Source organism: Oryza sativa, chromosome 5, assembly GCF_034140825.1.
Source record: "Oryza sativa Japonica Group chromosome 5, ASM3414082v1".
Classification (NCBI taxonomy): domain Eukaryota; kingdom Viridiplantae; phylum Streptophyta; class Magnoliopsida; order Poales; family Poaceae; genus Oryza; species Oryza sativa.
In genome coordinates, this window is record NC_089039.1 from 9,228,152 (window position 1) to 9,300,240 (window position 72,089).

Consider the following 72,089-nt stretch of genomic DNA (forward strand, 5'->3'; position numbering starts at 1 on the left):
AAGTTGTTTTCCGATTTGCTAATTTCTTTCTAAAGATATTTGTCTTAATACTGTGGCACTAAAATTGATGATTTTAACTATCTTTTCTCTGACAACTACCTTTGATGTGTTCAACCCTACTCCAAAGTGCCAACTAATGCAAACATATATGGTGTTAAGGCCTGGTTTAGTTCCCAACTTTTTCTTCTAACTTCCAACTTTTCCATCACATCAAAACTTTCCTACACATACAAACTTTCAACTTTTCCATCACATTGTTCAAATTTCAATCAAACTTCTAATTTTGGCGTGAACTAAACATACCCTAAGTGAAAAGGTTGGTGTGGACCTTGCCCATTGTGAAACTTTGGTCAAAATACATGGTGCAATGTGAAATTTACTCCAATTAAATTGATGTGCGTCAATTTCAATTTTAGATTTGCTCCTCCTTTGATCATGTATGTTTGTTACTTCCCTGCAGCATTGCTTGATTGGGAAGCTGAATCACCTACAAGTCTTCCCTGGTCTATAGTATACAATTTTGGATAACCGACTGCCAACTTTTAGTTCATCTAATTTTAGTTTCCAAGATTTATCTTGTCAAAAAAATGAATCTCAGTCATGTAATATTTATCATAATTTTAGTTTTTCCCGTGACAATGCACAAGCATTTTGAGTTAATTCTAATGTCTAAAATTGGATTTCATAAATAAAGGTTGTTTACTTCTTACATGAAACTTTTTATTTAACAATTGAGATATAAAATTATGTTTCATGTATGTGGGAATGTATTCTGCGTTTGTATTGATTTTGAACTTCAACTCTATCTTTTACATTATGGCAATATTAATTAACTGGACAATCAACTTAAAATTCTTAGGCTTCTCATCCATTATCGAATCTTGAGAAATCATATCCCTCATCCAAAATTGAGAGTTGTCAACATGTTTATGCACAAAGTTGAGCGAGTTTGTTATTTTGAGTTAGGATATATCATTTGAACATTTAACTCTTTTGGATTTTATTTAAACGGTGCCCCTCTTTTCAACCGAACCCAAATTTCCCTTTTTTTTATAAAAAAAAATACTCAGCACGTGATAGGAGGGTTGTGTTTTTACCCTTTTTTTTTTCCCCTATACGCGTCTCACCCAGTCGCCCGACCGGCCTCCTCTCCTGGCCACGGCGACGCCTCCTCCCCCGGCCACGCCGCGAATACCTTGGGTCTCTGCAATAGTCCAATACCGATCTGCGGCAGCTACTCTGCTCGTGGAGGAGAGCCGCCGCCGGAAGCCGGAAGGCCGGGTAGCGCCATGGTGAGATCCCGAGAACCCTAATCCTCTCCGATGATTGGATTCGATGGATCTGGCGATCTAATTCGTGTTTCTTTTTCCTTTTTTTTTGGTGGGGGGCGGTGGTTTAGTCGGCGCTATTCAACTTCAATTCGTTCCTGACCGTGGTGCTGCTGGTGATCTGCACCTGTACCTACATCAAGATCCAGTTCCCCGCCATCCTCAACGACCGCACCGGGTATTTTTTTCTTCGTTTCACTGTGAACTTCCTGATCTGCGCGATTTGTTCTTCTTTTTAGTCGTGGAGGCAAATAATCTAACCCGGAAAACTAAAACAGCGAGATGTATGAGAAAAATCTATGTCTTTACAGTGGAAATTGTGTCTTTCAGGCGCTGTATTAACATGAGACGGCTGTGTGCGCTGACAAAAATAAAGCTTATTATCGTGGATGAATTGCATATAGTTTGTTTGTGGACCGGATTCTCTACTAATGTGGTTTATAGTACCCTGCACGCAATTGAATTATTGTTCTTAGATGTTGTTCAGAATATATACAGATGTGTTTGTTAGTGCTAGTTATGCAGAAACTGAAAGTTTGCCTGTGCATGAATGGTTGTGGACAATAAAGTAACTTAGCTTTGGTGACTCCAACTTGATTTGGGCATGATTGATCTGTGCAAGAAACCAGTCAAATCAATCACCAACTTATATGCCATGAATCATGATAATACCATGTGCTAACTGTTGTTTGAAACAGTTAGTGACAACTGTACTTGTCACTGTGTTTACAATTTGTTCTTAACCCTTATTTGAAATGCCAAATGGCCAATGGATCTTGTTGCTTTAATAAAGCAGAACTGTGGAAGGATATCTGTTACCATGTAATGTAATAAGCTGATATATTCCTTTTTGTACTTGAATTTCTCCACAGATTCCGTGGTTTCTTTTGGAAAGCAGCCAGAATAGGTACGAGTCCTTTTCTTCTTCCAGCTCGAATAGCACCACCTATCTTGTTTCCATTTTGCTAATATCTCCTGCATGTTGAACGGTCATTTCATTTTTCACTCTGCACCATTGGGCACTAGATTTTTTGTTGGTATATATATTATCGAACATAGTTTCGTCTATCAACCTCAACTGTAAATGTTCACTCATTCAAATTGTCAGCACCTAAGTTCATTATTTGGTGTTTAGCTGAGCTCTTAATTTCAGCATAGGCTTATTATATTATCTATAGAATAATGGTATATAATACTTTTCTATTTAGATAATTTTAAAACAAAACAAGTAAACGAAAATAAATCTGAATCATCTCAAATTTCTGTAGAAGAATGTTCATAAATACATTGTTTTCTTTTATTTTGTCAGATAGCTATTATTTAACTATCATGAAAGTCAGTAGTCTTAATTTCTCAAAGAAAAGCAGCCCTCCTGTGATTATGTTTGAGATCTTCAATTGCCATTTTTTTTCAGCTGTGGAGTTCTCGTGAAAATTTGCTATCATGGTATGCTTAAACTATTTAGCAAAAAGATCCTGGTTAGATATGCGTTGCTTTATTGTCATGGTCCTCATGGTCAATTCAATAATATCTCTGTTAGGCACATAATGGCCACTTTAATCTTAAAAAACATGGTGTCCTTAGAGATCTATATGGAATGAAGGATAGTGAAAGTTTACAAAACATTTAGTGATGATAATTGGAATTTGAAGTCTGACGGTGCAGCATTTCTTTCTTCGTTCAAAGTCTAATGGACCTGCTCATGGATGATATCACATTAATACTAAAGATATGCTGACTATCAGCCTTGATGATCAGTAGTTATTCAACCAATGTTTTTATCACCTGCTCCTTTTGGAACTTTACTTGAAAGCAAATAGTTCCTATCAGATTTCTTACCACTTCCTGGTTATTTATCTTGAATGGTTCTTTTCCTATTTGTATTGAACTTGATTAACTTGGACAAATGAATTTTTATAATTCTATTAAGGCCAAAGTTACTCAGTGAGAATCAACTATAACTTATTAACTGCAGCTAAATATATATTGGTGGAAACATTTCTGTTTTGTAACTATAATTCCATTGTCACTAAGAAATTCAGGAACTGCTGCTAGTTCATATTGTGAATGTTTTTCCACATCTGGATCTCATTTATTGGGTTTTCAACTGTTTATATGTAAAATTGTAAACATGGTTGTCCAAACTGATAGTTATGTGCTGTGGGCTGTGGCGCAAGGCCCGGTAAAGCTTTGTGACAGACATGGCTCTGAAGACCATGTGGTTATTGTAGACCTCAAGTTAATTAATTGAAAAGCCAGTTCTTTAGATATTTCATAATTTGGTACACAATCATGTCAATTACATTATTTTTGTACAGTGATAAAGTTTCTTCATCAGTTCATTGTTAAAAATCCACCCATCTTTCTATCATCCCACTATCTACTAAGAAAGAATTCTGGCCAAAGAGTTCTATTTAATCTATCTCTCGATCAACTTGTCAGCCTTGAAGCCTTGTCATTGCCACAGTTGGGCAAGATCTCTACTAGCATCATGACCATAGTGTGTGCATAAACCCTTTGTCTTTGCCTGCTTGCCCAACTACACAGCATTTTACCAGAGCCACGTTCATGAGGGATTATTTCATTTGATTGTCTGGTTATTAACATATATGTTGTATGTGCAAGTTTTTCAATTACTCAACAGTGAGATAATGTTGCCAAATAACATGGTATTATATATTTATTTAATGCATCATTTGTTTCCTAGGCATTTGGAATTCATCTTTTGTTGGTTTTTCTTTATCAGGTGAACGCTTAAGCCCGTGGGTAGCTCTTGGGTGCTTTGCCATGGGGATATCCACTATTTTCTTCTGAGGCCTTCATGATTTTAATCCAGGCTGCAGAAGATTTGTAGGAAGAACAGTGTGATTATTATTGCATTGTTTTTTGTGTTTTTGGAGGAGCTTTTGTTTCAATTTTAGCTGGGATGTGGAGATACGAGTCTGGCAAGTGCCAGTTGTTACTCTCAGGGTGGTGCCCTTGTCAGGAAAGAAGTGATACTATGGTTGCACCATTTAATGGTTATGTTGTGTATTGAACTGTTTATGTGCACATGGCATGTTCAGAAAATGCTTAAATGCTCCTAACAGGATATTGCTATTTCTCAGATTCTGCTTAATGCTATATGGATGCGCAGGTTTGCTGCACTGTCAGCATAATTGAGCAGTTAAATGTACTAGATAAGATGTACTTCAAGCTGATCGTTTGTCTATATACCCTAGGCACAACCAATGTGCATGTGTGATTTTGTCAAGGATGCACCATTGAGCATGTGTGGTTTTTTGTCAATGCGCACAGCCCCGACCTTGGTTATAGGGCAAGGTCAGAGAAGATATGGTCATCCATGTTTCTTAGTGACAGGCTGGGTGGATGGAATGAGCTGCTCCAATTTTTCTTTAGGGTGGATGGATGAGAATGGATAGAATAAGAATAATATACTAGTATTAATTAATAATAACACAATTTATTAATTACTTCCTCCGTTTCATAATGTAAGTTATTCTAGCATTTCCTATATTCATATTGGTGTTAATGAATCTATACCTAGATTCATTAACACCAATATAAATGTGGGAAATGCTAGAATGACTTACATTGTAGAGGAGTAGGGTGAAATACATGGCCGGTCCTTAAACTTGTGGGGGTAGTATCACTTAGGTACATAAACTTGAAAATTATACGTTTAGGTCCGTAAACTTGGTATAATGTACCACTTCTGGTCTAATCGTTATTTGACTATGTTTGACCGCCAACGTGGTATGCCATGTAGGCAGGACTTTTATGCTCAGCCCCCTCCGCATATACCTTCGCACGTAACTTGCCCTGACCAGTGCATTTCAATCCAAATCTCCCAAAATATCCCTAAATCGGCTAGGGTTTCGACGGTGAGGTTAGTGGAAGGTGTTGATCAAGTGCCCGTAATGCAAGGATAAGGCCATTTTGGAGCGTGGAGCAATGGCAATTGCTAATCGAGACCTCATTTTCTATACATGCAAGGAGAAAAATAAGAGGGAAAAACGATTTGAGGATTTTTTTGGGGTGATTCTAGTGTCACTATATAGCTACTAGGAGATATATGCGACGTGTTGTGATGTAAAGGGGGTTGAGAGCAAAAGTGTTGTCTACGTGGCATGCCACATTGACAGTCAAACACAGTCAAAAGATGTTTGGACTGGGGGTGGTACATTAAACCAAGTTAACAGACCTAAACATGTAATTTTCAAGTTTACGGACCTAAGTGACACCACCACACAAGTTTAGGGATCGACATGTATTTCACTCTATTAATTATCATTAATCTTACCGCAAGTAATACTAACTAATAACAAAACATACTAATTAAGTAATTTTCACTAATTAGTTACTCCCTCCTTTCCTTGGTATAGGGCGCAACTGGTTTTTTTAATTGTACCAGAATATAGGGTGTCCTTGCACATGCACTTGCACGCGAAGCGGCATTCATGCAAAAGGCTCTCAATGTGTGGAGTTAGCTCTTCTTTCTTGCGTTGCGAGAGCTGCATGCATGCAAAGGCCGACGCACATGGGCGGAGCGAAGCATTGCATGCGTCACCCCTGAGAAAATCAGTTAAGCCTCCTTGGTATTGACGTTTGGAGTAGTTGCGCCCTATATTAAGGAACGGAGGGAGTATAAATGATCTTTGGTTAGCGTATGTGGATGGCCTTATCCGGCCAATTTGTTCGGGTTCAAGTGTTCAACATCCAACATATTTGATAATATTCTCATGAAGACCTGTCTCATCCCTCGCTTGCCCGTATCAAATAGAAAGGTGGTAATCATCTCCCAGTCCTACCTACGATATTCACCCTCACAGTCTCATATGAAGCCTTCTTTAAACCAGTTCATTTTGTTAAACCATTTCATTTTGCCTCTTAAGTAGTTTTGGCAGTGATTTCATACTTAGTAGGAGGGGGAGGAATTAGGGGGCTGACATCCTCGCTACACAAACCATGTTGCCCGTAGTCGTTGTTGATGGCAACTAGAGCACCCATGAGTTGTAGGCCGTCATCATTGATAAGGTTGGAAGTTGTGTTGTAGTATATCTTAGCCTCGCTCCCATGCTCGCATTGAACGTGTTACATGCCCTTAGAGAAAAGGACCGACCTAGCCCTATCGCTACTCGTGATGGCTCAGGCTACTACATCCTCATCGTCATTCGCTAGTCCAACTCACGCTGCAAGTACATCCTCATCATCATTCGCCAGTCCAACTCACGCTGCAAGAAGAAGCCTGTAGCTACGACAACGAATATGATGCCAAGGGAGAGGACTATCTTTAAACACCTCTAGTCGACGGATTTGGTCTCTCTAGCCTAGTCATCTCCCCCTCCCCCTAACCATCATGAAAATGCCAGAGGTGGAGCTCGAGCTCTAACTTGACATGGAGGTCGTCGACGAGGAGCGAAGGAAGACTGCCATGGTGGAGGAGACGGGCTAGCATGCGACAGTACCAAAGACCATTTTCTACGATAGGAGGGTAGTCATCTTCGAGGAAGAGAGGTGGGTTGGCCACCAATCTCATTGCCTAGTGCCCACCTTTTCGTCGTTGACCGATGAGAGAGAGGGAAGAGAGGCTAAATCAATCAAAACCATTTGGATAGATAAAATAAATCGATTTTTTATAGGTGAGTAAGTCTTCATATCCGATTTAGGTTGAGGGAGGAAAATCGGAGTCAGGGCATCTGTTGACAGAAAACACGAGGCCTGGGAGATCTGCTTAACTCCAGTGCAGGTCCAAAGCTCGCCTTCGGGTGTGCTAGCGTGCCAGTTGATTTGATCTTGTAATCAACAAGAAATAGAAGCAAAGAAACCGCGGTTAAATCTATAAATGATAGCCGATCGGCTAGGCGCCGATGACATATCATTTATCTTTGAGCCGATGTCATATGTGAATCGATCGGCAGTTGTAAATAGACAATAAAGAACTAAATCTATTCGATCGGCTGTAGATATTTCCAATATATAGTTCTTATATCGATATATACTTAAATCAAGTGATTGGGATAGATCGGTCGCCATGCCGAGACAGTATAAATCACTTAGATCGAAATATATATTACTAACAGGACTATATATGTTTATAGCATAGCCGATCAGATAGATCTAGCATATATCGGCTAATACTCCGATACTACTCTATCAGGATATTAAAACAGGTATAATATATCAAACAAAGGCCTAATATACTTAGATACAGCAATATCTTGGCATAAAGGGCAGATTTAACATGTCAATGAAGCATATAGAGCAAATATAGTTAAATCAGATAAGATCGGCTGAAACTCCGATGCTACCCTAATCGGCAACCAGAAGGCAGGCTAGAGATTGATATTCTAAGCACGACTTAATAGATCAAACTCAACTGATGCAACATTAAGTATGAAAAGAAGAACAATATCTAGACAATCAAGCCACTGGAAGTTTCATAGAGTGGTAGATATCTTATATAATCTGAATCAACGTCAAAATCTAACCTAATCGGCTGCCCTCTTCGATAGATGTTAGCCGATTGTAGATTAGATAGCGATATTGCCAGAGATTATGTAAGATATATGATAACTCGACGAATTACATAAACAAGATTAGAGTGTCATAAAGATAGAAGCACTAATCCCGAGAATACAAGCCGTCATAATAAGTTTTACCTCTTGCTGAAGATCGAAACCGATGCAGCTCAACCCGAAAGCAAGAACTCGTCGAAACAAAACTAAAGCAAAAGGGTGGCGATGCACCGAAATTGTATTGAACGTGTGTGTTAAAAGTTACATAGGGCTCGGGTCTATTTATACCCGAGAATTACAAGATATGTCCATAACGGACACGACTACTATCTCTAACAAACTCTAAGATACCATAAGTCTTTGCGGCAGACTTTTGCCCAAGCGTATCTCTAAGGAGATTACATAAAACATCCTAATTAATAGATACAATTGCCTTCTCAGGACTCTATCCATGTGCGGCAATCACCTTGAAATGCCTCAATTCAACCCGATATCATACATCAAGTTGCATTGTCGGAATCGGCTACATCGGCTTACCTAGTCCGACTCAGACCCAGCCGATCCTAATCGTAGCCGATCTGGACTCCAGCCGATTCCTGCTCTGTTTTCGAACTCGATCTCCGCCTCCGACTTCGCTTCGATCTAATCTTCTTTCTTGACGCCGATGTTACCAAATTTGGTTGTTAACACATGGCCCCCAAGTCCGGAATATTTGGTAATGTTTCGGATTTGCTGTAAATCGACTCCAAGCAAGTTTCGCACTTTGCTGTTTTCCGACCGTTACTGCCGTGCTTTAAATATTAACCATCACCCTCGAGAAATCTCACACCGTGACTTCCGTTTTCACCGCTCAAGCGAAACTTTGTCCTCTCTCTCTCCGGCGACTCCTCCGATGCAAAAGCGAATTCCAGGCGACTTCATCTTCGGCGAGATTTCCGCCCGCAGCGATGTCGTCCTCCACCAACCCATCTGATGCGCCATCAGCTGAGTACGCTGAGGTAAGTCTTCGTCGGCTAGATCCCCTTTCTTAGCAGCAGATCGATTTTCTCTTATCTTATATCGCTCTCTTTTCCTCGGTTGTTTTGGATTTGTAGCATCTCTCCAACCTAGTCGCGATTCCCAGCCTTTCGCACAAAAACCACTATTTTCTTGGCCCAATCGGCAATCTCGACCCCACTGATTTCATCATCGGTGAAACCAACCGGATCCCCTTTAGACTAGCCAACCCTAACCTGGGTCACTGGAAGAATACCTTCAAGTCTTGGCCATCTCTTGAAAAACCTACTCCTGATAAGAGCTGGATCACCTGGTACCAATGCGTATCGGCTAGTAAGAAAGTTCACTGGGATAAGATTGGAATCGGCCAAGCGCTTGCTCTCACCATAGCCAATTCTGCTAAGGATGAACCTCTGATGACTGCCGCCATCTACTTCTGGTCCAACACCATCAATGCTTTCTTATTCAACCAAGGGCTGATGACTCCAACTTTAATCGGCATTACCATGATTACTAGATTAGATGTAACTTCATCGGCTAACCCTATGAGTATGAACACCAAGAACCAATTTGACTTCAAGACCAAAAGTATAGGTGGCTGGTCTGGCTATGTGGCGGCATATATGGGCCAAGGATCTGTTACTCCTCGAGAGCATGTAGCTTTCTTGCTCATGTGGTTGGAAAAGTTCCTCTTCTGTGGATCCAGTTGTGGCCCTACAACCAACTGGCAGTTTGTAGCCGAAGCCTTAGAATCAAAGAAAGAATTTCCTTTGGGCCAAATCCTTCTCGGCTATCTGTACCAAATGTTGAACAATGCATCGGCTAAAATAGCCGTCGGCTCAATAGTTGGAGCAGGTGAACCATGGTGGCTGTTGCAAACTTGGTTAAACCTGATAGTCATGAAGGTTGTCAATCGGCCCTCTGTAATAGAAGCTGAATTCCCATTGCCAGAGCCAATTGTGGAAGATGACGGAGAAGAGCGCACCCATCGCAGATGCATGTCATATGGAGAATATGCATCCACACCAACCGATGCTGGAGCGAAGCTATCGGCTGAGCTGCTCAAGGACTGGTTCTGCAGATTCTACGAAGGTTTTAAGAAAGATGCACGAATCTGGTTTCCTTATGAAGACTCAGCAGACCTTGAACTTCCATCAGACTTTAGATTTGAAGACATTAATCATGAAAAATTCCAAAAATCCAGAGAAGTTCTTATAGCTGCAATCAGCCCATGCATCCTTCCTGTCGGCATTCATCAAGGGAGAAACATCCAAGTCTCCTACGAGTTTTATCACCCAATGAGCTCGGCCAGACAACTTGGATTGGGCCAACTCCCAATCGGCTTATTCTTTGCCGACAAGATTCAGTGCCGAGGACAAATCACATCCACTCTAATGATGGATCGACTACTTAACCTACCAGGACCCCCTCTGGGTAGCATTGATAATATTGAGTTGGCAGGATTTAGAAGCAAAAACTTTGACAGATGGTGGGGTGAATGGAAGCTGCATCTATTTCATCAATCGGCTTCAATGTATATGACAGATCTATTCCCTGACGTCATACCCCAGGTAAACTTTGTCATTACTAAATTGCATAATCAATTAGCCGATTCATTACTTGACTAATCTTTTGCTCCTGTTTTGCAGACAACAGAGTCCTCCCCTCCTCATCAAAGTAACAATGGCAAGAACATCGAATATGCTTTAGGTCTAATTCCGAATGGATGTGGATTATCTCCCCCTGTTATCGGCTACCATGCCCCCAAGACTTCAACTCTCCTTCACAGCCTAACCAGGGAACCAGCCGATGCAGGCAAGAAAAGAAAAACCAGATCATCGGCCGTGAGTACCTTGGCCTTAGCTCCAAAGAAAAAGGCCAAATTCAAGAAAACTAAGTCGACTGATAAGCCGGCTGATGATCTACCCGCCTTGGATCCATCTATTGAACAAGCTTTAGATGAAGAGGAAATTGGTGAAGATGTTGACCAGGCTGTAGCCGAAATGAGTGACACAGAAAAAACACCATCGGCTTCACCCAAGCAAACGCCTCCAACTCCTTCTGCCCCCGTTCATTTTACAAGAGTAAGTATCTCTCTTTGACTTCTTCTAAAATTACTTCCCTCTTCGGCTAATTACTGATAGACTTTGTGGATGCAGAAAAAGAAAACTGCTGTGAAGAAAAGCCAGCAGCAACGATTGCCAAGTCGGCTCCACCAGTAAAATGTTTTTAATTCTTTTACTTAATCAAACTCAACCAGCTCTATATAACACTTGTCTATTCTACAGCCTCCTCCTGCTTCTCCTCCTGTACAGCAACCGTCAAGTGACCAGACTCCATCGGCTGTGGGGAGTCATCACATCGAGGAGGAAGAACAACCAGTTGCTCCTGCTATCCCAGTAAGTTTTCCTTTGTCTCAACAATCTGATCGGCTACATTTTACCCAGCTCTTACTCTTTCTGAAATTGTCTCTGCAGGTTCTAGCCGATCTCTTCTCTTTTGACATCAGGGATTACCTTAATGAAGCAGAAGAAGATACTTCAAGCAAAGCTCTAGCTCCCCTATATGATGACGTGAGAAGAACACTTGAAGATATCTCTCATCGGCTAGAAGCCTCCTCTTTAGATAACTTGGTAGTTGACTGTGGATCAATTAGGTCACGGCTGCATGAAGTTCAAGCTCTGATTCTCGAAGATTTGGCCGATGTCCTAACTCCAGCCGCTTATCTCGAGCAACATCAGTTCAAGCTGGAAAAAGCCAAGCTAAGACTAGCCGAACGCCGTGAGCGCAAAGAGATTGAGGCCACAATCCAAGCTAATCGGCAGCTTGTGCATGAAGAAAAAACCACACTTGATCAGCTATCTGAAGGTCCGATCAAATCCAATATTGATCGGCTCGAAGCTCGCAAGATTGAGCTCTTGGCACAACTTGAAGAATGCAATGCCGAGCTAGATATGGAACACAAAAAGCTAGCCGATCTCCCAAAATCAATTGAAGAACAAAAAGTAAGGCTCAAATCGGCTATCAAGAATGTTGCTGACCTAACCAAGTCCCTGAAAGTCATCTCTAGAACTGATGCTCAAGATGCCTAAGCTATTGAAGAAGTAGAACAAATTAGGCAAAGGGCTATTTTGGCTATCCAGCGATACTTGTCTCAATAACTTTTGTGTAATAGGACTTAGAAATTTTTGTAATCGGCTATAACGTTCTAGTACTTTGTTATCTTGACAATCCTTTTCGCCGATTAATATGACTTCGAAATTCGCTAAAAAAATTTGCCTCAAAAAATTTTCATTGCATTTTGATATATATGTGCCCCCCTAATTTTACAATGTCAAAAGCATTGATAAAATTATAAAACAACTAAGGGTGATATAACAATATCGGCCATTGTACATCGGCAAACCACAACCGATTACACCATGGAAAACAACTAAGGGCGATATAACCATATCGGCCATCTCAAGGCGGTGTAAACTCATCGGCTGTCATGCATCGGCAATGCTAGCCGATCATGCGTTAACCCAAACACTTGGGTAATATTTCTTTGAATATTTGCCATTGAGCGCTCGCCCATAGACTTCACCATCAAGCCCTTGCAACATATATGCTCCCTTAGACACAACCTTATAAATTTGGAACGGTCCTTCCCAATTCGGCGACCACTTGCCGAATTTACTATCACGAGTACCAATCGTCAAAATCAATTTCCATACAAGTTCTCCTTCCGAAAAATCTTTAGGTACCACTTTCTTATTATAATGCCGAGCAACATGTTCCTTATCCTTGGTAACCTTTGCAAGGGCTCGCAATCATGACTGAACCAGATCCTCCCTCTCATCGGCCATAAGGTTGTAATACTCATCAGTTGTTAAATCGTTTTGTAATTCCGTTCTTCGAGAGCCGATTCTAACCTCCCACGGCAAAACAGCCTCATGCCCATAAACATGTTTGTAAGGAGGGACTTGGATTGACCCATGACAAGCCATCCTATAAGACCACAATGTTTCGGCCAACCGAGTATGCCATTGCCGAGGATAATCAGAAATTTTCCGCTTAATCAATTTGATCAAACTTTTATTAGACGCCTCGGTTTGCCCATTACCTTGTGCATAATAAGGTGAAGAATTCAACAATTTGATACCCATGCTATCGGCAAACTGAACAAACTCGTCAGACACGAAGATTGAACCCTGATCAGTTGTAATAGTTTGAGGAATACCAAATCGGTAGATTATATGTTCTTGAACGAACACTGATGCACATCATACCTCCAATCATCGGCTGTCATTGCTGCAATTTCAACTTTAACATCTTTGATCATCGGCTTATACCCCGATGCCCCATGGGCCAAATCATTAGCTTCAATATTTTGTTCTCGAGAGACATGCTTTAAAGTAACCAGCCGAAACTCCTTCTTTAGTTCTTGGCACTTCTCATTATAAACCATCAATGTATCATTCTTGCATTCATACTCTCCTGCCAATTGACTGATTACTAGCAGAGAATCCCCCATGATTTCAATGGTTTCGGCTTCAACTTTCTTGAGTAATTGCAACCCTTTGAGCACTGCTTCATACTCAGCTTGATTATTAGTCGCATACGGTTTAATAGTATAAGCAAACTCGAAATAAGCCCCCCTAGGGGAAATTATAACCAGACCGATACCACAACCATGAGTACACACCGATCCATCAAAGAATAAAGTCCATGGCACTATTTCAACCGAGCCGATTGAATCATCACGATGTTCCACAATAAAATCGGCTATAGCTTGTCCCTTAATCGCCTTCAGCGACTCATACCGATGATCAAACTCGGTTAAGGAAAATATCCACTTTCCAACCCTTCCTTTCAATATTGGAGCCGATAGCATGTACTTGACAACGTCGGCTTTGCATATAACAGTACACTCGTTGGATAGTAGATAATGCCTCAACCTTGTACACGAAAAATATAGACATAAGCATAACTTCTCCACAGGGGAGTACCAAGTTTCAGCATTCAAGAGCCGACGACTGAGATAGAATACAACTCGTTCCTTCCCTTCCAACTCCTGAATCAAGACTAAGCCGATTGACTTCTCACCGGCCGATAAATATAACCTAAACGGTATTCCTTTCTGTGGAGGAATCAAAATAGGAGGAGAGCTAAGATATTCCTTAATATTATCCAAAGCATTTTGCTACTCTGCCCCCCAAGTAAACTGCTGATCGGTTTTCAATCTCAACAATGGTGTAAAAGGTTCTAATCTTCTAGACAAATTAGAAATAAATCTTCTGACAAAATTTATCTTGCCGATCATCTCTTGTAATTCTGTCTTATTCTCCGGAGGCTGAATCTTCTTGATCGCATTAACACTCCTTTGAGTTACCTCGATCCCTCTTTCATGAACAAGAAATCCCAAAACTGGCCAGCCGATACACCAAAAGCACATTTTGTCGGGTTCATCTTCAGGCCATATTTTCTGGTTCTCTCGAAAACCTTCCTCAAATCGGCTATATGGTCCTCTATTTCTTTAGACTTAACAACCACATCATCGATGTAGACTTCAACCAACCAGCCGATTAAATCATGATATATGTAATTCATGGCTCTTTGATATGTAGCTCCAGCACTCTTCAAGCCGAAAGTCATGACAACCCATTCAAATAAGCCGATTGCACCAGGGCATCTAAAAGCTGTCTTATGCATATCTTCTTCAGTCATAAAGATTTGATTATATCCTGCGTTTCCATCTATAAAACTCAAAATTTTGTTCCCTGATGCAGCATCAACCAGCTGATCGGCTACTGGCATTGGGTATTCGTCCTTCGGTGTAGCTTTATTCAGATCTCGGAAATCAATGCACACCCTGACCTTGCCATTCTTCTTAATAACTGGAACTATACTAGAAACCCATTCAGCGTATCAGCAAGGACGAATAAAACCAGCATCATACAATCATTTAATCTCAGCCTTAACCGGTTCAAGCATATCGGCTTTACATCTCCTCGGAGGTTGCTGGCGTGGTCTAACCCCTGGTTTGATAGGTAGCCGATGTTCAACAATCGATCGGCTGAGTCCAGGCATCTCATAATATTCCCAAGCGAAGCAATCTCTAAACTCTTTTAAGTGCTCTATCAGCTTGGTTCTAAACTCTAGAGATAAGTTCTTACTAATAAATGTCGGCCTTGGCCGATCGCCTGGACCTATGTCTATTTCTTCCAAATCATCGGCCGACATGAAACCTTGACCTTGCTTGTCATTGAGATCATCTACTGTATCCTTATTGTAGACATTTGAACCCTCCACGACGCCCTCAAAATAATAGCTTGGGTTCTCCATCTTCAATTGGCTATATATCAGAATCGGACACTTTTAGAAAATCTCCATCCCAGACTTTTCCAGATAAACAATCAAGGCCATCCATCTCCCAAAGAGTTAAATTGGCACTGGCAACATTACTGACCTGTCGGCTGGCACGATCTCTATCTTGTCGCCTTGCCATTGAATCAAACATTGATGCATAGTTGAAGGAATGCAACAATTAGCATGAATCCAATCCCTTCCAAGCAACAAGCTGTAAGAACCCTTCCCATCGATGACAAAAAACGTAGTAGGAATAGTCTTACTGCCGACTGTCAGCTCCACATTCAGAACACCTTTGGTTTCCGATGGATTACCACCAAAGTCTTTGAGCACCATGTTTGTCTTGATGAGATCCTCGGCATTTCTACCCAACTTCCTGAATGTAGCATAAGGCATCAAATTTACCGCGGCCCCACCATCAACCATCATTTTAGACATCGGCTTCCCATTGACGTAGCCGTTTATATACAATGGTTTAAGATGCCGATTCTCTGTCCCCTCGGGTTTCTCGAACACTGCCTGTTCTGGTGATAGAACCAACTTAGCCGATTCCTCTTCCACCTCGTTGACATCGGCTTGATCGATCCCGAATTCGGCTAGCAAGGTAAAGACCATGTTGACCGGTGCTGTCACAACACTCTTCCCTTTTGCCAACCTCTTCACCTCATCGGCTGCAACATCATCGGCTACAGGAACCTGATTCTTAACACGCCACTCCTGCCTTGGCTTTGCTTTCCTCAGCCGATGATTAATTTCTTGTTCAACCTCCTGAAGGCGCTCCCTGTTCCTCAATCTTTGAACCCTTATCTTCTGATTCTTCGTGAAAATACCAGAAGGACACCATTGATTCTTCCTGATTACATTGTCCTCTTGGCCATGATCTTGATTCACTGGACCCAATCATTGATGAACAGAAACTCTTGTCTGCCTTAGCCGATTACCCCTATTATATGATCGGCTTGAGCTCTCGACGATATCTCTGCACCCAGGGCAGTTTTCAATAGATGGCAACCTCGTACCTTCATTCCAGCAGAATCTAAAGAACTCACAACCCCAATGAGGATCAAAACCATCTTCGTATTCTTCATGATGCCTCTCCTACTGCTTGTCATACTTCCTCTGATATTTGTCGATAATCTTAGCCGAATTCGCTTGAAAACCCCTTGCACGGACCCTATCGGCTGTTTGGCTAGCTGAATGCACCATATTAACAGGAAAAGGGTTACCATCGACCTTCATCGGCTTTTTGGAATCATCAAACCTAATCTTGCCTCCCTCAATGGCCACCTGAATCTGCTGTCTAAAAACCTTGCAATCGTTAGTAGAATGAGATCCAGAATTATGCCATTTGCAATACCTCTTTTTGCCTAATTCCTCAGCCGATGGGATTGTATGACTAGTAGGAAGTTGAATTTGCTTCTCTCGGAGTAGCAGATCAAAGATCTTGTCAGCTTTAGTAATATCAAAGTCATACTTCTCTTCTTTTCCAGAACTTTTTACCCATTGGCATGGTATGACATTTTTACTCCTCACCCATTTGGCTGCAGCTATTTCAGAATCGGCCTCATCATCATCCGACCCATACATGTACGGACAAACATGATTAACCTTCTTAGAGCTTTTCCTAACTTCCGCAGACCTATGCTCATGCAAGGTTACTTTCTGTATCAGATGTGACAAGCTATCAAAGTCTTCAGACGAGAACTTCTCCCTAATCGGAGCAATCATACCCTGAAAGGCCAGATCGGCTAACTGGGCATCAGTTAAACTCAAGCTGAAGCATTTGTTCCTCATCTCCTTGAATATCTGAATATACTCGTGCACAGGTTCATCATGCCGCTGCTTAATCGCTGTCAAGTCAGATAATTTCATCTCATGAACCTCACTGTAGAAATAGCTGTGGAATTGCTTCTCCAAATCGGTCGAACTATTGATCGACCCATATGGCAAAGAGGAAAACCAAGTAAAAGCCGATCCAGATAAAGATAACCGAAATAACCTAACCTTCAGAGAGTCTACAGCCGATGCTTCACCACACTGAGCCAATAATCGGCTAATGTGCTCATAAGTTGACACACCATCTTGTCCCGAAAATTTGGAGAAGTCCGGAACTTTGAACCGATTGGGAAGAGGAACTCTCTCAAACCACTTAGGGTAAGGCTGCCGATACAAGCTTCCAGTCTCTTTTGGTTTAAGCCCAAACTGTTCCCTCATTACGTCAGCAATCACATCGGCCCACGGTCGTTGCCGAGCTGCCCCTTGTGACTACTGTTGCATGGGCTCGAACTGACCGTATTGAGACGCAAACTGAGGTTGAGCCAATCCCCCTGGCTGATATTGGGCTTGCGGGGAAGGAGGCTGATATTGATAATTCAAGTTACCCCCTTGGTAATTATGAAGGTTCGGCTGGATATTGCGTACCAAGTGCTCAGGAACAACTTGAGGCATTACTGTGCCATCTGGCTGTACGTGGTGAACCAGATGTTCTGGGACATCTTGGCTTAAAAATTGTTGTACAGGCTGACCACCAGGCGTTGCAAACCCGGCCGATGCGCTTATTGAACCTTGGTGCTGGATAGGCTGAACGATTTGCTGTCTTAACGGCGTCTGCTGAATCGGCTGCAGGGGCTGCTGCCTTGGTGGTGTTTGTTGAACTGGTTGCATGACCTGTTGCCGAATTGGTTGTACAACCTGCTGAATTGGGAGTGTCTGTTGAATCGGCTACTGCTGTATTGGATCAACAACAGGTTGAGATGGCAGAAACATGGCAGCAACCTGATCTTGGGTCAGCCGACTCGTAACCTGCCCGCCATGCTGTGGCTGCTCTCTCATTAACAACCGAGGGTTCATCGGCTGGCCTGGCGCCATCGCTGATGAAGCAGGTAGGGGAGTTGATGTCGGCGCTGTTGGCTGAGTTGTTGGTGCAACGGAGGGAACCGCCTGAGTAGATGGCTGAACATCTGTAATCAAAGACCGATAATTTGGGAAGACACCTCCGTGCAAATAAACCGGGCCTGCAGCCTGATGCTCAGCTATTGAACCATCGGCTATTGACTTCATCATGTTTGATAAGGTATTGACTAACACCCCAGACTGATTGATCAAAGCATGATGCACAGCGTAATCAACCTGATCTTGGAAGTTATTGAAAAAATCCTGTGCCACATCACTATTCTGATTAAGATTTCCTCCCTGCAGCCCCTGAGCACCGTCACCTTGAACTCCATGCACCCCGTCACCTTGTACTCCATGGACTCCTTGAGAATTGTCGCCTTGATTTCCTAGAGAGCCGTCGGTAGCACCTTTGATACTCGGCTGAGCCGAGCCGTCTGGAGCTTGTTTCCCATCTCCATCCTTAGAAGAACTGGTCCCAGGATCATCAGCAACCACTTTTATTTTGTACTTCTGAACAAGTGTCCCCTTGCGGGTCTGCATGAATGATTTCAAGAACTGATCCCGTGCTTGCTGCAATATTGCTTCAAACTCTTTCTTCTGCTCAGGTGTGAATTTTTCTGGATCGATCGGCACGACGTTTCCTTCATTGACGTCAGTCAATCCTAACTTCAGCATCTTGTCCTTAACAGAGCATGGGCTAGATGGTGGTGGTGGTTGTTTCTTGGCCATGAGGAAGAATTGTTGGCTGACTTCTCAAATGTCCCACCAGGCGTGCCAAAAGAGTGTGCCAAAAGAGAAGAGAGGCTAAATCAATCAAAACCATTTGGATAGATAAAATAAATCAATTTTTTATAGGTGAGTGAGTCGTCATATCCGATTTAGGTTGAGGGAGGAAAATCGGAGTCAGGGCATCTGTTGACAGAAAACACGAGGCCTGGGAGATCTGCTTAACTCCAGTGCAGGTCCAAAGCTCGCCTTGGGGTGTGCTAGCGTGCCAGTTGATTTGATCCTGTAATCAATAAGAAATAGAAGCAAAGAAACCTCGGTTAAATCTATAAATGATAGCCGATCGGCTAGGCGCCGATGACATATCATTTATCTTTGAGCCGATGTCATATGTGAATCGATCGGCAGTTGTAAATAGACAATAAAGAACTAAATCTATTCGATCGGCTGTAGATATTTCCAATATATAGTTCTTATATCGATATATACTTAAATCAAGTGATTGGGATAGATCGGTCGCCATGCCGAGACAGTATAAATCACTTAGATCGAAATATATATTACTAACAGGACTATATATGTTTATAGCATAGCCGATCAGATAGATCTAGCATGTATCGGCTAATACTCCGATACTACTCTATCAGGATATTAAAACAGGTATAATATATCAAACAAAGGCCTAATATACTTAGATACAGCAATATCTTGGCATAAAGGGCAGATTTAACATGTCAATGAAGCATATAGAGCAAATATAGTTAAATCGGATAAGATCGGCTGAAACTTCGATGCTACCCTAATCGGCAACCAGAAGGCAGGCTAGAGATTGATATTCTAAGCACGACTTAATAGATCAAACTCAACTGATGCAGCATTAAGTATGAAAAGAAGAACAATATCTAGACAATCAAGCCGCTGGAAGTTTCATAGAGTGGTAGATATCTTATATAATCTAAATCAACGTCAAAATCTAACCTAATCAGCTGCCCTCTTCGATAGATGTTAGTCGATTGTAGGTTAGATAGCGATATTACCAGAGATTATGTAAGATATATGATAACTCTACGAATTACATAAACAAGATTAGAGTGTCATAAAGATAGAAGCACTAATCCTGAGAATACAAGCCGTCATAACAAGTTTTGCCTCTTGTTGAAGATCAAAACCGATGCAACTCAACCCGAAAGCAAGAACTCGTTGAAACAGAACTAAAGCAAAAGGGTGGCGGTGCGCCGAAATTGTATTGAACATGTGTGTTCGAAGTTATATAGGGCTCGGGTCTATTTATACCCGAGAATTACAAGATATGTCCATAACGGATACAACTACTATCTCTAACAAACTCTAAGATACCATACGTCTTTGCGGCAGACTTTTGCCCAAGCGTATCTCTAAGGAGATCACATAAAACATCCTAATTAATAGATACAATTGCCTTCTCAGGACTCTATCCATGTGCGGCAATCACCTTGAAGCGCCTCAATTCAACCTGATATCTCATTCATCAAGTTGCATTGTCGGAATCGGCTACACCGGCTTACCTAGTCCGACTCAGACCCAGCCAATCCTAATCGTAGCCGATCTGGTCTCCAGCCGATTCCTGCTCTGTTTTCGAACTCGATCTCCGCCTCCGACTTTGCTTCGATCTAATCTTCTTTCCTGACGCCGATGTTATCAAATTTGGTTGTTAACAGCATCGTAAAGGGAAGCATAATAATTATTTTTTTCTTAGGATTTTGTTGCAATTTTTTGGGCCTGACAAATCCAGCTCACAGATTTTCATTGGATGGAAGGGATAAGTTTATTTTAGGTCTCTCAAATTTGTCGTAAAGTCTGAAATTCGTCTCTAAACTTGTGGATGATGATCCTGTTTTGTAAATTGAGGGATCCATTCTCTAGTATTTCAGTTTGGGGACAAATTTTAGGCTCGGCGATGAATTTTATTCCTTGGATGGAACGGGAATTAAATTTGAAAAGATACATTGTTTTTTAATATTTTATGTTTATATACATGCATGTAAAATATTTGCACAAATATACCTCCTCCGTATGATGGGAACGCGGGATCGAAGCGGTGCCGCGCTTTCATTCTGTGGGACCGGCGGTCGCGTAGCACATCCGTGTGGCACCGCTCGCTCCAGCAGCCCAGGAGAGCGGCAGCGTGGTGGAGGGCGGCTGCACGCGGTGCTGAGACGGTCGCACGGCACCGATGCGCGGGACCGATCCGGTCGCGCGGCACCATGGCGTGTGGCACCGTCCCGTCCCGTCCCGCGCGTGCACGTGTACATGTCGCGGTCGACGCGCACCATGCAAGCATCACCTGTCAAGCACGCATGGTCGCATGCAGGCAGTTGATCCAGTCAAACCCTACAATACATAGTCACTAGCTTAAGGGATTTATTAAACCTAATTAATTCGTTATTAGCAAATGTTTACTGTAGCACCACATTGTTAAATCATGAAGTAATTAGGCTTAAAAGATTCGTCGCGCAAATTAGTCACAATCTATGTAATTAATTATTTTTTTAGCTTATATTTAATACTTTATGCATGTGTTCAAACGTTTGATGTAACATGGTGAAAAATTTTAGGGCGGGATTTAAATAGGCCTAGGGTGTGTTCGCTAGTATAGGTTCCCAACCAGGAATGCGCGGAAAATGGAGTGGTCCATTAGCGCGTGATTAATTAAGCATTAGCTAAATTTTTTAAAAATATATTAATTTAAATTTTTTAAGCAACTTTCGCATAAAAACTTTTTAAAAAACACACCGTTTAGCTGTTTGAAAAGCGTGCGAGTGAAAAATGAGAGAGATGGGTTGGAAAATGGAGGTGCCGAACACACCCCTAAGCTAGTGCCTGGGATTTGACTGGATCAACTGCCTGCATGCGTGCTCGACATGTGATGCTTGCATGGCGCGTCAACCGCGACACGCGCACACACGGGACGGGACGGTGTTGCGCGACCGGCACGGTCCCGCGCCATGATGTCGCGTGACCGGATCGGTTCCGTGCATCGGTGCCGTGGAGGCGGTCACCTCGACCGTGTGCAGCTGCCTATACCACGCTGCCGCTCTCCCGGGCTGCGGGAGCGAGCGGTGCCACACGGCTGTGCTGCGCGACTGCCGGTTCCGCAGAATGAAAGCGCGGCACTGTCTCGGTCCCGCGTTTCCATCATACAGAGAAGGTATATTTGTGCGAATATTTTACATGCATGTATATAAACGTAAAATATTAAAAAACAATGTATATTTTCAAATTTAATTCGATGGAACGGTGGGTTGAGCCCAAACTGTCTTCGTCCAACTCCAATCCCCAAATTCCTCGTCTCCTCGAATCCGGCCGTCTCTCGTCGTCCTCCACAGCGACGCTGCTCAGCCACGACCGAGGGTAGAGGGGTGGTTCGCAAGCGGCGCCGCCGACCATGGTGAGAGCTTCGCCTTGCCGCCAGAACTCTCTGGAGGCCACATCGGTGACGGTGCCGGCACCGGCGAAGCAGCCATCGCCGTCGTGGGGGCACGAACACCTGGCACCGCGCTGGAATCGCCGCGTCGTTGGACGGGTGGTCAAGGGGTTCTCTGCAGCCCAAACACAGCAACCTCTCTGCCACGGCGCCGCGCCCCAGGGGCTTGCCGCCGTTGCCGCGCAGTCAGGCGCAGAGCCACCACCGCCACCGCCGCCGCTGCCCACGGTTGTTGATGTCGCCATAGCGAGGTTCGCCTTCCTCACCACCCCCATGGCCGTATCCCCACCCCACCATACCTTATCTGACGCCTCTGCTACGCTATCACCAGGGGAACAAAGATGATCTCGCGTCGCTGCCGGATCGGAGAACATGCTCCGCCTCAATTGCTGGTGAGTTTCCGCTTTCCCTCTGCCAGAAGCAACATTCCAATCCATGGATTTGCATCCAAAGCCTAAACTAAAAACAGCTCACTAAGATTTGGTCGATAAACCGATGAATATCAAAGATTGTTGTAATATATTTGCCAGTTTACTGCTTGATTTACGACAAATTTAATTTCTGATCTCACTAAAAAAAAAACTCCATGTTCTAGTTCTTCTCATTTTCTCAGTTACCTTTTAGATGACAGTGAACTTCTGCAGAATATAATGCCCCTTTATTTTCTAGAACTTTACGCGGTGGCACTCCACTATATCATGCATCTCCTACATGTTAACCAAGCTCGCTCACATGTCAACTTAAGTTACATGACATATGTAAAATATGTGCATCATTTACAACGATCATAGTCCATTTTCTACTGGTAAATCTTTGAGTGCATTTCTCATCATGTTCTGGATGTTCCCAAATTGTTCAAGAATGAGTCCGCTGCCTCAACTTCTTCGCCACCGGATAGGAACTTCATGCACATCGGTGGTTGCACCTTGAACATGTTGAGCAACGCTGATGGCAGTGTGAACAGCCCTTCTCCACATATCAAGCCTGCCGCAACGGCCGATGACAGCATCTCTGCACTTTTTGCATTCATTCTTGTCCAGGCAAGCAGCAAAAGGCTCCCCACGCACATATCGATGGTGAAGTAGGAGCCAGCGAAAAACGGCAGCGCAATCACCGTCATGCTGGGGATGTACCTGTGGATGCTCCAACCCCTCTTCTGAGAGACCAGCACGACAGCGTCAATGATGACCGTCACGCAGAAGGCAACGACACAGAATGTCATGCAGTGCTTTGGCAGCTCTTTCACCCCTCCAGTGCCGATCACCCCGATGGCGCGGTATAGACCCGCGAAAGGGCATGGGTAATCGGACTGCTTTGAACCCACCGGTGCGTTGGGCTTCGTTGTGGACTGGAAGGCAAGGAAGACGCATGGGCAGAGGATGGAGCCAACGGCCACGCCGAAGATCTGTCCGGTGACCATGGCGCGTGGCGACGTTAGCGTCATGTGGCCCGACTTGAGGTCCTGCATCGCTTGCGACGAGATGTGGAGTGCCGCCACGATCACCCCGCTCGCAAGGAGGCTGGCCACGACAGCGCCAGGCTTGGCGATCCATGCTGCAAAGACGAAGGTGGTAAACTTAGCATAGGTTGGTGCCACCGACCAGTCGGTGAGCCCTGTCGCATAGGTGTTGCAGAAGGTCACGACTGGGATGACCATGTAAAGCACGGCCAGATGGTAGAATTTGATCTGGTTGAACATGGCTGGGATTGCAATCGTGCTGATGGCTGCACATGTGATATAGGCTGCCACTGGCACAGGGATTGGGATCCGGTTAGCCAAGAACACCTCAATCCTCTTGCGATCATCATAGTTGAGGCTTGGGTGTTTCTTGAAATAGTTGGCAAGCCCTAAATCATGCTCTTTCCTTAATTGATAGAAGTTAATTGATGCTGTAGTGATGAGTGTTAGAAAGTTTATCATCCCATCAGTAATGATCAGTGTCACACTGATGAACACCTGTTATATAAGTTATATCCATAGAAAAAAAAAAGCTTAGAAGAGTATGTCTCACTAGTGAAAAAGTAGCTAGCAAATTGATCAAGACAGCAATATAGCCTACATCATCAAAAGTGCTGCAATGACTATGCACATGTTTGGTAGTAGCAACAGATACAGCTCATGGTGAAATTAAATTTAAAGGTGAAAAGCTTGATTGGAATCTCAAAATTCTTAGTCAAGTGTAATATACTAAACGAAATATATGATATGAAGTATGTGCTCAGATTGTTAATGAATGCAATACCTCCCTGATCTGTATTACATGAAAGTGTATGTATGAATTTTCTCCTTTCTTCTGCAATGATGCCAACTTTTGAATTTATGTATTCTTGATTTTTGATGCAATAACACTAGTTACTATAACATACCATCAACAACAACATTTGAATTTATGTATTCTTGATTTTTGATGCAATGACACTAGTTACTATAACATACCATCAACAACAACAACAAGAATGTACAGTACCATGAAATTTGCATTGGTAGAATGATAATGTGTAATTTTAACCCCAGTAAGGTGGTAAGATACATATACTTGGTCCAACTTATAGCAATTACCTAGTTTTCATGCATGTCTTTTTTCCCCTTGTTTGCAGGTTTGCAACCAACTCACAGATAGAAGAGTGGAAGTTGTTGCATATTAAAAGAAAGAGCAATTACACATATGTTCGTATCATCGTACGGTTTGTTCAACTTAATTGGTTATTATGGGTGTGAGATGTTGGCATGCTTGGACACCTTCAGATGCATTTTAGTAGAGTAGCTAAAATAATTGGTGGGAAAAATATGTCTTTGCATTGATTAGTAGCAGAAAAGGACTGATAAATTTTAGACAACCCTTCAGTAGTATGCTTCATTTTAATTTTTTTCGTACATACCTTGTATCCATTTTGTCCATTCAAACTTGTAGGGCTGTCAGTTTGATACCATTGCCCACGTTTAGTTTCAAGGAAAGGATATAGAAATCCCCAAGAGATGATGGCCCCAAAAAATAATCCAAAATTTACTATATGTGGACAAATCATTCCCAGACCAATATATGTCGCAGAGAAATCAAAGTAGAACCTGTAGGTACAGCATATATATATATATATATGTGTGTGTTAGTACCTCACTTCGACTGATATGCTTATCCTGTAAAATATATTCAAACCTGTACATGGATTGACTAATCATTGTCAAACTCAATTCCTACAAATGGCATCAATTCAATGATTCCGTAATGCATAAGATTCCTATGAACCATCAATGAAATTTGGACTGAGTTATTTATTCCCTACCCTAGCCTATAGTAAATAAATCACATTGATCAATTCAATGTTGCCATTTCATAGGACGTGTATGATCTAATTGTCATTAGCCATTTTCATATTTAGTGTCATGTCTTTTATGAACATGACGATCTTAGACTTATATATGTCAAATAATTCTTTTTTTATAGAAATACATGACTTGCATACACACTATTGAGATAATTGTGTAATAAACTATTTACACAGTTTTCTCTATAACCATTCAGATCTTTTGTGTATGATAAATTGATAATATGTTGATACTCAAAAACATTGATTAATATATAGTCTATAAAATGTCATCTTTCTGTGAAGGTGAGGAGGACACAACTGTAACGCATGTAACATCGTTCTTTAGCAGAATTGAATATATTTATCACCTGTGTTTGTATAATCCTAGTCCAAATGTTGGAAAGTGCTGAAATCCACAATCATCGCCTGCAGTATAGAACCACTGGAACATAGACCAAGAAAAACTGCCAAAAAATACTTTGAAAATGGTCGCAACCTGCATTCTGGATTACATGCAAATATTAGTGCACAAAATCATGAATATAGTTAAATGAAATTCAATCTGTCAATTTTTTACTAAGAAAACAAGACTTCATTACTTTGCTACGTAAGCTCCTTCAGGGGTATGAAAGCTATTAATAAGCTGAGCTATAACTGTTCCTGTTGGAAATAGTAATTTGTAGTCAATAATCATGACCTGCAGTATAAGGAAATCAACTTATGAATTATGTTTAAGGATGAGAATAATGCAAAACAATCTTAGAAATGTTAAGTAGAAACTTCTAAAATTAAAAAAAAATGATCAATCAGTGAAAGAAGAAACCTGGTTAAATGGCACATTTATTAACACTCCCGTCATACCAACAAGGAATAGGTATACTATCCATTTTCCGATTGGTACATGGTCCATAATATCTCTTGGATCTGGATCATCAGCAAGTGATCTGGCCACCGTAGAAGTCATTCCAATGATATTGGTCGCAAAACCACCTAAAAAATGTAACAAGAAAATAGGCCAGTTAAACTAGAAAGAGATACAAAATGTAAAAAAAAAAAACTGGCTACAAATTATTTGAGTATTTTGTTTTGAAAAAAGTATTCCAATTTTGGGCTCTTAAATACCTTGTGTCCAAAAGGTTTACTTTTAAATATAAGTTATGGAAGGATTTAATTCGAAGTTAATAAAAATGGTTTCAAAAGATAAAAACAATTCTTGATAATTCAATCTCTCCTCCCCCTTCCAAAACCTATTTTTTAGGCGCACAACTTCCCCAAAAGTTTGGTTTTATAGGTATGCTACTTTCTCTACTGAATGTTTTGTTTTTTGATATATCAATATTTTTTATTTCAAAAGGTATTGTCTGTATAAATGGATGGACCCAGGTGAATATGCATTTACAATAACCACAATAATCAATTTCATATCTCATATGACAAATCTCCAAGTTCAAATCACATCTTTTATGTCTCTTTACTACCTTAATTATAAAATTTCTCTTGGTTTTAGAGGCATGAAATTATCCTGTGGCAGTAATCGAGGAAATACAGTTACTACTGGAGATTTTAACTACGTGAGTGTGATCGTATGGTAATAGTCCTCTAAATTTTCTCCGTCTTTTCTGGCAGCACCCATGATATTCAAAATAGATGGTTAATTATGACTGGAACTTGCTGATATAATAAGCCTAGATTAAATTTCATACTACCTCCGTCCCATAATAATTGTATTTCTAGGATTCAAATTTGTCCCAAAATAGTTGTGACAATAGAGTAATAATTGTCCTACCAATCACTTTTCATTCTACCCTCAACCATCCTTCTAGTTTTATCTATATACTATTTAATGAGGGGTATCATAGTCTTTTTTCTCAAAACTTAATATATACTAAACAATCTAGAATTACAATTATTTTGGGATAGTGGTAGTAGTTGTTTCCACTGGGCTCCTATGTGGAGTTTAGAGTGAGACTAGTACTAACTACTAACTGGGTAAAAGGTTCATTTATGTATGGAACCTTTGTTTAAAACATAATATATTATATATCTACTTCATATTTACTGTTCTTCATTATTTTTGTTGGCAATAGTGTTTACGTTTTGTTTATGTCATTATTTCCTACGGAAAGTTAAATCTAACTACCTATAGATTCACTTATCTTCTGGCCTTCTTATCAAGCTTTTTAGTAATTTCCAAAGTTTTGATTTATGTTGCCCCTCCAGGTTATTCAAATAACTTCTTAAGAAAAGAATATTTCACGTACTTCTGAGGAATTTATTAATTTATCTTGTCATTACTCATGCATAGATAATTGTATTATTGATGAGAACAAAGTCCCAATACATTTAAAAGGAGAAAAAAGAAAATTTCTTGGTTGCATTTTAATTTGCACATTTTTTGGAAATTCAAGTTTTGTTAGACAAACATCATTCAGAACAGTTTCATGGAATATTTTAGGACCAAAATTTTGTTTTGTTGTCCTTAGACCAGAGAAGTTTTGATTATCCGATATTTTGAACTCTGTTTTTTTAATCTTTCTGGCTTTTGCAACAAGATTTTCATGTTGGGATGGCTGCTTGAGAACCTGGCAGAAGATAAATAATTTCGATGAACCATGTAACTCTTGACACCCTGAAGAACTACTATGGCTAACACTAATACTTTTAAGCTAGATTTTCAAAACTGCAACTCAACTAGCAGAATTTAAAGTAGTTAATACTTAATAGTCCTGATTGAACTGCCAGAAAATAAAATAGTTTCTGTTCTTGTTTCACATATCACAAAGCCACAACTGGTTGAAGGATAACTGTAAAGAAACCTACTGTTTTGTCACCTCCCCAGTTTAGTTGACTGATAACTTGTAAGATGAGGTGATTTGTATGAGGTCGCATGCTCAGGTGCTAGTTTTATGTGCCCTTTCAGCTGTACGCTGTAAGGGAGAGAGCCACCTGAGGCTGGTGATTGAGTCAGTCTATCTAGTTTTTTTTTCTTTTTCTTTCACAAGTAGTAGCACAGTTGTAGGCTTTTCCATCTAAATATATAACATGTAGTATTTCCTATACTTGTGGGAGAAGTATGTTTTCGCAATATTTACCCAGGCATATAATGCTGATGCTTACTTGTGAGGGCCAGGTTGAGGCAGGTGATGATGCAAGTCAGGAGGAACATATTTTCCTGGCGTGTGAATGGCAGCATGGGAAAGCCACAACTCTGTAGCAGCCTGATGAGCCACTTGAGGAGGAAGAAGCTGAGGATGCTGGCAGGCATGTTGAGTGCCGGCACTATCCCGGCCGTCATCTGGATCCTCATGCCGACGAAGCAGATGACGACGCTGAGCACCACCGCCACGGCCATGGCCCGTGGCGTCACCAGCTCCCTGAATTCCGGCGATGGCTGCTTCTCGAACACCGCCTCCACCGATGTCGCTGACATGGGATCGCCGATCATCGCATCCATGGCGATTAAAGCTCCAGGTCAATGGAGGCAACCTCCTGGAGGGTTTTTGGGTTGTGTTGTGATGGCACAAGTGGGTGGTCTCCTGGGTTGGCTCTCCTAGGAACAATGCATGGGTTGGTCTGAATTGGGAGGTGGTGAGGGAATGTAGTGTCGCTGTGGAGCAAAAATAGCGTCTGTTTGTTGAACCGATTTCTCTGATTCTGTTCCTTATTTCTATATTGATGAAACAGATGCTGCTGAGGGCAACATACCTAATGTTTACAGGGTGGAAACGGTTACAATGAGTGTCCAGAAAGTAGTTTTAACCATTTGCTTTAAGATTTGTACGAGGTCTATCAAAACTATGCTAGGGGTTAAAATAGAATAGAAATTTGAATTAGAATTAGAATTGATGGATGTGACATGTAGAATACCAATAATTTCGCACTCTTTTGCACACACTTCAACCATTGATCAACTCATATATGCTTAAGAACACATTTGTTAACGAGGTTTATAGCCAAAGCATAAATCTTGACACTCTAATTATGGATGCTACTCCTCAATCAATAGTACACCTAACTGCTATAGGCCTATGACAATGCTGCCATCCTCCTCGTGAGTGCCTACATTGCATTTTCGTCACCATGCATAGTTACATTGTGGTGTCCTCTATATTTAAAGAGTTGATACGTTACAAGAGTCAAAAGCTAACCCTACCCTATCACCTGTATTAATACAACACTTTGCATAGAAAAATATGCTGAGAAACTCCTGTTGAGTACCACAAGCTTTTAAGATTTTGTACTGCATTATGTTAGAAAACAGTGAACATTTGTGGAATAGTAGTATAATTCATATTTCAACTACAACTTTATTCTGTGGCACTTAACTATAACAAGCATCTCTTACATGTTGCAACCAAAGCTGGCTCACATGTCTACTTATGTCAATTACATGACATATATATATGTAAAATACGATACGTGCATCATTATTTACAATGATCAATAATGATTCATAGACCACTTAATTTCCACCGAGATGTGGTAACCAATTAAGGAGTACTAACAGTCAATCTTAATTTGATGAGTGCATATATTAACTTGATCTCAACATCGATCGGTCATGTCTTGGGTACTGTTCCTCCCGAGCTGTTCAGGAATGAGTCCACCACCTCAACCTCTTGTCCACTGGGCAAGAACTTCATGCACATCGGCGGTAGCACCTTGAACATGTTGAGCAACGCCGATGGCAGCGTGAAGAGCCCCTCGCCGCAGATCAAGCCCGCTGCGACGGCGGCCGACAGGATCTCGGCGCTCATGGTGTCGATCTTCTTCCAGAGGAGCAGCAGCAGGCCGCCCAGGCACATGTCGAGGGTGAAGTACGACCCGGCGAAGAACGGCAGCGCGATCACCGTCATGCTCGGGATGTAGAGGTGGAGCCTCCACCCCTTGAGCTGCGAGACCAGCACCAGGGCGTCGATGGCGATGGTCACCAGGACGGCGATGACGCAGAGCTCGACGCAGTACTTTGGGAGGCCCTTCACCCCTCCCATGCCGATGATGCAGATGGCGCGGTACAGCCCGGCGTAGGGGCACGGGTAGACGGAGTCCTTGGACCCCAGCGGCGCCCCGGGCTTCGCCGCCTTCTCGAACGCGCGGAAGATGCAGGGGCTGACCACGGAGCTGAGCGCCACGCCGAACACCTGCCCGGCGATCATGGCGCGCGGCGACGTCAGCGTCATGTGCGCCGACTTGAGGTCCTGCATCGCCTGCGACGAGACGTGCAGCGACGCCATGGTGATCCCGCTGACGAGGAGGCTGGCGACGATGGCGCCCGGCCTGGCGATCCACGCCGCGAAGATGAAGGGGGAGAACTTGGCGTAGGTGTTCGACACCGACCAGTCGGTGAGCCCCGTCGCGTAGGTGTTGCAGAAGCCGACCACGGGTATGGCGAGGTAGAGCACGCCGACGTGGTAGTACTTGATCTGGTCGAACATGGCCGGCATCGCGACCATGCTGATGGCCGTCCATGCGACGTAGGCCGCCACCGGCACGAACATTGGGATCTTGCTGGACAAGAACATCTCGATCCTTTTGCGTTCGTCGTAGTTCATGCTAGGGTTCTTGCTGATGTAGCTGGCCAGCCCTGACGTTTGCTGTTGCTGTTGCCTTATATGGTAGAAGTTAATTGCAGCTGAAGTCACGAGTATCAGAAAGTTTATCAGGCCGTCAGTGACGATCAGTGTCACGCTGATGAACACCTGCCATGTAAGTTTATATCCATTGGAGAAAAAAAAACAAGAAGTTTAGAATAGTTCGTGTCACTAGTGAAAAACTACCAAAATTAATATGGCTTTCATCCACCGCATGCATATATCTGGAAATTATATCAGAAGGTTTGTTCAAGTTATAAATTGGATACATGGATCATGACAAAAATTCTAATATACTAGGTATTACTATACTTGATACCTTCATATGCATTTCAATTAGTACTACTCCCCCGTTTCATAATGTAAGTTTTTCTAGCATTGCGCATATTCATATAGATATGAGCAATGCTAGAAAGACTTACATTATGAAACGGAGGAAGTAGCTATTAATTTGGGGGACAAAATTCTTTCCGTGCATTGGTTAGTACGTACCACAAAATGAGTGAGATAAAATCTTATTAGATGATCCAACAATTGATATGATCTTATTATTTACGTATATATATCTTTATTGTTTCTCTGAGTTCCTCAGTTTTGAGGCTTGGAGTTTAAGAACTCTCGTAACTTTCGGCTATCTGTGGATAAAGAGGTAGGTCGGATTTTTATCCATTATATTAAGAAAAGAAATGTACCTTGTATCCATTGAGTCCGTCTAAGTTTGAAGGGCTATCAGTTTGATACCACTCCCCATGTTTAGTTTCAAGGTAAGGATATAGAAATCCCCAAGAGATGATGGCCCCGAAAAGTAACCCAAAATTGACTATATGTGGGCACATCATTCCTACACCAATATATGTTGCAGAGAAATCAATGTAGAATCTGTAGGCACACACAATACAATATGTTAGTAATTCAGACGCTTATATCCTTTAAAATATATTTAAATTTGTACATGGATTTACTGAGATCTGCATCAATTCCTACAATTAGCAGCAATTCGATGGTTCCATAATCCGTAAGACCATCTTCCATCGATGAAATCAGGACTACATTTTTTATTGTCTACCCCCCTAAATCTGCAGACCAGATTGAGCAATATATTCAGTCTCACAGTTTCACATGACATGTATGGCCCAATTGTCTAGCTAGCTATTCTGAAAACTCCTTGCCACTTTTCTCTAGTTATCAGCATAATAACTATATTGGCATTAAATATTGTGAAATTACTAATTGTTTCTTACATATTTAATCATTTCTGTTTTGGAAATGGATACACAACTTATATACAAATTGTTAAGAGAATTTCGTGATACGCTATATGTATAGATATATAATTTTCTGTGTGACCGTTCTAGATCATCTGTTGATGATACTATGTTGATACTCAATCATTGACTAATACCATTATTTTAAAAAAGGAATATAGCTATCACCTGCGTTTATATAGTTCCAGTCCAAACGTTGGAAAGCTTGAAAATCCACAACCACTGCCTGAAGAATAGAACCATTGGAATATAGACCAAGAAAAACTACCAAAAAATACTTTGAAAATAGTCATAACCTGCATTCTGTTGACATAAAAATATTAGTGCAAAAAATATGAATATGTAGTTAAATGAAATTCAGTGTTTTAATTTTCACTAAAAAGACAAGACTTCATTACTTTGCTATATAAGCACCTTCAGGAGTGTGAAAGCTATTAATAAGGTGTCCTATGACCGATCCTGTTGGGAATAGTAATTGGTAGTCGATAATCATGATCTACAGTAGAACGAAACAACTCATAAATTATATTTAAGAATGAGAATAATGCAAAACTATTAAGAATGATAATATATAAATACAAAACTATACTATTAGAAATGGATATCCCTCTCATTGCATTAAGAATTTAGACATGCTTGTAACATCACTTTACAGGCCTACATATTAATTAAGTACTAAATGAGTAAAAATATAGCAATTAATAGGGAATGCTAACTTCATGTAACGTATTGATGGGTGTACTGACCAAACAGGACTAAATGCATGTTGAATTTTATAGAAATAACTAAGTTAAGTTGATTCAGGGGGTGTTTAGATATATGGGTGTAAAGTTTTGGCGTGTCACATCGGATATACGAACACACATTTGAAGTATTAAACGTAGACTAATAACAAAACAAATTACAGATTCCTCCTGTAAACTACGAGACGAATTTATTAAGTCTAATTAATCCGTCATTAGCAAATGTTTACTGTAGCACCACATTGTCAAATCATGGAGCAATTAGGCTTAAAAGATCCGTCTCGCAATTTACACGCAATCTGTGTAATTAGTTATTTTTTTCGTTTATATTTAATACTCCATGCATGTGTCTAAACATTCGATGTGACAGTGAAAAATTTTGCCAGTGGATCGCCCTCACTAATATAGCATATAGGATGGAATACATAGTTGTAGGCTTGTAGGATGTAACTTTGACCACTAAAATATGTACATATTTTAGTTGTTCCAAACTAGATCAGTAACGCACGAAAAACGGAGCAGTCCATTAGCATGTGATTAATTAAGTATTAGCTTTTTTTTCAAAAATGGATTAATTTGATTTTTTTTAAGCAACTTTCATATAGAAACTTTTTGCAAAAAACGAACCGTTTAATAGTTTGAAAAGTGTGTGCGTGGAAAACGAGGGAGAGAGGTTGGGAAAAGGGGTGCCGAACCCAACCTAACTTCCGTATAGCTTCTCATACTAAGGGGGTATTTGGGAACTATATTTGGGAACTAGAGACTAAATTTAGTCCCTCTCACGAAAGTACAAGTCCCTATGGTAGGGACTTATGTTTTTGTGAGAGGGACTAAAGTTTAGCCCCACTTTAGTCCCTCCAACCAAACACCACCTAATGCATACATGAAAAAAAATATTTACACCATGAAAGAACATCAGCACCACTTTTTGATTCTTGCCCTGCTTTTACATGAAGGCTAAGGGTGTGTTTGACAAGGAGGGGATTGAGGAGATTGGGAAGATAAACAAAACGAGGTGAGCCATTAGCACATGATTAATTGAGTATTAATTATTTTAAACTTCAAAAATGCATTAATATGATTTTTTAAAGCAACTTTCCTATAGAAATTTTTTGCAAAAAACACACCGTTTAGTAGTTCGGGAAACGTGCGCCCGGAAAACAAAACTATCTTTCTCTCTTCCTCATGCGCTCGAACGAAGCCTAAGCCATCATGTCAGTAAATGCAACTCGATGACAAAGAAAGCTTAATGATTATTAAAGCGTATATTGTTAACTTATAGGAATGCATACTTCTGGAATTACAAATGCAGTTTCATCAAATACATAGCGAAAGAAGAATTTAGTGCTGTTGTCCCAAAATGAGTACACAGCAGTATGTTCACCCGCAGAGCTCTCAAGTCTTGTAGTGATGCATATGCGTTTTAATATAATGGGGGTATATATATGCACATACTCATGCGGGTCTCTGACATTATTTCAAGTGCACATAGAAAATGCACACCTGTGTGAGTAATGTATGCGTGTCCAGCTGTACTCACACACACACGTACAAAAAAAAAGAAATGAAAATTACCTGGTTTAATGGAATATTAGACAATACCCCTGCCATACCAATAAGGAAAAAGTATATAATCAATTTTCCTGTTGGTATATAGTCGATAATATCTCTTGGATCTAGATCATCAGCAAGTGTTTTGGCCACTATAGTACCCATTCCAGTGAGAGCGGTTGCGAAACCACCTAAAAAAAGGTAACCAGAAAATACACCAGTTGAACTAGAAGAGATGCAAAATGAAAAAAAAATGGCTATAAATGTTGTTTCAGAAAAATATGAGTAATTCATTGTACACTATTGACAAAGCATGGGTTTTATGGTATACCATTAACAAAGCTCATATTATATACCATCTAACAACTAGTCTTTTTTCTTCGTATTTCCTTGAATTATGACAAAAGAAGTGTAGTTTTGCAACATTTTACTCATGAATTTTATATGTATATATTATGGTGACTAATGCTTACCAGTGATGGCTAGGTTAAGGCAGGTGATGACGCAAGTGATGAGGAACATGTTCTCCTGGCGCGTGAAGGGCACCACGGTCAATCGCCACTTCTGCAGCTGCCTGGCGAGCACCTTGAGGAGGAAGAAGCTGAGGACGGTGACGGGCATGTTGAGCGCCGGCACGAACCCGGTCATCATCTGGATCCTCATGCCGACGAAGCAGAAGACGATCCCGAGTAGCACCGCGACGGCCATGGCCCGCGGCGTCACCAGCCAGCTGAAGCCCGGCAGCGGGTTCTTCTCGAACGCCGCCTCCACCGACGTCAGCCTCGGATCGCCGATCGACGCGTCCATGGCGCCTGGCGATCAAAGCTCCTCCTGCTAGCTCTTGCTCGATGTGGAGAGCGAGCGAGCGAGCGAGGTCCTTGGGGGCTTTTGGGGTAGTGTTTGCGATGGGACAAGTGGGTGGTGTTTGTGGTGAGTTGGCTATCCTTGGAGCCCATGCATGGGTTCGCCTCAATCGGGAGGTGGTGAGGGAATGTAGTGAGCGAAAGTAGGGAGTGTGTTGAACCGATATTATTTCAGTAGTGCACCAATACCCTTGAATTCGAGGCGTACATGACGGCGATACAGTAATTTAGAGCGAGAGAGGAAAAGAAAAAATAAGCCAGGAGAGCTTAAGAACGAAGCGAAGGTGGCCATCAGGGAGGTGGGCTCTACGAGGAGTCTTGCCTTTCTGCCTTCATGGCCCGTCTTTCGGTGTACATGGCCCTCGCAGTTCGCATACACTTTATTTTTGAAATATATATATTTTAAAATTTATGTGTATAATAATATTCATAGTATAAATTTTCTCTACACGTGTACAGAGTATCTATATATCAAGTTTCTATAAATAAAGCTTTTTCTGCCCTAGGATAACATGATGTTGAATTTGTTCCAAATTTATATGCAAAAAGTTTATTTCTATGTAAAAATGTATGGAGGGTCATTTTACTTTGTTCAGGTGTGTTAAGTAGGCCACTCTACTTTTAAAATGTATATTTTGTTACTAACATGAGTTAAGGGAGTCATTCAACCATCTAATTAATTATCCACACGATATCTTATACGCATGGCATGCCACCTATTAGAGCACCCGCAATGGTAAAGTAAGGTGCTATCTATAAAACTTGTATATCTCAGCAATAGACTCGATTAATAGTAAACCACCTTAATAGTATGTCTACATTGGTATCTATAACTCTCTCATGCATTGCCTCGTTTTTCTCTATAGATTATCTCTAAGTTAGTAGATAGCTTTGCTCTCTCTCTTCATTTAATACCTTCCAAGTAGGAAAATATGCTGACATGGATCTCTTGTAGAGAGCCTATAGATAACCATTGTGGGTGCCCTTATTGGAAAAATTGCTTTTGGACATGCAGGAAACCACATGTGTGTTCTTTTCCCCTTTTGTCACAACACTAACAAGAAATGAAAGGAACCAAATCATTTCACTTGTGTCTGTTTTGATGAGTTTTTCTGCTAGTTCTCAGTCCTCTCTCACTTGCCATCAAACCCGACGGCAATGATAAACTATGGATGTAAACAGAAATGGAGTCGAATTCCTAAGAGGCAGCGGCTGCGGATGATGTATTTTTGTCAATTCTAGGTGACATGTCATATATACAAGGCGTCCTCATGTGGATAGTTAGTTGACTAAATGACTCAGTTGACTCACTAACGTGATTCAGATGTGCAATTTAAAATTAGAAGAGTGACCTATGTGACACGTCTAAATAAGTTAGATGACCCTCTCCAAGCATTTTACTCTAACTTTTATATATCGTGCGGATGATGGAGAACGACAAAATACATCTATATGCACTTGTATCAGCCCATGTACGTCTCTCTTTTCTAGGCCATGTGTCCACGAGTAGTGTCAAGGAGGAGGGTGGCACGCTGGCACCAAACCCTAGCTTTTGGATTTGGGGGGAGAAATGAGGAGGGGCAAACTGACCCCATCTTTACCAGTTGCACGCGCGGATACAGCCAGTTACATCCATCGGGCCAAGCTGAGTTGTGAAGCTCGAATTGACTGTTTCCACTCAGCCTGGCTACGGAGGCCTTTTTGCATGAGCGGGGCGAGGCTGGGAAGGCCACGCAGGTAACCAAAAACCGAAAATTGCATCTACAGATGTGGGCCAGGCCTCATACAGGCAACCAAACACACCCTAGTTGACCCATCCAAAAAAGATTCACACTTAATGCACCTAAAATGTATAATTTTTTAGCATTTTTTGAAATATATGGTTTAATTTTTTCTTTATCTAAGCCTATTTTAATGTATTTTTTATTTTTATTAATTGTAAGTTCATTTCATATAACTTTGCATTTTATGTCATAATAATTTATTGTTTTGACCTTTTATTTAAATCGAATAGACTTTTTTAAATTAGCAATAGAGAAGTGTTGAGAATTATTGGATTGTCACCTAGCTAGAACAAGAAAAATGGTGCCTGAAGTTTAGGCACTCAATTTATTTTATTGTACGGAAAATGCACTCCACTCTTATGATTGCGCATGGTTGAGCGAAGTAATATATCTTGTTGTTTGTATTGGAACATTGGAAGCTAAGAAATAGTTTATATTTTTTGGGTTGGTGTTGTATTCATCTAATTTAGATGTAGAGGCTAAGATTTAATCTGGTACGTAAATATTTTTGTTTGGAGGGGGATGTGTGCGTATGTGTATGTGTTCCAGATTGTACCTTTTGAGATCCATGATGGTGATCACATTTTGACGTGGTTCAAATTATTTCTTGCATCTTAATATCAACTCAAAAAATGTAAATATGCATTCGGAGGATAGTGGAGGATGCTGAACCATACATCGATCGATGCCGCCAGCACACTTATGCTGAGCTCCCGTGTCCTTGCAGATTTATGTCACGTCGGACAAGATCATGAGATCTCAACATCAATAGTGGTGGAGTTGAGACATTTAGCTCAGCACAAAATTGTCGTTGAGGTCATGATCTATTTCTGAAATTATTTTTTTACGTTTTATTTTTAAAATAATTTTTTATAAACAAGTCAATTTGTCAAAATTTTGGATGCTTTTCGTCGTTGGCGGTAATAACTTTAGTTTCTGATGAATGGACCTGGAACTGAAGCCCCCATGTCGTTCTTAACAAAATGGATACACAAAGTTTCCTTTGGATGTTTGTTTCCAAAGTATTAAATTACATCATGAATGAAGCACCGGCCGGACACTACGCAAAATGTCCTCAAACTCGAATGGAGAAGAACATAAACTTAGTCTCCTCCCCCAACATCTACAATGGAATGCAGTTGCTAGATCTAACATATAACATGATCAAGCTTGCATGTTCCTAAGTAGTAGAAATTAACTTAAACTATACGAATTAATATTTACTCTTGAGGGGCGCAGAAGCGAGCACCACCTGATCTAGCGAGTAGCCGAGAGATATCTACATTTACTTGTCGTCGTCGGCTGCGGCGGCGACGCCGTCGTCCACCGTGTCGTCGACGGCAACCACCTTGGCCGGACCGAACCAACCCAGTCCGGTCACCGCCGGAACAAGCGCCTTCTTCACCACCACGCCGCGGCCGACGTCACCGCCGTTGGTCTTGCCGTCGTCACTACCGCCCTTGGCGTTCGCGGCGGCACCGGCGGCGTCCTTGACGTCGACGGCGGCGGCGGCGTCCTTGACGACGACGGCGGCGGCGGCGTCCTCTTTCTGCTGCTGCTTGCTGCAGTCGTTGAGCACTAGGTCCCGGGGAGGCAGGAAGCAATCCATGGAGAGCCCCACGACGTTGAAGTCCACCTCCTCGATGCTCCACGTCTCCTCCATGGTGGTGGTGCCCCACGACCGCTTATTACTACCGCGCGCGGCGGCGGCGGCGTCGTCGGCGCTCTCGAACCGGGACAGCGACACGGCGGTGCGGCCGGCGTGCGCGATGTTGATGCCGTCGACGGCGCGGTAGTCGCCGATGGAGGACTCCATGGTGGTCTCCCAGTAGGCGCTCTCGGCGGCGGCGTGGGCGAGGCCGATGCGCAGCAGGTGGCTGTCCTCGAGGCGGACGAGCAGCCCCGTCCTCTGGCTGAAGTAGCCGAGCACGGCGTGCCGGACCACCTCGACGTCGCCGCTGCTCCGGGCGCGCAGCGCGGCGTGGTCGGCGTCGACGCGGAGCACGAAGCAGTCGTCGCCGTCGACGCACCTCTCGCCCACCCACGCCGCGCTCGAGAACAGGTCGGCCGTCGACTTCGGGTCCAAGCCCTGCATCACACATAATCAAAATTGATTAATACAGTAATTAAATCAAAATTAAATAATCATACATTTACAAGCACATGGGAGCACGTTCGTCCGGCCGGATTGTCCGGGTACGGTACACCATGTTCTTGCATGCAATTGTGATTTGCTCAATTATTACAAGTTTTAGTCAAATTTGATTTTCTTTTGGGTAAAAACGCAGAGACGAAAGAACAGTTCAGTACCTGAATACATCGGCGGAGCGGCCGTGGCGGGCCACGGGAGGCGTGGGCTTCCTGCCATGGCGTCTGGCGCCATGCGACCTTGCCGTCGCTGCCGGCGCTCATCTTGACGCCACCGGCGACGACCATCTCCACGCACCACAGATCCGGCTTCTTCTGCCACACCACGAACCCGCCGGCCACCTCGCCGCCGGCGGCCACGCCCATCACCTTGCCCTTGTTCGCCTTGCTCGTCGTCGTCGTCCTCATCCGCACCTTCCCCATCGCGTACATGCTCGTCGCGGCGCCCAGCGCGGCCTCGCCGCCGGCCGCCGCGACGTACTGCTCGACGATGTACCTCGCCTTGGACGCCTCCAGGTCCAGGGGCTCCTCCCCCTCCCCCCCGACGCCCCGCCCGGCCACCATGGCCTTCCTCGCCTCCACGGCCTGCGGCACCAGCGGCGCGCCGACCACGCCGAGCATCAGCTGCACCTCGGCGCGCGACGGCGCCGCGCCGTCGCGCCTCCGCCCGTGCTCCATCCTCGCCCGCACCCACGACTTCACCGTGCCGCCGCCGCCGCGCCGCCCTCGCCGCCGCGGTGCCTGGCGGTGGAGCTCCGGCACCGGCACCTCCAGCACGGTGTCGAGGCCGTCCTCCCGGTCAAGGTTAGGGCACACCTTCCTCATAGCTAACTATGCGTTAATTACACGATAGTGATTTGATCAAAGAGAGATTAGGAGAGGTAGCTGCAAATTGCAGTGTCCACGATGACAATGGCAAAGCCACCATCACACACACGTATATATATTGTGGATCATGGTTCATGGATGGATCATGGCTAGTGTGGCTGCACGTTCTGCTATAACCTTTGCTTCACCCAACAATGGCCATAATTTTTTTTATTGCTCCAACAAGATACGTCATTATCTCGCATATATTCTGCAAGGGATTATGCTAACAATTGTTTAAGGGAAAAAAACTCATGAGATGGATGAATCATCATTTGATGAATAATTGTATAATTTGTTGTGTAGGGTCAAGTGGCAGCAGCAATGCAGGGGTGACATGCGATTTGACAGATAGATCTGTGCTCTGGAAGAGGACAAGTTGCTGATGCGAGATCAAACACGCACTGGCGAATTTGCAGGCATGTGCAGCGGCAGAGTAGTTGTAGATCGAGTTAATTGTATGGAGAGAGCATAATCTTGGTTTGGGATTGGCAGCTTGCCCGACATCGAAATAATATAGGACATGGCGAAAATTCGGCGTTGATTAGGGGCGTACAGTGTGTGATCCGACCGAATAAATCTAGATACTTCGTATCGTCAAAATCGCCATAAATTGTGTCTGTTTTTAGGGAGCCCATGTACCTTTATTTCATGCGTGCATTCGTTGTCGATGCCAGGAATGGTAAATTGGTACTAGTATAATTTTTCAGATGATATGCTATCGGGTTATCCTGGATATGTAATAAAGTAGCTGATCGTCTGGTTTGGTCTGTTTTGCACTTTTGCTTCGAGTCTATCCGACGGGTGCCAAACAGGGGATATTTAAGTATTTATCAATTTTAACGTGGTATTTAATAATTTTTCACATTACGTGTTTAAGATACGAGGGCTCTAGCTTAGGTCCATATTCATAGACACAACATGAGTGATCAATTGTTAAACGTCGTATTTGTGAAGTGGCAAATACTTAAATGTGTCCCCCCTTTTTTTTTACCACATAGCGTTCTTAGTAACCACAATAACATTTAATCCATTATTATAGTCCAACATTAGTTTTGTTGGTTGATCTGCTATTACGCTTAAACGGTGTTCTTCATATTTGACCCTAGGAGGAGGCTAGCGGCCTGAACTCTCAGATCTAGAGGCTGCAGTGGCCGGTCGAGATCGAGCTGGTGCCGGCATGGCTGGTGGAGTTGGAGTTGGTGCTGACGGTGAAGGTGGGAGATAGCAACAAGAAGGGAGAGGCTGACTAGCTAGCAAGAGAGATATCTTGAAGATCTTTTATGTGTGGATGACATGCAATTGACCGCTCAATCGGTTTTTCCACATTGGTGATGGGTTAAAAAACAAACTCGTTAGGGATGATTTGTTATTTCTATCGGGTACCCGTCACTCTTATCAGTGATGGGTTAATAGACTGTTAAAGGTGTGGGATCATCCATAACGGGTTGTCGTTATGACCTATCATAAATGATCCGTGACGGGCTACAATTACTATATCACATATAACCTCGATTTGTGGCAGGTTGTTCCGGACAATATAATCTTAAGCGGGCTAATGTTCTACATGTTAGAGATAAAGGTTTCTGTGATGTGTTGTATTGATCCATAACAAATAGGCCACCAATAATAAATAGGCCACCAACAATAGCAGGATCTATAGTAGTGTAGAACATGCACACGTGGGTATATTTAGCGGTAAATTAAGCATGTACCAGTGCTACATGAGGTTAGCCCTTCAATCTTTAATCATTATTAGATGTGTGGTATCTCCGCCCAAAAGCATCTTGACCATTGAAAGACTTCTCCTTTTTCTTGTTGTGCCAATTCAATGCTATGGGTTCATTAATTAATGCTGGCTGGCACCGCCGAAATTTACAAAGTAGATGGAACTGAATGTTATTATCTCCATTCTCTTTTACTTACATTTTAGACACAAACACAGTCTCCAAAAACACATGTTCCCTTATTACTTTTTCTAACTTTATGTTGTATAAAAAGTTACTAACATATAACTATATATGAAAGCATTTTTCATGATAAATCTATTAATATTAGTACTTTTACATAATAAATCCTAATTTACTCTTTATGTAATAACTTGACACTGTTGTTTATTGTCATGAATTGTGAATTCTTTTTTTTTTGAATTCTTGTTGTATCTATCTTTGAGAATATCCAAACTATAGCAAAGTTCATGCCGTGAATTTTCCTTTATTTTAATTTCCATACTTCTTCTATACTTTCATAAATTGTGTCTGTTTTTAGGGAGCCCATGTACCTTTATTACGTGCGTGCATTCGTTGTCGATGCCAGGAATGGTAAATTGGTACTAGTATAATTTTTCAGATGATATGCTATCGGGTTATCCTGGATATGTAATAAAGTAGCTGATCGTCTGGTTTGGTCTGTTTTGCACTTTTGCTTCGAGTCTATCCGACGGGTGCCAAACAGGGGATATTTAAGTATTTATCAATTTTAACGTGGTATTTAATAATTTTTCACATTACGTGTTTAAGATACGAGGGCTCTAGCTTAGGTCCATATTTATAGACACAACATGAGTGATCAATTGTTAAACGTCGTATTTGTGAAGTGGCAAATACTTAAATGTGTCCCCCTTTTTTTTTACCACATAGCGTTCTTAGTAACCACAATAACATTTAATCCATTATTATAGTCCAACATTAGTTTTGTTGGTTGATCTGCTATTACGCTTAAACGGTGTTCTTCATATTTGACCCTAGGAGGAGGCTAGCGGCCTGAACTCTCAGATCTAGAGGCCGCAGTGGCTGGTCGAGATCGAGCTGGTGCCGGCATGGCTGGTGGAGTTGGAGTTGGTGCTGACGGTGAAGGTGGGAGATAGCAACAAGAAGGGAGAGGCTGACTAGCTAGCAAGAGAGATATCTTGAAGATCTTTTATGTGTGGATGACATGCAATTGACCGCTCAATCGGTTTTTCTACATTGGTGATGGGTTAAAAAACAAACTCGTTAGGGATGATTTGTTATTTCTATCGGGTACCCGTCACTCTTATCAGTGATGGGTTAATAGATTGTTAAAGGTGTGGGATCATCCATAACGGGTTGTCGTTATGACCTATCATAAATGATCCGTGACGGGCTACAATTACTATATCACATATAACCTCGATTTGTGGCAGGTTGTTCCGGACAATATAATCTTAAGCGGGCTAATGTTCTACATGTTAGAGATAAAGGTTTCTGTGATGTGTTGTATTGATCCATAACAAATAGGCCACCAATAATAAATAGGCCACCAACAATAGCAGGATCTATAGTAGTGTAGAACATGCACACGTGGGTATATTTAGCGGTAAATTAAGCATGTACCAGTGCTACATGAGGTTAGCCCTTCAATCTTTAATCATTATTAGATGTGTGGTATCTCCGCCCAAAAGCATCTTGACCATTGAAAGACTTCTCCTTTTTCTTGTTGTGCCAATTCAATGCTATGGGTTCATTAATTAATGCTGGCTGGCACCGCCGAAATTTACAAAGTAGATGGAACTGAATGTTATTATCTCCATTCTCTTTTACTTACATTTTAGACACAAACACAGTCTCCAAAAACACATGTTCCCTTATTACTTTTTCTAACTTTATGTTTTGTAAAAAGTTACTAACATATAACTATATATGAAAGCATTTTTCATGATAAATCTATTAATATTAGTACTTTTACATAATAAATCCTAATTTACTCTTTATGTAATAACTTGACACTGTTGTTTATTGTCATGAATTGTGAATTCTTTTTTTTTTGAATTCTTGTTGTATCTATCTTTGAGAATATCCAAACTATAGCAAAGTTCATGCCGTGAATTTTCCTTTATTTTAATTTCCATACTTCTTCTATACTTTCATACAACTTTCCAAAGTTTTTCTATATTTTATCACTTTTTTAATTTTCAATAAATCCTAAAAAATCAATATATATCAAGTTTTTATCGAGTGTGTACCCGAGAAATTCTTATCAATTACTTGTAAGGGGTGTTTCTTATCAAGCTTTGTTTTTCCTCAGATACATAAACAGACATTTATTTTTTTTTCTCCTGACATTTGGACATACCCTTTTTTTATTGAGTTAATTTTCTTCTAATCAATTTATTATAATTTATAATTTATTTATTTATTAGATTACACTACAGATGCGTACACACTGAGACCAATTACACATGTAACACCACACTCAACACCTCAGCAAATGTGACCCTTAACACACGCTCTAATAGACGAAGCTAGCGACACATCCTGATCTCATTAAAATCTTGTTTAAAGCTCACCTACATATGTGTAATATTTAGGAACATCATAATTTAAAACTTGGTTGGGGGAGTCATGCACCAACGACTCACCGTTGTATTACTGGTGCTCTTCCCCATAATTTATAATTTTTATGTTCCATTTGAGACTAGTATTGTTTTAATGATTGAGCTGACTCAAGCTAGAGCGAAAGTAACATGTGTTTGAAAAGTATGTTATTTTAGTTTTGAAGGAAGAGGCAGATTACTTGGAGCAATTCAATTTAAATCGAGCCAAAGAGACAGCTAAAGGTGGTATTTTTTCACCCCTTTATAAGGCCTTATTGGGGAAATGCTTCGTGTCGTGCGTTCGATCGGAAGATAAACATCGGACACCAACTTTCTCCTTTGTACTAATCTAAAGTTGATTCACCTTTTCCATGACTCTGACTTTACATATGCACTATTCCTTTTCTCTCTCCACGTCTCATCCTTGCATGTAGCTAGCATTTATTTAGCTTCATGTAGTCTACGAGTATATACATGCAAGAGGTTCTAGTTGTAAGCTTTAAAGGAATTTTCCTTGAAAACTATTTATTCAATTTACTATCCGATTGCACAATTGTATTTGTTGCAATTAAATCTCTATAACAAGATATCAAATGATTATATTCCGATTAAAAAAATACATATGTTTCAACCGATGAACTTGAATGTTTCACGTGTAAGAAATAAAAGTTTCAATCAGAGTATGGCTATGTTGCACATTTTAAGTTTTATGTTGCCATGGATCTTATAAAATGTTCCATGGCATTATTTCAATGTTTTAATAAATATTTTTCTGACGTTTCACTAGTTTATTTGTGAATGTTGCACGTGGTATTATTGGATGTTTCAGTAAGTATTTTCTAATGTTTCACTAATTCATTTATAAATGTTGCACGTTTTGTTTGGATGTTGCAATGAATATTGTCTAATGTTTCAATAATTATAACTCGTTGTTTCACGTATAATATATAAATGTTCCAATTAGTAATATAATCATATTTATAAATTTTATCAGAAATATAACCAAGTGAGATCTTATTGTAAAGATTTAATTATAACGAACACAATGGTGAAATCGGACGGTAGATCGGATAAGTAATTTAGAAGAAAAATTAGTTTAAAGGTTTATTGGTAGAGAATATGAAGAGAGAGATTTCATGCATGCATACATGAGAGTAGGGTATAGGCTTACATCGTAGTAGCTTAACTATGATGTTTTTTTTATGCAGTCAGACATGTGGGTGAGCAACATCCAATCTGTAGTAGTCTCTTTTTTTACATGCAGTTAGACAGGTGGGTGAGTAACGTCCGATCTTTTGCTAAATATTGGACGTCCGATCTGTACCAGTCTCCGCTTTATTGGCAACTGCATAACAAAGTTATTATGAGCGCTACAGAACTAGATATTCTTTCAAGATCGGCTAGCGTGCTGTCGAAATGACCAAAATACAGTGCAGATATATATTATAGTTAATTAATTGGTGCAAGTAGTAGCGGCGAGAAAATGAGATCTACAACGAAAAATAGATGCCGAAATAACAGGATCTTACCACGTGCAGAAGAGATCCGAAAAATCAGGTCAGTTGGTCCGTTCGACCAAATAGTGATTTGTCTTATCCGAGACAAACCCATTTGCTATTAGCTGCATAGATCGTTATATATCCAGACAAATATACGAGCAGCAACCAATCGTTAGCTATCAACAATAACGGAAGCTCGTAAGAACTAGCACATACATACACTGTATATCCTATTGCAGATTTCATACACCTAGCTTAGCTTGCACGATGATTGCTTAGTTAGCGACATGACAAATGTTGGTCGATCAGTTATGTTGCAGCTAGCAATAGATGTTCGGAGCATATCATGTATACATCATTGGCCATAATAGATGTTCGGAGCATATTATTTATCAGGTATGTACATGATTCATGCATGCATGTATACAAACTAGCTAGCCGGAACTGATTAAAAAAAGAAGTATTTGGTCGATGGGCGATTGGGCATAACGTCGAACGGCGGACAAGTGTGCGTCGTGCCAAAGGCGCAAGTCGACACACCCACGTTGGAGATTCGATCGGTTTCGTAGCGTATAGCTATCGTTTTCGTAGGCCTTGCAATCTACCGATATCTCTATACTAAGCGCGCGCCCGTGTATCTGCCGCTTTGTCTAATATACGCAATTTATATAAACACGGCATAATAATGCATACGCATATACCGTGTATGGAGACACAGTTACCTTGGAGCTACGGTTATATATTACGCGCGCGCGGCTGCCTTATGATTTGCCGATCGGCCGTTTGCCCGGCCGGCCGCCGCACGCACATGGCGTATACGTGGATGCGTACAGTGAGTTTAATTTGCAACTTTGCATACGTGGAGGTCGAAGGATGTGGCAGCTATAGTAGTACATAGTAGGTAGCGAGCGGACGAGCGCCGCGTCGGCGCGCGGGGGCTACGTGTCGATGGCTGCTTGCGTACGCATACGTGTCGGCAAAAAACCGTAGGGTACGAATATATTATCGTTAGTTAGCGCCGTTCGTGCGTGCGTGCGTGCGTGCGTGCGTGCATGCATCTGTTATCGATCGGTGATCGGTCGGCGCCGGCCTTGCTTGGTCCACGGCGAACGTGCTGCCGGCTTGGTCCACGGGTATAGAGAGGATAAATCTCATGCTGTTAAATTTTCTTGAAACTAAGTGGATAAGGGTATGTTGAATGCACAATGCCACAATGGGGTTTTGTTTCCGGGTGAAGTACTCCAGTTAGACTATTCAAAAATAAAAAAAGTACTCCAGTTAGTCTTTTAACCGTAAGTTGTCTGGCCTGCCTTCAAGGATGTACTGGGTAGGTGTGATTTTAGCTTATCCTACTTTTGATTTATTTTTTAAAAAAATTATACAAGGAAATAAATTAATTATGTGCATAGTGGCCAGGATTGCTCAATGGCGGATCCAGAAAATCGATTCGTCGTAACGTGTTTATCGTTGTAATAGTATGCTAATTATACTTAGATCAAGGTGTTATAATAGATGGATAAGCAGTTTTGCTATAGGTTTTGCCGAAAGCCGTCAGTGTTGCCTGACACCAGCCCTTATACTGTAGATTTGCCCCTAGGATTGCTCACTTAATTGCATCTCTACAGAACATCCATATAGCTAGCTATCTAACTGATTTGGCAGACTTAACTTATTATTACTCACTTCAATAGTCTTTTCATGTACTCTCTTCTTTCCGAGCATATGACATTAGGACCCATACACCAGCCTCTAGTACTACCCCTTCTTCCTACTCCTCTTTCTCCCCTCTTCCTCCTCTCCCGGCCTTTTAACGGCGGCGATGACAACGTCAGCCGCAACCCAGAACTCAGCTTGGGGAGACGGAGGCGGTGAAGGCCACGAAGCTGCAAATCCAACCCGCTAGTCGAATTTGCGCTAGAGCGGGTGTCGTGTAGCCCTCGAATCCACACCGTGTTGCCCGAATCCGACACAAGCCCTCGCGAATCCGCGCCACGCCAGTCGAATCCAGTAGGGGCACAGGTGGCGGAGGCTTCCAGACTATGGCGAATACAACAGCGACAACGGATAGTAACCTCGAGGTGGATGGCAACGGCTAGTGATGGCACAAACGACAGTGGCGGTGGCTGGCGATAGTCATGGTTGGAAATTTCGGACTGAAATTTCCGAAATTTCGATCATTTCGGTCCCCTCCGATACGATATTACTTCGGCCGAAATTTTTCATTTTTTCATGAATTTTGGTAATATTTGTTCAAATTCAACTAAATTTTGTTCAAAATTTCGGACCGAAATTTCGGCATTTTGGTGAGGCCCGATCAAATCAGCATAACCGATAGGATTAACCCTGGCGACAGTGACCTCGGTAGCAACAACGGATGATGATGGCGACCTTGATGACGATGGTGGCCGGCAGCGCTCCTCTGCATGGGTGCGGGAAAAGAGAGAGAAGGGGAGAAGGGTATCTGACGACTGGATCCCCTGGTTGGCAACATGGCTTGGCCCGCTAGGTAGGATGCCCATGTTTAGCTAGCTAGAGAGTTAATTTTGTGAGCCAGATGGCTTGGAGGGTTTGTTGGCAGGTCTATTGGAGGATATTTTTTCATCGAACTTACCTAATTTTAGTTTGGAGAATGCATTGGAAAGGCTGTTTTTTATAGGTTCGTTGCAATGATATACCTCAAATTTAAATATTTAAAGTAAAACACATGTTCAGCTGTGAAAAAGGGAGTACTATGTTAGTTTTCTCTAGAGTTTTTATTCTTTCGTGGAGTTTGGGATGCAAATAAAAATCCCACATAGTACATAAAAAACAATAGAAATTAGAATTTTCCAAATTCAAACATTGCTAAGGCATCCACGTTAAATTGAAATAACCAACTACGGAATCATTTTTAATCAAATTTAATACCAGGCTAATTATAAGGATTGAACACAAGTTTTTACTTTTTTTCTATAAAGTGTGTGAAATTCAACAACGCCTTCAAAATGAAAACACGATCATGAAATTTGTGTACATGGATAACAAATGTAAAATTTTTGAGACCTACTATATTTCAAGTAAATTGAGGGTAAATCAGCTGGTTATATTTTTTTTTAACCAACACAAATTCAACTCAAAAACTTGACATGGCAGCACTCGTACGTACGATTAATTATTATTCCAGTGATAAGCGAGGTACCTGTCTATAGCATAGCACCTTTGATGATTTTATCAATCTTGATATACCGTCTCACTCTCTCGAAGTTTTTGTTGGGGAAGGGTATGCTGTGTTTATAGGATGAGTGTACTTGCGTGTATGAACCACTGTGTTTCTTTTTTTTTTAAAAAAAAAAGGTCCTCGATACTTGTTTACAGGACCAAGAAAGTCTCTTTCAAAGCTTGTTTTATGTCACAAATAATATGGTCAATCCAATCAATTATGATCAAAATGTGAAAATCTTACACCAGGCACCAAAGGCTACCTATCCATGAGCCCACTCTAAAAATGATAGGTCAATCCAAATAGTCTACTCCCTACATCTTAGAATATAGCAACCTAAAACCACCGGATGTGATATATCCTAGTACTACGAATCTAGACAGAGGTATGTCCAGATTCATAGTACATCCAATCCGGTTTTAGGTTAATATATTCTGGAACGAAGGGAGTAGCTATCTTGTCTTGGAAATTCGGAAACATTTACTGATCAAAGAACGATTTTGCTATATCTCACTCGAAAGATTTTTTCTTATCTCTTACTCGATTTTCTCACTCAAATTTACAGTGTGTTTTCTTGTAAGTTACAATATAATTTATGAAATTTGCACTGTAACTTTTGTAAGTTACAGTGTAATTTTTGAATCTTCGCATATAAGTTTTGAAATTTATATTGGATTTGGTCTTTTTTTTCTGAAGATATGGTAATATAGTATCCATTATGGTGTTTCTTAGTTGTTTTTTGTATTTTACTGTGTCTATTGGATTTTAATCCAAGAATTAAAAATCTGTGTGATATGATTATAAAAATCTTTCGAAAGATGCATAGATATCCAAATCGGCCCTGACCACATCATGGACCCACACACACCGCGCAGCCTAGGAGGGCCGAAGCACAGGCCTCATTTTCCATTTGGAATAAGTTAACTTTTGGTCTCTTAAATTTTCGACGAATCCGAATTCCGTCGTTGAACCGGAAAACCAGATACGGCTGTCAAAACCGGTACAATATAGATCCCATGGTAAGACAACAGTTTTAGCTGACGTGGCACCTACATGGCTGATTTAACTCGGTCTTTATCCCACGTGGAATTGACGTGACGCTTACGTGGCAATTTTATCTAGAAAAAAATAAAAACCATGGGCCCACACATCAGTTACAGTAAAATAATAAAAATTAAAAATGGTGGGGCCCACATGGGCCCCCACATGTCATTCTCACTCCTGGACATTTTTCTTCCTCCAGCGGTTTCTTCTGCGGCGACTTCGGCGCCCACTACTAGGAAAAGCATTTTTGTAAGTGGCCAAAACCTATTTTCGCAGGCGGAGGGGAGGACCGCCTGCAGACGAACGACGGTGAAAATCATCCATTTTCGCAAGCGGGCAAATGGCCCGCGTGCGAAAATCCAATAAAAAACAAAAAAAAAATCGCCTCCACGCCGCCGCTGCCGCAGCACCGGGAGCCGCCGCCGCCGCCCTCCCCCGGCCTCCCTCCGGCCGAATCTAGGAGGGGAGGCCGGGGTAGCCGCCGCCGCTGCCGCAGCAACAGGAGCCGCTGCCGCTGCCCTCCCCCGGCCTCTCTCCGGCCGAATCTGGGAGGGGAGGCCGGGGTAGCCGCAGCCGCCGCGTCCGCGCACCGCCGCCGCCACCGTGTCCGCGCGCGCCGCCGCTGCCCTCCCCCGGCCTCCCTCCGGCCGGATCTTGGAGGGGAGGCCGGGGAACCACGTCGCCGCCGTCCTCCCCCGGCCTCCCTCCGACCGGATCTGGGAGGGGAGGCCGGGGAGCCGCCGTCGCCGCACCGGGTCGCCGCAGCGTCCGTGCGCCGCCGCCTCCGCGTCCGCGCGCGCCGCCGCTGCCCTCCCCCGGCCTCCCTCCGGTCGGATCTGGGAGGGGAGGCCGGGGAACCACGTCGCCGCCGCCGCCGCAACGGGTCGCTGCCGTGTCCGTGCGCTGCCGCTGCCACCGCGTCCGCGCGCCGCCGCCGCCACGGTGTCCGCGCGCACCGCCGCTGCCCTCCCCCGGCATCCCTCTGGCCGGATCTGGGAGGGGAGGTCGGGGAGCCGCCGCCGCCGCCGCAGCGCGCTCCGCCGCCGGTGGACCACATAAGATGCGCCTCGCAGGGGAGGGGAGGGGATGGTAGAGGAGGGGATGGGGGAGCTAAGAAGCCGGTGGTGGAGGGAGAGAGAGAGTTGAGAAGATAGAAATGAGTGGTAGGGAGGGGTTGGAGTACTGGATAAGGATTGAAGTTTTTTTTTTGGTAGATACGATTTTTGCAGGTGGACCACATAAGATGCGCCTCGCAGGCGTGGCTTAGGTGGTCCGCCTGCGAAAATGATTTTCACAGGCGCCGCTTAAGTAGTCCGCCTGCGGAAATCTTTTCGCAGGCGGACAACGAACTTCACCTCGATTTATATTTTTGTAGGCGGTCATTTGACTCCCAAGCTTATGTCCGCCTGCGAAAATAAGACACCTACATTGGGAAAAATGATTTTTCTAGTACCTGCACGTCGACCGGTGGCGAATGCCGGTGCGTCAAAGGGTTCAAGCTGTCGGACACGTACGAAGGAGTGGGGCGGCTCGGCTACTTTGTCACCGGCTGCTCGAGGTCTCTCCCACTGAGCTGCGAGCCTGCGACGCCAACGGCCAGAACGAGCACGGCGACTCCTTCGCTATTCTTGACAATCTCGAAGGGCTCCCTTACAACGCTCAGGACGAACCAGGTGACACCGATGAAGATTGCAGAGAAGCTTGCCTGAACAAATGCTACTGCATTGCATACTCAAGTGAATATGGATGCAAGCTCTGGTATTACGACCTGTACAATCTGAGCTCACCTAATAAACCTCCATACAGCAAGATCTATGTCCGAGCACCGCCGCGTCCTCCAGCGTGTCACCGTCGCCCCTTCTCCGGATACTAGCACGGAAGTCGTGCAGGCGCTGAATCGATGAGCTTGATGGGATGCTTCAATTTTTGCTTGAGATTTCATATGTACTGTTGATCACATTCAACTCTGATCAGTTTTGGGTGCAGCGACTAATAGCCGGACTTGTAGCCGGGGGAAGAAGATCGCCCGAGAGAGAGGAAGCAGAAGAGGAGGGACTGAGAATGACATGTGGGCCCTAATATTTTTAATTATTTTTATTTTAACTGACATGTAGGCCCACGATTTTTATTCATTTTTCCAGATCAAATTGCAACATAATCGCCACGTCAATGCCACGTGAGATAAAGACCGAGTCAAACTAGCCACCACATCAACTAAAACCGCCGTCCAAACCGTCATGGGATCTATATTGTATTGGTTTTGAGTCCAAACCATCATGGGATCTATATTGCATTAATTTTGATAGTTGAGGGTTCAAGGATGAAATCGGATTCGTTGATAAGTTAAGGGACCTTAAGTGAACTTTTTCCTTTCCATTTTCACCCCGTGCTTGCGCCTCTGGACCTCTGCTTCGCAACGCGGCCTAGCAGGTCCGAGACAACGACGAGCCAGCTGGGTCGCTCACTCGTTCTGCCCTGCTCTAGATTCTAGAACCGTAGACTACCCGCTGGATTCTTAAAAGATATCAATCTTTTCATATTTTTCGTGGCTGAAAGTTGATGGATTACCTAGGGAAAAATATTGATGTATTGTTAACTTTATTCGGTATTTATGTATAATTTTAAACATTTTTTATTAAATATAATAATGATATCCAACAAAATTATAATATTGTAAAAGTACATAAAAAAATCTATTCAAAAGTACATAAAAAAATCTATTCAAAATATTTTCATGTTTTGAAATTAAATCATTGATGGTCAATTTTAAAATTTTTGACTGAATAAAGTCGACAATATTATTTATTTAAATAGAGTGTGTATATATGATAGTAAAACACTAGATTACAAATACTTTGTATAAGTGGTCTGCAATGTGGTAGACCTTTTTTTCATAAATTGTATATTTAGATATAAATACGAGCAATTCTCAACAAAAATCTAATGAATAAGCTGAAAAAGGGACAACTAGCAACAATTTAACTTCCATATATATAAGTGGCGACCTTAATAGTAAACCATAACGCAATGCCACTTTTGCACTTGCGGAAGTGGTGAGCTACACATAAACTGATCCGAACTACTACAAGCTAAGATAACCATGTGTATAAGTTGGGGGCACGAGTTATCCCTAAAATCTATCACTGGTGGAGAAACCATCTTTCGTCGGTCGGCCGATTTCCACAATAGTCCCGGATACAATAAAAACCGGGGCTAAAGATGATCTTTAGTCCCGGTTCAAAAGGGTAACGGGCATATTTGATCTTTAGTCCCGGTTTGTGTTACCAACCGGGACTAAAGATCATCTTTAGTCCCGGTTCGAATGCTGTCAGGGCCTGTCAGGCCCCCCCGGGATCTTTAGTCCCGGTTGGTAGCACCAACTGGGGCTAAAGATCACCGGGATCTTTAGTCCCGGTTGGTAGTTACGATACCAACCGGGACTAAAGATCCCGGTGATCTTTAGCCCCGGTTGGTGCTACCAACCGGGACTAAAGTCCCACCCCTATATATATGTCTTCTTCCTCCTCCAGCTGCCCGAGCAAGCTTCAAAATTTCTTCAAAAAAGAGGGGAGGTCATGCCAAAATTTCTATTGAATTTATTTTGGTGATTACATACAAATCGGAGGTGCCTAAAAGGTTTGCAACTTCATCCTCCAATGTTTTTTTTTGTCATACTACATTTGCACCTATGTTTTGCACACTTTTTTTGTCTCCAAAATTTAGTTGTAAGTTGATGAGAGAGAAAATGTGTGTGGGGAAGAAAGAATATATAGAAATTTAGTTCATTTGCTAAACAAGGTTTTATAAAATAGTTGAGAAGGAAAACTCTAGTGAAAGTTAATCTTAAATAATAGAAAACAAACTAAAATGAAAATTAAAAGAAGTAAAACACATTAAAATTAGTTTAAAACTTTACAAATAGTTTTTAAGAATTATTTGGTGTAATATTTTATGATTTTTGTATGAATAAAGATATCTTATAATTATAATTATTGTATGACTGTCATTATTGTAAGAATAATTATTTGTGTACGGTTTTTTTGACTCATGTAGATGGATCGGCAATGGATGTACGCTGACCGGCGGTCCAAAGAGTTTATTGACGGTGTGCACTATTTTTTGAGAGTGGCCGAAGCTAACAGGCAAAGGGGTTTTATTTGTTGTCCATGCAATAAGTGTAAGAATCAGAAGGAGTATTCTGCATCCAGGACTATTCATTTCCACTTGTTTGAGTCGGGGTTCATGCCAAGCTATAATTGTTGGACATCCCACAGAGAGCAAGGTGTTGAAATGGAAGAAGATGAAGTGGAAGACGACAATATTCCGGACTTTGCTCAGTATGTTGGATTTGAAGGAAATCAAACGGGCGAGGAGGAAATAGCTGCTGATGGTAACGACGTTGCGGATGATCTTGGTCAGATGTTGCAGGACGCCAGGGAGGACTGCGAAAGTGAAAAGGAGGCCCATAAATTGGACAAGATGTTGGAGGACCACAGAACTTCGTTGTACCCAGGTTGCGAGCAGGGGCACAAAAAGTTGGATACCACTCTGGAGTTGTTGCAATGGAAGGCAAAAAATAGGGTTAGTGACAAGGCATTTGGCGATTTATTGAAACTCGTCAAGAACATTCTTCCGGGGGGAAACAAATTGCCCGAGACAACGTACGAGGCTAAGAAGATAGTCTGCCCGTTAGGACTGGAAGTTCATAAGATTCACGCATGTCCGAACGATTGTATCCTATATCGCGGTGAGGAGTATGAGAACCTAGAAGCATGCCCTGTTTGCAAAGCACTACGATACAAGATTAGACGGGACGATCCAGGAGAAGTTGACGGGCAGCTAACAAAGAAGAGAATTCCTGCTAAGGTGATGTGGTATTTTCCTATAATACCACGGCTAAGGCGTTTGTTCAGGAACAAGGGGAATGCTAGAATGTTGCGATGGCACGCTGAAGAGCGTCAACAGGACGGGATGCTGAGACACCCCGCCGATGGTTCGCAATGGCGAAACATCGACAGAAAATTTAAAGAATTTGGAAAGGACGCACGAAACATACGGTTTGGTTTGAGTACGGATGGCATGAATCCTTTTGGAGAGATGAGCAGCGGCCATAGCACTTGGCCCGTTACGATGTGTATCTACAACCTCCCCCCCTGGCTATGCATGAAGAGGAAGTACATAATGATGCCGATTATTATTCAAGGCCCCAAGCAACCTGGTAACGACATCGACGTGTACCTAAGACCACTGGTAGAAGATCTTAAATAGTTGTGGAAGAAGGAAGGTGTCCCCGTGTGGGACGAGGACAAACAGGAGGAGTTTAACCTACGAGCGCTGCTGTTCGTAACCATCAACGATTGGCCTGCACTTAGCAACCTATCCGGACAGTCCAACAAGGGGTACAAGGCTTGCACTCACTGTATGGATGAAACAGAAAGTATGTATCTTAAGCACTGTAGGAAGGTTGTATACATGGGTCATCGTCGATTCCTTGCAGCAAACTACCCGGTACGGAAGAAAGGCAAGCACTTCGAACATAAGGTCGACCATCGTACGAAGCCTAAACATCGCAGCGGGAAAACAGTGTTTGCTATGGTTAAAGATCTTAAAGTAGTGTTCGGAAAGGGACCTGGAAGCCAGCATATAGAGAGCGAAGATGGTCACGCGGCGATGTGGAAAAAGAACTCTATATTTTGGGAGTTACCATATTGGGAATTCTTGGACGTACGCCACGCAATCGACGTGATGCACCTCACTAAGAACCTTTGCGTAAACCTTCTTGGCTTCCTAGGTGTATACGGAAAGTCGAAAGATACACTGGAAGCACGTAATGATCTGAAGCATATGGAACAACGCGGCGACCTTCACCCGGAACCAAAGGAGAAAGGAAGCCATTACTTGAGTCCAGCCAGCTACACTCTTAGCAAGGCAGAGAAGGAAAGTATGTTTGAATGCTTGGAGAGCATAAAGGTACCGTCTGGATACTCCACGAATATCAAGCGAATAATAAGCACGAAGGAGAAGAAGTTCACAAACCTAAAGTCTCATGACTGTCACGTGTTGATGACACAACTGCTACCAGTTGTAATAAGGGGTATCATTCCAGACAATGTCCGGACAACAATAACAAAGCTATGTGCATTCATGAACGCAATTTCGCAGAAGGTCATCGATCCGGATATATTAGAAGCCCTTCAGAATGAAGTGGTGCAATGTCTCGTCAGTTTTGAGTTGATATTTCCACCTTCATTTTTCAATATAATGACGCATCTGCTTTGTCACCTTGTGAAAGAGATCCGTATTCTCGGGCCTATGTACCTACACAACATGTTTCCTTTCAAGAGGTACATGGGCGTTCTGAAGAAGTATGTTCGTAACCGTGCTCGTCCAGAGGCAAGCATCGCCAAGGGTTATGGAACAGAGGAGGTCATCGAATTTTGCGTAGAATTTATCAAAGACCTTCGCCCAATCGGGGTACCTGAATCACGCCATGAAGGGAGACTACGGGGAAAGGGAACTCTCGGAAGGAAAGCAATAATGACGGTAGACAACAATTTATTCCGTAAAGCCCATTTCACTGTTCTGCAACACTCTTCATTGGTAGCTCCTTACATCGAGGAGCACTTGGCTCTAGTTCGCGCCAGGAACATCGGTAAGTCCGATGCATGGATTACACGGCATCACATTGATACTTTCCCCGCGTGGCTACGACAACATCTCATGGGTAACGAGTCGATCAACCAACAACTTGCCTTCCTGGCGAGGGGACCGTCTGGGTCGATCACGACATTCCAGGGATATGAGATCAATGGGTACACATTCTACACGAGAGCCCAAGACATGAAGAGCACGAACCAAAACAGCGCTATTCGTGTCGATGCCATGGGACACGATGGAACAACTGCCACGTATTACGATGCCATCGAGGACATATGGGAACTTGACTATGGTCCTCTCAAGGTTCCTCTGTTCCGGTGCCAATGGGTTAGGTTGACTGGTGGAGGCGTAATGATTGATGATAGTGGGATGACAACTGTTGACCTTAACAAGGTTGGATACTCGGACGAACCTTTTGTCCTTGCCAATGATGTAACGCAAGTCTTTTTCGTGAAGGACATGTCTAGCAAAGGAAAGAAGGGCAGAGGGCCTGATGAGCCTAAGCGTCAAGTGGTTCTCCCAGGCAAAAGAAAAATCGTCGGAGTTGAGGACAAGACTGACGAGGATTACGATCAGTTGGATGGGCAACCCCCTTTCACGGTGACGATTGACCCTAGCATCCTCCTATCAAATGAAGACACCCCTTACTCACGCAGCGATCACAAGGAGGGAACAATAGTGAGGAGAAAGTACGTGCGGTCAACCGTCACCGCCGATGTAATGCCGTAATTATTGTGTACACGATGTAAACTATTTTGGATGTATTGATTATCCATATAAATCAATTGATGTATGGCATATGTTAATTACGCATGATTATTAGAGGTTTCAACAAGTTTAAATCATGTATATGCTAGTTATATGTGATACTTACAATTTTTAAAAGTTTTAAATCACACAGGTGGCAATTTCATATGTATGTTAATTAGAGTTTTTAACATTTAATTTACTAGCATTCATATGCTAATTATAATTGACTAGAGGATTTTTAAAAGTTTTAAATCACGCAAGTGGCAATTTCATATGTTAATTAGAGTTTTTAACATTTAATTTACTATCATTCATATGCTAATTATAATTGACTGGAGAATTTTTAAAAGTATTAAATTTAATATATTTTTAAAACTATCATTCATATATTAGAGTTTTTCACAATTTAATTTACTATCTTTCATATGCTACTTATATATGACTATTCGAATTTTTAAAAGGTTTAAATCATGCATGTGGCATTTACATATGTTAATTAGAGTTTTTAGCATTTAATTTAATATAATTCCTACGCTAAGTATATATGATGATTACAATTTTTATTAATTTTAAATCATGCAGTATGTACATACATATCTTAATTAGAGTTTTTACCAATATAATAATATCATTCATATATATGCTAAGTATATATATATATTGGAATTTTTATTAATTATAAGTCATATATTTGCTTATTACGATTTATCCACTTAATTTATTACAGACAAAAATAATTTTTCGAAGTAATTGTCATTAATTTTTGTACTTTAAATAATATTAATGCATTAACTTCTATTTTATAAACACATATGTAAGCGAAAATCATATGCAGTGCTATAATCTTTAGTCCCGGTTCTTAACCCTAACCGGGTTTAAAAAGAATTTCGAAATAGCGGGAAAAGATATTTACTCCCGGTTGTTGAGAACAACCGGGACTAAAGATATATCTTTAGTCCCGGTTGTTCTCAACAACCGGGAGTAAATATCTTTTCTTTACTCCTGGTTATTCTCAACAACCGGGACTAAAGATTTAGTCCCGGTTGTTCTCAACAACCGGGAGTAAACATCTGGGGGTATATATATTCCCGGTGCGCCCTCGTCTTCTTCACCAACACTTAGACGTTTTCGGCCGATCGATCTCTCTCGGCCTCTCTCCTTCGCCGCCACTGCCTAGGGCAAATCCCCGCGCCGACGCCGCCGTATCTCGCCGTCGTCTCGAGCTCGTCGTCCTCGCCGCCGCCTCCACCTCCTCCGCTGCCGCCGCATCTCTGGGGTGAGAGCCGCCGCCGCCAGATCTCCCTTCATGCATCTCGATCTCTCCGATCTCGATCTCTCTCCGTCGCGCCGCCCGCCACGAGACGCCGCGCCACGACGACGACGCGCCACGACGACGACGCGCCACGCCGCCGCCTTCGCCGCCGCCGCATGCCAACGCCACGCCGCCGCCGCCGTCGCCACGCCGCCGCCGCCTTCGCCGCCGCGCGCGCAATGCCGCCGCCGCCACGCCCCGCCGCCGCCGCCACGCCACGCCACGCCGCCGCCGCCACGGCCCCGCAACGCCACGCCGCCGCCGCCGTCGCCACGCTGCCGCCGCCGCCGCCACGCCGCCGCGCCAACCGCCGCCCCGATGCCGCCACACCGCCGTTAACGAACGAGAACGATCGAACGAACGAGAGCGAGAACGAACACGTCAACGTACATTGCCGCGAGAACGTGAACGAGAACGAGAACGATCGAACGAACGAGAGCGAGAACGAGAACGATCGATCGAAGACAAGCGAGAACGAGGGAACGAACGTGAATGAGAACAAGCGAACGAACGTGAATGAGAACGAGCGAACGAACGAGGACGAACGTTAACGTGAAATGCAATATATATATATATATATATATATATATATATATATATATATATATATATATATATATATATATATATATATATATGTTACTTCGCATTTATCCTAATACATCTTTTTGTATCTTGCAGAAAAGACGTGTTGTCGGAGTCGTCCGTCAAGCCTGAGTGGAAGAGCTAGCCCTAGAAGGAATTGGAGCATGCAAGTGACGTAATAATATAAATGATTGTTATATTTGTAATGCAATTAATTAAGATTATTAGACCTGTAATTAGACTTATCATATAAGATTGTGTAGTGTTCTAATATTATTTGAGTTTTAATATAAGATTACTTTATTTGTAATTAGACTTAGTATGTAATTATTGACTACGGAATTGGTGCGACAAGTAGCAATTGACTATTGTAGTCTTAATTAGACTTAGCATATACATGACTATTTTAGTCTTAGCATGTAATATTATTTGAGTTTTAATATAAGATTACTTTATTTGTAATTAGACTTAGTATGTAATTATTGACTACGGAATTGGTGCGACAAGTAGCAATTGACTATTGTAGTCTTAATTAGACTTAGCATATACGCACGAAACACTTAGCATATACATGACTATTGTAGTCTTAGCATGTAATATTATTTGAGTTTTAATATAAGATTATTTTATTTGTAATTAGACTTAGTATATAATTATTTACTAGCTAGGGTTGTATAATATACGTCACCTAGACTTAGCTTATATCACGATTTGTAATTAGACTTAGCACGTAAGGTTGTGTAGGGTTCTAATGTACGACATTTACACTTAGCATACATGACTTAGATTGTTAAAACATAAATGTCTCGTGACTTAGCAGATGTTTCTTGTATCAACAGATGGCTGACCGCGATGAGGAACAGATATTGTACGATACAATCGCGGAGGGAAGCAGCCAGTACTGGAATGAAGAAGAGGGGAACGAGGATCCAAACCAGTACTTGAACGAGGAAGGGAACGTGGAGAGGGATGCTGTCGCGTCCCAAAACGACTCTAAAATACATCCTCAAAATTATGCATAGAATAATTAAAATCCATGTGAAAGCCTCCAACAATTAAAATGTGCAAATTTAAAAGTCAAATAAGGCTTGGAGGATTTTTGTATATTTCCTAAAAGCCTAAAATGCGTAAATAAATTTTAGTGGAATTTTCAGAGCACAAATAATAATTAAGAAGAAATAAACAAAGTTAAAAAGGTTTCAAAAAAGTCCTTTCCCCCCCTTTCCCTCTTGGGCCGGCTCGGCCCACCTCCCTCCCTCTCTCTCCTCTCCCCCGCGGCCCATCGGCCTCCTCCCCGCGCGCGCGCCGCTGACGGGCGGCCCCCCCCGCCACCCTCGCTGACGGGTGGGGCCCACCCGTCATCCCCTACCTCGCGCCGCACCCGCCGCCTCGCCCGTGCCCTAGCGCCGCCGCCGCCGCGGATTCCGCCGCATCCCGCCGCCCCCGCACGCAATAAAGAGGGGGAAATCACTCCCCGTGATTCCCTCTCCCTTTCCCCCCACTTTTCTCTCTCTCTCTGTCACATCCTGATTTTCGTTTCAGGATTTATAAATTATTTAATAAATCATTAATAGAATTTATATTAAATGATCTTTAATTTACAAGTGAAGTTAAATGTGGGAAATAAAATTTCCTAAATATAAAGCATGGATGGATTTAATTTTTTATTAAATTCTCCATGATTAAGTCAACTCTCTGAAATTTTCTCGGATTTTTCAGAGCTCAATTCCTAAATGATACAAAGAACAGTTTAGCAATTATTTAAAAAATAAATTAATCATTAAATGATCTGGATATTATTATATTAAATACTTTGAGTGTCCAAGTATGTTCAAGATTTTTCTTGGAATTATTTGAGCATTGGAAGTATTTTTAACAATTGAAAGATCATCTCATTGGTTAATTTATTTGGAAAAGTAATAAAAATCCTCCTTCCTAGTCTTGGGCCGAATCCAGCCCATTCCCTCCTCTCCTCTCTCCCTTCCTGTCAGCCCAGCCAAAGTCTGTTTAACCTCCCTGGTGCTACAGTACTCCATCTTCCTCCTCCAGTCAGAGCCGAGCCAGCCGTGCTCGTGCACAGTGCCGCCGATTCCCTTCCAAAATCCGACCTCCCCGTTGCTCCTCTTTCCAAATTGGTTGCGGGAATGGAATCCTCTCAATCTCCTCTTCCTTTTCCCCAAGAAATCCCCAAAAGTTTCTATGGAAATCCTTTCCAATTTCGCGGATCAAATCCTTTCCTTTTTCCGGCGAAGATAAACTTTCCCGAGTTTTTCCCGTCGATGTGGGCTCGATCCCGGCCTCCCATGGCTATATATAGAGCCCCCAGCCTCTCCTCTTTCGGCCGCCACCTCCTCCTTCTTCTGCCGCCGCCCGAAACCCTCTCCCCACGCTCTCCCTTTCTCTCCACCTCCGGCCGCCGCTCCAGCAGCCCCGCGCCGTCGCTGTGGTCGTCGCCTTCGGTCGCCGCTGCCGCCGTTGGGTTCGCGAGGAGGAGAAGAAGACCGGCCTCCACTTCCCCGTCGTCGAAGACCCCGGGAAGCCCGTCGTCACCGTGAAGCCGATCCGTTCCATCTTCAGCCGCGCCGTTCGTCGCCGTCCATCGCCGCCTTCATTCACCGTCACCACCCTCGGGATCGCAGGAGCGAGGTGAAGACCGTCCGCCCCTCGGTTGTTGCCTCTCGTCGCCGGAAAGCCGTCGCCATCGTCAACCCAAGGTCGCCGCCTTTGGAGCTCGTCGCCTGCCATCTCCCTCGCCGTCTGTCGTCGCATAAGTGGTGGTAAGGGTCACTTTGATCCCCTCTCGCTCCCGGTGCCCTCCGTTTGCGTTTGTGCCGTGGTTCGCCGGCAACCGCCGCTCCTTTGCCGTTCACCTGTGAGGTTTTCCCTAGGGCCTTAATCCGATCTAATCTAATCTTGTTTGGCCCTAGCGTCATCATCGTCTCCGTGTGTGTCGTCGTCGTTGTGTCGTAGCTGCTTGCCGTGCCGCTGCTGCGCGTGTGCCGGCTGAGCCGCTTAGCTGCAGCTGCTTGCCGCTTTGCCACAGCCGCAGCCGTGCCGGTTGCGTTTTTGCTCGCAGCCCTGCTGCTCTAGCCGTGCATGGTCGCTACTGGCTGTGCCGTCACCCTAACCCTAGCTGCGTGTTTCCGCCTAGCCGCCACCTAGCCGAGTCAAGTTGTCTTAGTGCCGCCGTGTCGCAGCTGTGTGCCGTTTAAACCTAGCCGCCGCTTTAGCCGTTGCTCGGTAGCCAAGTTGTCTAGCCGTAGGTGCATCCCTAGGTTCCTACCGGCCTATCGTTTGTCGTACCAGGGCTTTACCGTGAATCGTGTCTAGCCGACCGGTTTAACCACAACCGTTGTTGAGTCGTTCGCTCGTTCGTTCGAACGAGGTGTTCCCCGTGCTTCGTTCATTCGTCCGTGTTGAGTCGTCCTTTAGTTTAGAGCCGTACAGAGCCGCCGGTTCTGTTCGCCGGTTTCGGTTGATCATTTAGGTGATCTCATGTCACGTGGAGTTGACTCGTTGAGTCGGTATCTCGTGAGGCTTGCTTGCCAGATCAATCCAAGCCATCCGATCTTAGTCGACTCGGTCAAGGTTAATCTCAGCCGTCCAAAATCAATATAAATTCGTTCTATCTTTTCAATGGCATATTAGTCCTTTTTCTTTTTATCATATGTCATCTACCAATATAATCTAATCTTTTCCGGAGGTTGCTTTAATCTTTTCTCTCCGTTATAAATCATTTGTAAATGATTTAATTAATTGGGAATAGTCTTCGTTTAATAGGTTTAATTGGAATTAAATCTTGTAAAATTCATAATAAATTCATATGAAATCAGAATGAGGCCGTTCAAGTCTCATAATTCATCTAAAATTATGATCTACATGTTTGTTTACTTTTTATGTATTGTTTATTTGGTTTTTATTAGTCTTTTTCCTCGTTTTGCGTGTTAGCTTGTCGTTTCCGTCGTTGCGAAGGTTCGCGAGTGCGCCGGAAGTATTCAGAAGATTAATTGAAGACCGATTATTGCAAGGCAAGTCACACAGATCCTAAACACAATCCTTTGAGCATGTTGATCCTATATTTAAATTCTCTATTTATTTCAACTGTGCATTTATTTTCGAATGTCACCGGGTGGTGTGAACCTATTCCTTTGTTATGGCCTGTTTGCATTGATTACTCTATTCCTTGATACCTTGGGATATTATAATTTGACTAGTTGAGCTTTATATATATTGGTTCAACTAGATATTAGATATTATTGCTTAGCTATGCTTAGAAACATTAGCACACAATTGGGATAACTAATGTTTCACTATCACTTAAGGTTATATTTAATGGTAGCTCACGATGGTCAATCGTGATTGGTTAATTAATTACTTGCCAACTAAAACTTGATAATGGTGGGTTGTGAGCACATGGTTTTGAGAGTCGTGCTCATGACAATTAAGGACCGGTTCGCGAGCTACTGTTGTGAAACATTAACCGTGCCAACCACAAGCCAGCGTGGGCAACGGCTTTATCTTTTGTATAGCATGGTTCATTGCGGGGCACCAGACTGAGAAGTGGCGGAGATAAGCCCACGGGGGTCGCTGGGGAGTCCATGCCTTGTTTTATAAGGGGGTGATTATGATCCAGGAATGGTGCACTGTGGTGAGTTGTATTATGCAGAGGGTATTGTCACAGCCTCTATTCGGGTACTTTCCAGTATCGCGACGCATGGTAGACATGATGTTGAGGCTGTGTCTTGTGGGTACAGTGGTACACCTCTGGCCAGAGTAAAACTATTCGAATAGCCGTGCCCGCGGTTATGGGCGAGTTGAGCAATGTTTTTCGTGATTAGTCCCACACCTCTCACAATAATTATGGATGTTATAACTGGTAATAATTTGCTTAGCTCCTGGTTTGGAATGGATAATTCCTGGTTTGGAGATTAGATCTGTACAGCCGGGTATGGTTGTTCAGGATGGTCGGGCCTGTGCAGCATGGGTGTGCTGTTCAGTGTTGATTAAAATTCCTGATTAATTACTCCACTGTTTTACTTCTCTTAAATGTTTTGCTAAATGCTGCTTTTGCAAATGAGCCTATATTATGCCATCCTTTGGTATCCTTGTGCACTTGCATATTTGCTGTGTGGCTTGCTGAGTATGTCATATGCTCACCTTGCAATAATCAATCAACCTCAGTTGAAGAAAAATGATCCAGAAGGAGAAGACGTTTGGCTTATACCCCAGTTGAGCTGCCTGTGGGAGTGGAGCTGGAGCTTCGCTAGATTTTATTTTCCGCTGCAGTTTTCTTCTTGATGAGGACTAAGTGCCTCATAAGTAAGTATTTATCGTTTTAGTTAATTTGATGAATCTGTATATTAAATTGTCAGTTTGTGTACCTCGGCTGATTCCTGGACGAGGATTTTATGCACAAATAAGTTCGGAAATTACTTGTGAATTTTCGGGCGTGACACTCTCCCTCGGATTCGTTTGGAAACACTCCCGCAAACTTCGCCGGCGCATCAATGGCGGCCGGATCTTCCGCGGCCGATTCCCCCTCATCCGGCCGCTCTCTCCCCCTCCCAACGCTATTTAAACACTCCCCGTGCCTCCCTCCTCCTTTTCCGCCACTCGCCGCTCTCTCTCCCCGTCGGAATCGAGCTCGCGCCGTCGTCCTCCCTCTCCGCCGTCGCCGCCGAGCTCCGGTTCGCCGCCGTCGTCGCCCCGGACCTTCTCCCGCTTCGGCATCGCCTTCTTCGGGTTCGCCGCGACCTCGCCGACCTCGTCCACCCCTCCGTTTCGCTCACCGACCGCCGGAACGCCGCCGTCCTCGTCTACCCGAGCCGCGCCGCCGCCTTCCTCCACTCCGGTCGCCGTTTCCGTCGTCGCCGTCGACCCGGGGTGAGCCGTGGACCGCCGTTTCACTTCCCCCTTCCCTCCCCTCTCTCGGGCGCCGCTCCGCCGCGCTGGTGGTCGCCGCCGGCGACCATCGGGGCGCGGGCGCGCCGCCTCCCCGTCGGCCGTGCCGGCGAGGCCGCCTTCGGGCGCGCCCCGCGGCTGCCATGTGGGGCCCGGCCGTCAGCCGGCCGCGCCCTCGGGTACGGCTGACGCGTGGGACCCACGGCGCCGGCCGGCGTAAGCCGCGTGCACCCGGTCCACCGTGGACCGAGAGGCTGCCGAGTGGGCCCCACTCCCGTGGACCCGGTCCGCGCGCTCCTCTCTCCCGGCTGACACAATAAATCCGATTTTAAATTAAAATTTAAATGAAGAAATTCGCAAATATCCATTTAAAGAGCATATAAACTTCAAATGGCCATAACTTGGCCATTTGAACTCGGAATTGGACCGTTCAAGTCTCTAATTTTTCCTTAAGAAGTCAAGAACCCATTTTTGTGCTTTGTTTCTGCTTGTTATATGGAGTTTATTAGAGTAAAAGCCTTTTCTTTTCCGTTGGTCGTGTAGACGCTGCAGCTTCGGAAGATCCGCTCTTCGTGGAAGTTGAAGCCGGCGTTTGGGAAAGCGAGCAAGGCAAGTCACATCATCTTTGAACATATTGAATCCCAGTTTATAAAATTATGTTGATTCAAATTATTGCATTATCGCTTTATTTAAATTCCCGCGTTATCACTGTTTTATTTAGCCATGCCCATTTACCTTTGTTATGACCTTATTATTGTTATTGTTATTATTTCCTTGTTCACCCTAGCATAAACAAAACCCCAACTAGTGGACACTCTACTCATGGTCCCACTAGTATGATTTTAGGTAGATGCTTCGCTTTTAATTAGGTAACATTAGGCGGTTTTACAACTCTAGACTTTGGGAATATTCATATCACCTGGACACCATGGAATGGTTTGGTTATTGTGGAATTGGATTCACACCGCCCCCTCTATTCAAAATCCCCAAAAATGGTTTTAGGCTGGGCTCGGGGTGCATGGTTTTGATAGTAGCACCTCGGCCATATAAGGACCGGTCTTCGGGCCTCTGTTGCAAAGCACTACCGTACTTCCACATGTCTAGTGGGTAAGGCTTAGTTTGTGGCTCAGTCTGGTTATAAACAAAAGTACACGGATGGAGGTGGATGAAGTCGGGGGTCGATGGACATTCTCCAGGGCAAATGAAGGCTACACGAGCTGCGGCCCGGTAGTCGAGATGTCATGGCACAGGGCCGGTGTCCTGCTGCTAGGGGCTCAGTCCTGCCTGCCTGTCCCGGGTGTTCCGGCCGTAGGTGGGATTGGGTTGGTACTCTTGTCTATGGCTAGGATGGGTTGGAAACTATGTCACGTCTTCCGTCTGTATACCGTGGTGGTATGTGGCACGTGGTTACACGTGAGGAAGATGTGTCTTGTGGGTAAAGATGTACACCTCTGATCAGAGTATAATCTATTCGAATAGCCGCGCCCTCGGTTATGGGCAAGCCGAGCAATGTACCCAAGTTAGTGTTTTAATTCTTAAAACCTGCTTAACAACTAAAATGTGGAATGGTTGGCCTGGGTTGGCTTGGGACGAGCTGGGACCCAGGGTCGGGTTGCCAGTTCGGTCTGAATCATCGTAGGCCTTGGGTTAAGGCAGGTTCGTGTGGGTTCACGGCCTTGATAAATAATATTGTTTAGTTCTAGAATCGCGTTTACAAAATAGCTTTGAGCAACTAATGTCTTTAAATGCTGTTTACTGCAACCCTAACCCTTTATAGTGTAACTCCTTTGTACTCCCTTGCATTTATCCTGCACTTGTGGGTGTGTCTTGTTGAGTACGGTGGTTGTACTCAGTCTTGCTCAATTTTTCCCAAACCCAGAAGAGGAGTTCCTGGAGGATGAAGGCTTTGGTGTCTAGCTCGTGCCTGCCGTCAAGTGCCTGTGGTCGTCGCCCTAGTCTTCCGCTGTTTCTCGTTTGTCTCTGTGTGTGCTCGGCCTTCGCTGCCCATGTAATAAATTAACTATTTACGCTTCCGCTTGTTAAACTCTGAATTGTATCAACTTTTGGTGTACCTTGCCTCCTGGGACAAGGATTAATGCACGCACGTAAGGAACGCCCGTTGGGTGATTTCCGGTCGTGACAGATGCGGAGGGGAACCAGCAGGGGCACGTGGAAAGGGATGTGGAGGGGAACCAGGAGGAGGAGGCTAGTGGTAGTCAACCCTCCGTTGGACAGAAGAGGGCACGCGGGCAACGAGGTGCAGCGAAGAAGCTTGAGGGTCGGCACATCATAACGGAAGTGCAAGAAGATGGACGTCCTAGTGCCCCGGCCGAAGCCGCCAAGAACTATGTACGTCACAGCGGTTGGGTTGTGCGGGATAACGTGCCTGTCAGTAGGGTGTACTGGCGAAGAACAAGGGCACGCGGAGATCATGAGAGCTTTGTCCCAGATTCGGAGAAAGAGATGCTGTGGACCACAATGCTCGAGACATTCACCCTTCCTGCGGGTACAGAGGACAAAGTGAAAAGGTGGACTCTGAAGAAAATGGCAGAACAGTTTTAGAGCTTCAAGGGAGATCTGTACCAGAAGTATATACTGAAGGGGCAGACACCGAACTTCGACACATTCCCAAAGCTAAGGGATCACTGGGACGAGTTCGTTGCATATAAGACAGGTGAACAAGGGCAGGCGATGATGAAAAGAAACAAAGAAAATGCCGCCAAGAAGAAGTACCATCACCACTTGGGGTCAGGAGGCTATAGCGTCGCGATGCCGAAGTGGGAGCAGATGGAGGCTAGCTTGATTGAGAGGGGTATCGAACCGGCAACAGCCAATTGGCCGGAACGATCGAAGTTCTGGTACTATGCTCACGGTGGAACGCTCAACCCAGCTGATGGCTCACTGGTCTTCGGCGATCAGATACGAGAGGCTGCGCGACGACTAACAGATGCAGTGGAAGCCTCCTCTCAGGGCACGTTCCGACCAGACAGAGATAGGGACGAGCTGACACTCGCCCTGCAGACTCCAGAGCATCCAGGACGAACACGAGGGAAAGGGGTGATTCCTTGGAAGATTGGTTTCAAGGAGGACATCCACACGTACAGGAGTCGGATGAGGAGCAAGAGAGATACCGAGGCGAAGATTGCAGACCTAGAGTTCCGGGTATCGAGCTACGAACTCAACATGCAAGAGGAGGTGGCAAGGAAGGTTGATGAACGCATGGCCGCACATCGGTCCCATGATCCCCAGCCGACCATTCCTCCTGCAATGGTGAGCCCGTCAGGAAACCGTAGCAGCTGCGCCTCAACGGGGCAGGTAGGATCACAGAGCATGGACGCCATGCAAACACAGGACGAATCGACCTGTCCCGTTGATGACATCACTTAGCGGATACCATGTGAGCTGCATATTCCTTTCAAGAACTTATCAATAAAGGTAAGATTTAGCCATTCCGCTAGTTGCTGCTTATATATGTTGATTACTAATAAATAATCTCTCACAACATGAAGGTGGTGTCGGGCATGGCCATCCCAACGGACCCTTCAGGTACTTACCACTGCAGGCCGATTCCAGCAGGATACTCGAAGGTCGAAGTTGAGTTGGTCGAAGGCGCATACGAGGACCTCGAGCTGGATTACCCTGGAGGAGACGGTGAGACGCATCTACGAGACACAAGCCATGCCATTATTCTATGGCGCAGGCGGTACATCATCCTCCCTGGGCGACAAGCGGCGTCTCGTGCACCATCTCCTCCGGCTCCGCCATCTCCTCCTCAGGATCCTGCACCGTTTCCTCCTCATGCTCCGCCAGCACCGTCTCCACCTCAGGCTCCAGCATCAACTCCTCCTCAGGATCCTGCACCGACTCCTCCTCGTGCTCCTACACCTACTCCCCCGCAAGCTCCTCTTCCGGCACCTTCAAAGTCAAGGGCCCCCCCAGCTCCACCGCCTGCCCACACAAGGGCAACGAAGAAGGCGAAAGTTGACGCCGCCAAGAACAAGGACCCGGGGTACGATTGCACGCAAGAGGAGCTTGACGCTTACGTTGCATCAGAAGTCAAGAGACAATTCAAGCCTCGAAGTCCAGAAAAGAAGATTCCTATAGACCCTAGTGTCACGAACTTCTTCAGGGGTATGTCTGCATCTGTCAAGGAGGCCATCAAGCTATCGGACTATGAGCGAACGCTGAAGAAAGCATCTTCTGGAAAGTCCAAACCAGTCCCTCAGCTTGGAGAGCAACCAAACCAGGAGATCGAGCCGTTGGTGACCGGTAAAGAAATGACGATAGAACAATTTATTACTGACACCAGTCTAACTACGGATCAATTGCTAGGAGTCGCACCAATCGAAAAGGCGGAAGTGAAATACATGTACGAACTCGGTAAACCGCTTGTCAAGCCTGAGCTGCTGCAGTCCCTACCCACACAAATGTACAAGTTCCATCAGCTGTACATGGAGATGAGCGCCACCGGTAGAGAGATGATCGGAGCGAGGATCAGGGACACGGATTTCTTGCAAGGAGATGACATTCTCTGGATCAATTTCAGGGGAATCTACGAACTATACCAGCTGGACGCCCTCGACGTCTCTATTATGAGTTGCTGGATTTTGTAAGTATATCGTTCAGTTAGATTTCTTACTATACGTCTCCTTTAATTAATTATGTCCTTGTATATAAGTAGACTATAGAAAATAATATACTCCCTTTTATCGTTGTAGAATGGAGATTCAAAGGGCCCGACGGCGGAGGGTTTTCGATACTGGATTCATCGACCCTCGGAAAGTAAACGTCGCAATGCTCGACCAATATCCACAAGAAACAGAGGACAATCTCGTCCATCTCCTGAAGGCGCAGCATTACAAGACGTTCATATTGTTGCCATACAACACAGAGTTAGTTTAATTTTACTGTCTTCCTACATACCAAATTTCATTCCCGTACGAACTTGCTAAGTGTTTCATATGTAATGCATCCCACGCACATTGCAGATTCCACTGGGTGCTTTTACTCTTCGACCTGGAGGCCTGCACCGTCAACGTATATGACTCAATGGATAAAAAAGAGTCTACGTTTGACAAGGTTTTCGAACTTATAGACAGGTACCGTCATAAGTTCCTTTGTTAATTAAGAAAATCTTGTTATGTTAATTGCTACTACGAATCATAGCTTTAAACTCTATGTAGGGCTTGGTATCGGTTCCGTCATTTGGTCCGCGGCAAATGGAGAGAAAGACTTAGGCGGAAGTTCAAATTTCCTGTGAATACACATGCTCTACATTTATATTTCTCCGATTCAAATACATACAAGTGTATATTAATTAGATCTCTCGTTGTTTGTCATTTATTTGTAGTGCGCAAAGCAAAAGCAGGGAACTAACTTGTGCGGCTATTACGTGTGCGAGTATTGCCACTGCCTTGCAGACCAAATCATCACCACAAGAGAGCTCGATGTACGTACAAATAAATTCAAAATTTCATTACGTAGCGATTTCTTGTTTAATTACTAATCAATTTCATACATTCATATAGTTTATTCGCATGAGGGATAACCTGACCACACACAAGGAATTTATCGGGGCGGTTCAAGAACAACTCATGGGATTCATCAACGAAGAAATCCTTGATCCCAAGGGTGAATTCTACTACGACGGAAACACAATTCACCGGTCCTTAGCTTCTGAGCTAGCAGCGAGTACTACTACGTCGAAATCGTAGCTAGCTAGGACATATAATGGATTGTAATTAATACATGACTACATATGTTTCTATATGCATGTGTACACATTTTCTATAATGTAAATATATTTTGGTCATATATATATCTATATACATATGCATTTGCATAACATATATATGTATAAATACATATATATTATGCATGTATATACATATAATATAATATAATATATATATACATATATATATGTATGCATATATATGTATTGAAACATATATATGCATGGTTTATATATATATATATATATATAAACCATGCAGCAACAGGGCCATGCAAAAAAAAAAAAGGTCAGCTCGATCTTTAGTCCCTGTTGGTAACACCAACCGGGACTAAAGATGGCTCAGCCGGCCACGTGGCTGAGCCATCTTTAGTCCCGGTTGGTGTTACCAACCGGGACTAAAGATCGATCTTTACTCCCGGTTATTTCACCCGGGACTAAAGATAGCGATCTTTAGTCCCGGATTGGTACTCCCGGTTTGGAAACCGGGACTAAAGGGGGGTTACGAACCGGGACTACAAAGGGTTTCTCCACCAGTGATATATGATCCACGGCGCCTGAGGGAGATGCAGAAGCAACCGGCGGTCTCCCCTAATGGCACCATGCCACGGCCTTTCTTCATGTCCAGCGCCTCCAGCATCCCCACCACCTCCTCCATCTCCGGCCGCGCCGCCGGGTTG

General features: G+C 43.2%; 4 protein-coding genes across 4 annotated transcripts; 1 reads left to right on the forward strand and 3 right to left on the reverse strand.

The window, feature by feature from the left end:
• Positions 1-1,120: 1,120 nt before the first annotated feature.
• On the forward strand, positions 1,121-4,434 carry LOC4338222 (uncharacterized). The gene is made up of 4 exons (XM_015782095.3): positions 1,121-1,292; positions 1,400-1,506; positions 2,201-2,235; positions 4,075-4,434. The coding sequence occupies exons 1-4, from the start codon at positions 1,290-1,292 to the stop codon at positions 4,140-4,142; spliced, it is 213 nt and encodes a 70-aa protein (XP_015637581.1). The 5' UTR covers positions 1,121-1,289; the 3' UTR covers positions 4,143-4,434.
• Positions 4,435-22,840: 18,406 nt separating this feature from the next.
• LOC4338223 (probable metal-nicotianamine transporter YSL3) lies at positions 22,841-29,077 on the reverse strand. Its single transcript, NM_001420292.1, has 6 exons — positions 28,701-29,077; positions 26,407-26,573; positions 26,183-26,280; positions 25,952-26,086; positions 25,158-25,344; positions 22,841-24,234 (listed from the first exon to the last, which is right to left on the reverse strand). Exons 1-6 carry the CDS (start codon positions 29,035-29,037, stop codon positions 23,107-23,109), a joined length of 2,052 nt encoding a protein of 683 aa, NP_001407221.1. The 5' UTR covers positions 29,038-29,077; the 3' UTR covers positions 22,841-23,106.
• Positions 29,078-29,872: 795 nt separating this feature from the next.
• Positions 29,873-35,640, reverse strand: LOC4338224 (probable metal-nicotianamine transporter YSL4). Its single transcript, NM_001420293.1, has 6 exons — positions 35,207-35,640; positions 34,758-34,924; positions 32,838-32,935; positions 32,608-32,742; positions 31,867-32,053; positions 29,873-31,282 (listed from the first exon to the last, which is right to left on the reverse strand). The coding sequence occupies exons 1-6, from the start codon at positions 35,538-35,540 to the stop codon at positions 30,143-30,145; spliced, it is 2,061 nt and encodes a 686-aa protein (NP_001407222.1). The 5' UTR covers positions 35,541-35,640; the 3' UTR covers positions 29,873-30,142.
• A 2,692-nt stretch (positions 35,641-38,332) lies between these two features.
• LOC4338225 (uncharacterized) lies at positions 38,333-40,496 on the reverse strand. The gene is made up of 2 exons (XM_015783299.3): positions 39,691-40,496; positions 38,333-39,469 (listed from the first exon to the last, which is right to left on the reverse strand). Exons 1-2 carry the CDS (start codon positions 40,351-40,353, stop codon positions 38,666-38,668), a joined length of 1,467 nt encoding a protein of 488 aa, XP_015638785.1. The 5' UTR covers positions 40,354-40,496; the 3' UTR covers positions 38,333-38,665.
• Positions 40,497-72,089: the final 31,593 nt, after the last annotated feature.

Bases quoted from the DNA above. Each gene is read 5' to 3' on its own strand.
- LOC4338223 (NM_001420292.1), bottom strand. From the start codon at position 29,037: ATGGATGCGATGATCGGCGATCCCATGTCAGCGACATCGGTGGAGGCG. The intron at 26,574-28,700 runs GTAAGCATCAGC...TACATTTTTTAG, and splicing joins CCTCAACCTGGCCCTCACAA to GTGGTTTTGCGACCAATATC. The intron at 24,235-25,157 runs GTATGTACGAAA...CTTATATAACAG, and splicing joins ATGGACAAAATGGATACAAG to GTGTTCATCAGTGTGACACT.
- LOC4338225 (XM_015783299.3), bottom strand. From the start codon at position 40,353: ATGAGGAAGGTGTGCCCTAACCTTGACCGGGAGGACGGCCTCGACACC. The intron at 39,470-39,690 runs GTACTGAACTGT...TGTGTGATGCAG, and splicing joins CGCTCCGCCGATGTATTCAG to GGCTTGGACCCGAAGTCGAC.
- LOC4338222 (XM_015782095.3), top strand. The intron at 1,507-2,200 runs GTATTTTTTTCT...ATTTCTCCACAG, and splicing joins ATCCTCAACGACCGCACCGG to ATTCCGTGGTTTCTTTTGGA. The intron at 2,236-4,074 runs GTACGAGTCCTT...TTTCTTTATCAG, and splicing joins TTGGAAAGCAGCCAGAATAG to GTGAACGCTTAAGCCCGTGG.
- LOC4338224 (NM_001420293.1), bottom strand. From the start codon at position 35,540: ATGGACGCGTCGATCGGCGATCCGAGGCTGACGTCGGTGGAGGCGGCG. The intron at 34,925-35,206 runs GTAAGCATTAGT...ACCTTTTTTTAG, and splicing joins CCTTAACCTAGCCATCACTG to GTGGTTTCGCAACCGCTCTC. The intron at 32,054-32,607 runs GTGATAGCTATA...GTGTGCCTACAG, and splicing joins CTGGAACTATATAAACGCAG to ATTCTACATTGATTTCTCTG.